A 72089-nucleotide genomic window follows, 5' to 3' on the forward strand; every position below is an offset into this window, starting at 1 on the left:
TGAAGTTTACTCAAATTCATGTCCATTGAGTCAGTGATGCCATCCAGCCATCTCATCCTCTGTCGTCCTCTTCTCCTCCCACCTTCAGTCTTTCCCAGCATCAGGGTCTTTTCCAATGGGTCAGTACTTTGCATCAGGTGGCCAAAGTATTGGAGTTTCAGCTTCAGCATCAATCCTTCCAATGAATATTCAGGACTGATCTCCTTTAGGATGGACTGGTTGGATTTCCTTGCAGTCCAAGGGACTCTCAAGAGTCTTCTCCAACACTGCAGTTCAGAAGCATCAATTCTTCGGTGCTCAGCTTCCTTTATAGTCCAACTCTCACATCCATACATGACCACTGGAAAAACCATAGCCTTGACTAGATGGACCTTTGTTGGCAAAGTAATATCACTTTTTTAAAATATGCTGTCTAGGTTGGTCCTAACTTTTCTTCCAAGGAGTAAGTGTCTTTTAATTTCATGGCTGTAGTCACCATCTGCAGTGATTTTGGAGCCCCCAAAAATAAAGTCTGCCACTGTTTCCACTGTTTCCCCATCTATTTGCATGAAGTGATGGGACCAGATGCCATGATCTTAGTTTCCTGAATGTTGAGCTTTAAGCCAACTTTTTCACTCTCCTCTTTCTCTTTCATCAAAAGGTCCTTTAGTTCTTCTTCGCTTTCTGCTATAAGGGTGGTTGTCATCTGCACATCTGAGCTTACTGATATTTCTCCCAGCAATCTTGATTCCAGCTTGTGCTTCATCCAGCACAAAAGGATAATTTCTTTACAGAATTTTGTTGTTTTCTGTCAAACCTCAACATGAATCGGCCATAGGTATACATACATCTGCTCTGTTTTGAACCTCCCTCACATCTTCTGCCCCATCCCCCCCCTCTAGATTGATACAGAGACCCTGTTTGAGTTTCCTGAGCCATACAGCAAATTCCTGTTGTATCTATTTTACATATGGTAATGTAAGTTTCCATGTTATTCTTTCCATATATCTCATCCTCCCCCCTCCCCATGTCCATAAGTCTGTTCTCTATGTTTGTTTCTCCATTGCTGCCCTGTAAATAAATTCTTCAGTACCATTTTTCTAGATTCCATATATGTGTGTTAGGATATGATATTTATCTTTGTCTTTCTGAGTCACTTCACTCTGTATAGTAGGTTCTAGGTTCATCCACCTCATCAGAACTGACTTAAATATGTTCCTTTTTATGGCTGAGTAATATTCCATTGTGTATATAGGTACCACATCTTCTTTATCCATTCATCTGTGGATGGACATCTAGGTTGCTTCCATGTTCTAGCTATTGTAAATAGTGCTGCAATGAACAATGGGATACATGTGTCTCTTTAAATTTTGGTTTCCTCAGGGTATATGCCTAGGAGTGGGATTGCTGGGTCATATGATGGTTTTATTCTCAGTTTTTAAAGGAATCTCCATACCATCTTCCATAGTAGCTGTATAAATTTTCCCACCAACAGTGAAAGAGCATTCCCTTTTCTCCACACCCTCTCCAGCATTTAATGTTTGTAGACTTTTTGATGATGGCCATTCCAACCAGTGTGAGGTGATATCTCATTGAAGTTTTGATTTGCATTTCTCTAATAACCAGTGATGCTGAGCATCTTTTCATGTATTTGTTAGCCATGTGTATGTCTTCTTTGGAGAAATGTCTGTTTAAGCCATTTTCCTACTGTTTGATTGGGTTGTTTGTTTCTGTAGCATTGAGTTGTATGAGCTGCTTGTATATTTTGGAAATTAATCCTTTGTCAGTTGTTTCATTTGCTATTATTTTCTCCCACTCTGAGCGTTGTCTTTTCACCTTGCTTATAGTTTCCTTTGCTGTGCAAAAGCTTTTAAGTTTAATCAGGTCCCACTTGTTTACTTTTGCTTTCATTTCCATTACTCTAGGAGGTGGGTCACAGAGGATCTTGCTTTGATTGATGTCATCAATTGTTCTGCCTATGTTGTCCTCTAAGAGTTTTATAGTTTCTGGTCTTACATTTAGGTTCTTTAATCCTTTTGGAGTTTATCTTTGTGTATGGTGTTAGGAAGTGTTCTAGTTTCATTCTTTTACATGTAGCTGTCCAGTTTTCCTAGCACCATTTATTGAAGAGGCTGTCTTTGTGCCATTGTATATTCTTGGCTCTTTTGTCAAAAATAAGGTACCCATAGGTGCTTGGGTTTATCTCTGGGCTTTCTATCTTGTTCCATTGGTCTATATTTCTGTTTTTATGCCAGTACCATGCTGTCTTGATGACTGTAGCTTTGTAGTATAATCTGAAGTCAGGAAATTGATTCCTCCCACTCCATTCTTCTTTCTCAGTTCTGCTTTGGCTATTTGGGGTCTTTTTTTTTTTTTCCATGTGAATTGTGAAATCGTCTGTTCTATTTCTGCGAAAAATGCTATTGGTGATTTGACAGGGATCACACTGAATCTGTAGACTGCATTTGGTAGTATATTCATTTTCACAATATTGATTCTTCCTACCTAGGAACATGGAATATCTCTCTATCTGTTTATGTCATCTTTGGTTTCTTTCATTAGTGTCTTATAATTTTCTGTATACAGTTCTTTTGTCTCCTTAAGTAAGTTTATTCCTAGATATTTAATTCTTTTTGTTGCAGTGGTGAATTGGACTGATTCCTTAATATCTCTTTCTGATTTTTCATTTTTAGTATACAGAAATGCAAGTGATTTCTGTGTATTGATTATGTTTCCTGCAACTTTGCTAAATTCACTGATTAGCTTTAGTAATTTTCTGATCTAATCTTTAGGGTTTTCTATGAAGAGTATCATGTCATGTGCAAACAGTGAGAGCTTTACTTCTTTTCTGATATGGATTCCTTTTATTTATTTTTCTTCTCTGATTGCTCTAACTAAAACTTCCAGAACTATGTTGAATAATAGTGGTGAAAGTGGACACCCTTGTCTTGTTCCTGATCTTAGAGGGAATGCTTTCAGTTTTTCACCACTGAGAATAATGTTTGCTGTAGGCTTATCATATGTGGCCTTTACTATGTTGAGGTGGGTTTCTTCTATGCCCATTTTTTGAAGAATTTTAATCATAAATATGTGTTGGATTTTGTCAAAGGCTTTTTCTGCATCTATTGGTTCTTCTCAAAGAACCAGCTTTTAGTTTTATTAATATTTACTATTATTTCTTTCATTTCTTTTTCATTTAATTCTGCTCAGATTTTTATGATTTATTTCCTTGTACTAATTTGGGGGTTTTTTGTTCTTCTTTTCCCAGTTATTTTAGGTGTAAAGTTAGGTTGTCTATTTGATGTTTTTCTTGTTTCTTGAGGTAGGGTTGTATTGCTTTAAACTTCCCTTTTAGACCTGCTTTTGCTGCATCCCACAGGTTTTGAGTTGTCCTGTTTTCATTGTCATTTGTTTCTAGAAATTTTTTGATTTCCCTTTTGATTTCTTCAGTAACCTGTTGGTTATTTAGAAATGTGTTGTTTAATCTCCATGTGTTTGTGTTTCTTACCGTTTTTTTCTTGTCATTGATAGCATTGTTTCATAGCATTATGGTTGGAGAAGATGCTTGATACAATTTCAATTTTCTTAAATAGACTGAGGTTTGATTTGTGACCAAAAATGTGGTCTATCCTGGAGAATGTTCCATGTGCACTTGAGAAGAAGGTGTATTCTTCTGCATTTGGATGGAATGTCTTGAAGATATCAATGAGATCCATCTCACATAATGTATAATTTAAGACTTGTGTTTCCTTATTAATTTTCTGTTTTGATGTTCTATTGGTGTGAGTGGGGTGTTAAAGTCTCCTACTATTACTGTGTTACTGTCAATTTCTCCTTTTATGTCTGTTAGTGTTTTTCTTTATGTATTGACATGCACCTATGTTGGGTGCATAGATATTTACAATTGTTATGTCTTCCTCTTGGATTGATCCCTTGATTGTTATATAGTGTCCTTCCTTATCTCTTGTAATCTTCTTTATTTTAAGGTCTGTTTTGTCTGATAGAGGATTGCTACTCCAGCTTTCTTTTGCTTCCCATTTGCATGAAGTATATTTTTCCATTCTCTCCCTTTCAGTCTATATGTGTCTTGAGGTCTGAAGTGGGTTTCTTGTAGACAGCATATATGTGGGTCTTGTTTTTTTTAATCCATTCAGCCAGTCTGTGTCTTTTGGTTGGAGCATTTAATCCATTTACATTTAAAGTAATTATTGATATATGTGTCCCTATTGCCATTTTCTTAATTGTTTGGGGTTGATTTTGCAGATCTTTTTACTTCTCTTGTGTTTCTTGATGATGTAAATCCCTTTAACACTTGTTGTAAAGCTGGTTTTGTGGTACTGAATTCTCTTAACTTTTGTTTGTCTGAAAAGCTTTTTATTTCTCCATCAATTTTGAGTGTGATCCTTGCCAGGTACTGTAATCTTGGTTTTAGATATTTCCCTGTCACTACTTTAAATATACCCTGCCATTTCCTCCTGGCTTGCAGAGTTTCTGCTGAAAGTCAGCTGTTAAGTGTATGGGGTTTCCCTTGTATGTTACTTCTTGCTTCTCCCTTGCTGCTGTTAATATTCTTTCTTTGTTAGTTTGATTACTATGTGTCTTGGCATGTTTCTCGTTGGGTTTATCCTGTATGGGACTCTTTGTGCCTCTTGGACTTGATTAATGATTTCCTTTTCCACATTGGGGAGATTTTCAACTATAATATCTTCAAAAATTTTCCCATACCCTTTCTTTTTCTCTTCTTCTGAGACCCCTATAATTCTAATGTTGGTGTGTGTTGGTGTGCTTGATATGGTCCCAGAGGTCTCCAAGACTGTTCTCAATTCTCTTCATTCTTTTTACTTTATTCCGCTCTTCAGAAGTTATTTCCACTATTTTATCTTCCAACTCACTGTTCTGCATCAGATATTCTGCTATTGATTCCTTCTAGAGTATTTTTAGTTTCAGTAACTGTGTTGTTTGTCTCTGTATGTTTATTCTTTAATCCTTCTATGTCTTTGTTAATTGATTCTTGCATTTTCTCCATTTTGTTTTCGAGGTTTTTGATCGTTTTTTCTATCATTACTCTGAATTCCTTTTCGGGTAGTTTGCTTGTTTCCTCCTCATTTATTTGGACTTCTGTGTTTCTAGTTTGTTCCTTCATCTGTGTAGTATTTCTCTGACTTTTCATTATTTTTTTAACTTATTGTGTTGGAGGTCTCCTTTTCTCAGACTTCAAAGTTGAATTCTTTCTTCTTTTTGGTTTCTGCCCTCCTAAGTTTGGTCCAGTGGTTTGTGTAAGCTTCATAGAGGCTGAGATTTGTGCTGAGTGTTTGTTTGTTTTCCCTCTGATGGGAAAGGCTGGGTGAGGTGGTAATCCTGTCTGCTGATGATTGGTTTGTATTTTTGTTTTGTTTGTTGTTTAGATGAGGCATCCTGCACAGGGTGCTACTGGTGGTTGGGTGATGTTGGGTCTTGTATTCCCGTGGTTTCCTTTGTGTGAGTTCTCACTATTTGATTCTCCCCAGGGTTAGTTCTCTGGTAGTCTAGGGTCTTGGAGTCAGTGCTCCCACTCCAAAGGCTCAGGGCTTGATCTCGAGTTTTTCATGGTTGTATATATTCTTTTCCTCTGGTCAGGTACTCTTGTCCACTTTCAGCTGGTGTTCTGCATGCACTTCTGTGTCTGAAGGTGTATTCATGATGTATCCATGAAGAGAGATGTACTACATATCCAGCTAACTCTCCACCATCTTGTTCTCCTAGCATATGGTTTTGGATGCATTCCAACATTTAAAGCTTTGGTGAAGAAGAAAGAGTCAGCAGAAAACTGATAACAAGGTGGATGAATAGTGAGGTGAGTGAGAAGTCATGGAAACCAGGAATTCCGAGAAGGAAGGAGTCATCAACTATGTTGAATACTGCTGAAGAGTCAAGTGAGATGGGGACTAGATAAGCAAGCACTGAATTTGGTATTAAGGGATCATTTGGTAATTTAATAAACAAATTCAGTGGAGATGTACAGACAGTAGCAGGAGTGGCGTGGGAAGATGACTGAATTTGAAGCGAAGACAGGGAGACAATGAGTGTGCACAAGTCTTAAGAATTTTTGCTGCAAATAAAAGGAGAAAAATGTAAAAGCAAGTAAAAGCAGGGTTGAAGGGTTAAGAGATTTTCCTGTTTTGAATGTGATGTTATTTGTACATGTTAAAGTTAACAGTATAAGTTTGTATGAATTGTACAGGAGAGGTGAAAAATGTGTAGATTTCATGGTTCAGGTGAAAGGATAAATTCAAGTGGAGATCCCTGACAAGAACAAGAGTACAGGGTGGAGTATGCAAGGGGATAGGTTGTAAGACTGTCCCCTTGACAATAGAAGCAAGGATTCTTTGTCCCTTGTTTAAAAAAGAAAAGAAAGTGAAAAAGAGTATGGTACAGATGCAGAGCTTGGGCACCTCCTCAACAGCTTTCAAATCCAGTGAGCCCTGAGGTGAAGGGCACTGGGTGAGGTGAAGCAGGGATATCTTGGGTGAGCAGGGCCTGATGCATAAGTCACAGTGACCAAGTGCAAAATGAAAATGCAAGGAACCTTCTTGCAAAAACGGAGGGGGCGGGGGGCGGGAAGCACCAAAAAATACTATATATAAACTTTCCCTTTCTTCTGCTATCTCTTTCTTGGCTTGTCATTATGTATTTTCTCTGTCATATAATATCACTCTAAATAAAGGAAAGTTAAAATATTAAATTACTGGCATTTAATTTAAGCATTCCTTTTTATATTTTACAGTGCCAGTTTTAGCTAGAAATATGAAAGCTCTCATTTAAAGAATTACCAAAATTATGCAATTTTTATGCCAGAGTTAATCCCCAGAGGATGCCTCAAAATGACTAGGAAAGACAATGAAAACTAGACTCAGGAAGGTTGGAAGGCAGAAAAGATGCCCTGCCAGGCATGGAGTCAGCAGGAGGACTGCTCCCTTGGGCATCTAGATATTCATTGGGCTTGTGCAAACACTAACACGTCTGGGGGCCCTGCTGGTGGTTCAGGTCATGCTGGGCAACTATTCCTTCCTGCTTAGATGAATGTGTTGGACCCTGAAGGGGGCAAGATTCACCTGGAAAAGTCAAGCTAGGCACTTTCTCTTTCCACAGGCTTTCTGCCCAAGCCATGGTGAAGAGGAAGTATCCAGGGTCTGTAAGCCCCTGTGCACACATGGATGCATCCAGTGCACTGGATCAAGATGGGGCAGAAGCCTTCTTCCATGTCTCAGCCTGACCACCGTCTGGATGCTTGTGTGACTGTTGCTTTTACAATCCATCCAAGGCCTTCGTGTGGGGAGAAGGGCAACAGTCACTGCCCTAGAGAGAAACAGGCTTCCTCGGGTGGGGAGGCTGGGCAGAGTATGGGGTGTCAGGGACAGTAAGTGGCATAGAATTGATCTTCAGGAGGCCGGGAGACAGCAAGAGATGGGATTATGCATAAACCAAGATTCCAGCTTGGCCTGGCAACTGCCCTATTGTCTCACAGGACTTCACTTACAAAATGTAAGATCTAAGATAACATTATTAAGAGTATCAAGACAATAACCAGGAGCAATCACAGATCATTAAACCATAGTTCAAGGTGTGGCTTCTGAGCATAGGGCTTTGCGTATTTGCACTGGTTGTGTATCCACGAAGATGATCCTGTGTGGAAGAATTTGAAAGAGATCATTGGTTAGGTGCAGGTATATGCTGGCTTACTCTTTGTAAAGCCAAATCCATTAGAACAGCTTAAACGAGAGACAATTCTCCACGATTTTGCATGTTTCTACATATTTTGCAGGCAGAGGCATCAACTGCCTTTGATTCATGACAATTTTTTTCAAGGACAATAATGAACAGCCTTGAAAGACAGATATAGTGTTTTTATCTGAAGTGGAAGCATGCTTTTTCCCATTATAAAAGATCCAAACCCCCTAAAACTCAGGATTTCCCACCTGAAAGCAGCTTGTGACCTATGCAGCTGTTAGCCAGTCTTCCTCATGTCTACCTGTGGGAAGTGAGTCTTAGAGAATGGTCCCCAACACCACCCCAAAATGCTGACACTCTGGCAACCAGTTAGGCCATCATTCATCTGTGACCCAGGAATCTTATGTCTTTTAACAGCATCCATTAAAGTTTGATAGGCTAACTTCTCAGCTGCCAAGAAGGTAAAAATTCTTCCTAATACTTTTACTTTACTATGTTCTCTCTGATCAAGACTTTCCAGGAATAACTGCATTTGCAAAACACTCTAAAATCCAGATCATTATCATTTGCCTGTTAGAAGATACAGTAAATGGGGGAGAAAAAAAAAACATTTTGGCTGCTAAAACTGTGATTCACAGAGTGTGTTTCACTGGATCATAATCAAGGATGCATACACACACATAAAGTAGCCTATGGTGATACAAGTTCAAAGTAATGTTGCTTTACTACAATAGTTCTCAGATCCTTTAATGAAGAAGTGTGCACATTTTTTCTTCACACACTTCATCAATAACTTCATCAATAACAACTGAGCGCATACTCCCAATAGAAGTGTGTGTATTCACATGTAAATTGAATAACTTACTGTCATGATAATAATATGTACTTTATAAGATACACAAAAAATAAAACAAAAATATCATAAAAATAGAGTAGCATTGATTTATGCACATCACCATATGTAAAAGAGATAGCTAGTGCATGCATGCTGAGTGGCTTCAGTTGTGCCTGACTCTTTACTGTAGCCCGCCAGGCTCCTCTGTCCATGGGATTCTCCAGGCAAGAGTACTGGAGTGGGTTGCCATGCCTTCCTCCAGGGGCATGGAGGGGCATGACCCAGGGATCAAACCCGCATCTCTCATGTCTCCTGTGTTAGCAGGCGGGCTCTTTACCCCCAGTGCCGCCTGGGGAGATAGCTAGCGGGAAGTTGCGATATGTCGCAGGGAAACCAGCCTGGTCAGCCCGGTGCTCCGTGATAACTTAGTGGGGTGGGGTGGCGTGGGGTGGGGGGGTTGTGGGAGGGAGGTTTAAACGGGAAGGATGTGTGTATACTTATAACTGATTCGCCCCGTTGTACAGTGGAAACCAATACAACCTTGTAAAGCAATATCCTCCAATTAAAAATTAAAATTAAAAAAGCATTGTTCTCAAGTTTCCTTCCTACCTCCTACTGAATTGTCTTGTGCACCCTATGATATTGATGCACCCCATTTGGAGGCCACTGTTTTAATGTGTTTGATCACATTACAAATCTGCAAAGGGAGATGTACTACGTGCAGTTTCTCCAACATGTGTAACAATGGAAGTTTTCCCTCTTCCCCAGGAGTCTTTTAGGATGACTATTTCTTAAAAGGAACCTTAAAAATATTGATCTGTTCTGCAGAGGTTGCAAACTCGTGACCCAGACCCAGTGTCATTTATTTCAATTGAGTTTGTATGACTTTATTCAGCAAAGTAGCTAGTCTCCAATTTACCTACTCATAATACTCTGTTTGCATTAGAAATCTCCTTTACTCATTCATCTGTCTAACATGTAGAGTTCTTTTAGTTTTTTGGGGTTTGTTTTTTTTTTTTTTTTACTACCACTTGGATTGTGTTAAATATCACATGGAGTTTAGTGGGAAGCTTCCTGGTCTTTGAGGAGCATAATTTATTCAGAATGAATGGGTATTTTTGGCCCGGGAGAAGCAGGTAATAGCTTGCTTGAGTTGGATCTATACCAAATGGTTGTGGGAGGTAAGAGAATAGTTAAGTGTCCTCCTTTACTATTGCCTTAGAATTTCTTGTCCCAAAAGACAGGATCCCTAGATTATTTATGATTTTAACATTCAAGAGGGTTATAGCTTTAGCCTATGGCCAAGCTTGAGGAAGACAGGTTGCTGGCTGTTTCAATAATTAAAAAATAAGAGACATTAATTTGTCATTTCTTTTTCATCACCAACCCCATCAGCAACAGACAAATTTTTCATACAAATTAAAAATGTTAATTTTACTTCAGAGTTATCTTATTGGATTTCAAATAAGGTTAGGAAAGAAAATAAGTCTAAATATTTCTCAAATTCTTACAATGAGGGTAAATTAAACATTTCAGAGTACAATAACTGAATCATATTAATCTAGTATTATTTGCATTGCTTCTGTGATCCAGTGAAAGAACATCAGAGTTAGTGCTATCTTTCACTTGAAACATTTTCAAATGTTAGCCAGGAAAGAGAAACATTTTGCAAGGGTTTGTGCCAACTGGAATTGTATTGCCATTCATTCTATTCCCACAGGGAAAGAGTAGATGAGACAGTAATTGATTTCTTCCAAGAGAAACCGTCACCCATGACTCTCACTGTTCTTACACATCATTAGTCAGACAAAAGAAAGCTTCCTAATGGGGTTTTAGATTCTTCTGAGTTAAAAAAAATGCATTTCCAAATATTTTAATTATTAAATTTCAAAATTGTATGATATATCATATTTTTGTTATCCTCAACTAACCCATAGAGATAGTTATTTAGCATGGAATTTAGTTAAAATGTGGAACTAATATTATACAGAACCAAAATAGAAGGTCTAGTGAATAAGGTAACTAAAATGAAGTATTTGCCACAGGTATAACAGAGTTATTGAATGAACAAAATGGTGTAATTCAATTATGTACATGGGGTATATATTGGAGACAGATGAAAAATAAGATAATTAAATGACAGCAATAAACAAAGGGTAAGGCTGACACAGAAATTGTCCATCATGAGTGTTTTTAGTTCATATCCAGATTTCTCTCTTAAAACCTGAAGACTTTAAGAGGGCCTGTTTTGTACTCTCTGATTTATCCTAGCCCTTGAACTGGAAACTATGGTAAATAACTGAAAGGAATTAGAGCCAGAAATGATGATAAGCATGCAGTCTTATATTCAACAACAGCAAAAAAATCAATGGACTTGCATTAGGTTCTAAATGGCTCCTGTTATACTCAGGGAACCCCTAGAAAGGAGAACGCAAAATCTTACCATCTTACCAACGTGCACTCTCTCACATTGTTCTGTCTTTCTGTGTATAAGCATTTGGTTCTTTTATATTATGTCTCAGCAGAAGCAGGATGCAGTCTTCTCTTTGAAGTTGCCATCACACTATTTTTGTGGGCTTCTACTTATGGCAGGCTTCCATGGTCTAGGGATGAAGAATCATAGAAGGCAGAGCCACTTGTCTATAACAAAGTGTTGCTACACAGGCAGGGGGTAGAAGCAAGATATCAGCTGAACAGTAGGACTTTCATTTCAAGATCTATTTCTTGAAATGCAGAATACCAGCTTTCTCTTTTTTTGCTGCATGCTGCTAAAGTGGAGACTAAATCATTGCAAGGTATGGAGTTTATTAATAAAGAACATGAGAGAGGTGAGTAAGCAGAAAGAGATTACAGAACAGAGCTGATAGTAGTTAGGACCAAGTATTAAAAGCATCCCCTTTGCACAACTGAATTCAGTGTGGAACATTTGGAAACAATAGAAGCTAATAATAATAATAATAAACTGGCCTGGCCTTCTCCAAGTGAAGGAAATGCAAAGCTATGTAAATACTTTCAAAGCTATATAAATACTTGGAAATGATGAGAGCAGAAATCAGGGCAACAGGCTCATGATGAAGCTGACAGGAAGAATCTCCAGCTGGAATAGTGCAAATTGCAAAGAGCAATATTAGTAGCACTGACTGGGCATCCAAAGACTGATCTATGTTGATTCAAATACTGAATACCCTGATTTGAGTTTCTACCTTTGTTCCTCAGAGATGTCAAAACTTACTGAATCAATGTTGATTTTTTTTCTTTTCCCTACCCTGCAGCCACAAGCATAAATTCCACCCACATGAGAAGAATGTATGTTTACAATTATACTTCTTGAACTTGGTAACATTAGTCCTATGTTTTCTTACTTAAAATAGTATTTGAGTAACCCAGACTCTGATCACTATCAATACCGAATGTCCATGTTAACCTAGGCAGTCCTAACTTTATTCCCTCTCAGCAGAGCTACTTTTCTGCTGATGAATTAAATAGCAAAATGTTGTTTCAGGTTGTGTTTTAAGGTTGTGCCCTAGGGAGAAATTCTAGAATCGGCTTAGTCAACAGAACTGCATTTCCTAGCCTACATTTTGATTGAATGTGTTCTGTCCACAGAGTGCTTTGTAGCAAAGACAGTGGGTGATATATAAAAACTAAATAGATAGAACAATATTGGGGCACTTAGGGTGGGAAACAGAGGAAACAGGACCATTTATAGATGTTGCCATCAGGCTGTTTGAAGGGAACCTTAAACAGAATGTGGTGTCAATAAGCCCAGATTCAATAATTCATTGTATTAATGCTAGAAAAAAAATCAACCACTTGGGGAGATATGATTTTTAAATATTTATTTGATCATCAGGTTTTGTACCCAAAGTACCTACATTCATTAATTTCCTTTCTCCACATCAGTTTTCATCTCATTTTAGTATTCTACATTAATAATATGAAGTACACATTACTTTCAACAAAGTTAAATAGCCAGCATCCCCCCACCCCCACCACTGCCCCGGCAAACACTGATAATCTCTAAAAAGACCAGGAAAAGAACTATCCTGTTGATACCAGTTAGCCCAGACTTATTGGGAAAAATTACTATTGTTTTAAGTCACTAAGTTTTAAGTGTGATTTTTATGTTGCAACATATATCTAAAAACAACATCAGTTCAGTTCAATCGCTCAGTCCTGTCTGACTCTTTGCGACCCCATGAATCACAGCACGCCAGGCCTCCCTGTCCATCACCAACCCACAGAGTTTACTCAAACTTATGTTCATCAAGTCGGTGATGCCATCCAGCCATCTCATCCTCTGTCATCCCCTTCTCCTCCTGCCCCCAATCCCTCCCAGCATCAGGGTCTTTTCCAATGAGTCAAGTCTTCGCATGAGGTGGCCAAAGTACTGAAGTTTCAGCTTCAGCATCAGTCCTTCCAATGAACACCCAGGACTGATCTCCTTTAGGATGGACTGGTTGGATCTCCTTGCAGTCCAAAGGACTCTCAAGAGTCTTCTCCAATACTACAGTTCAAAAGCACCAATTCTTTTGCACTCAGCTTTCCTCACAGTCTGACTCTCACAACCATACATGACCACTGGAAAAACCATAGCCTTGACCAGACAACATAGAAGAAAATAAAAATGTTGAAATTTGTTCAGATTTTTTAATTTTTTCAAGTTGATAAAGTATGACCTCCCAAATTTATATTACAGCTCATTCTGCCATGAATTACTAAAGGACAAAAATCACAAACACACATACACTCATTCTCTCTCTCTCATACACACACTATAATATAAAACAGAACTAAGTCACACATTAAAAGAATAATAAATACTACAAATAAGTATGATGCTAGGAATAGGATGGAAATCTGAGTAATAAGGTATTCTCACCTACAAACAAAAGGGGAATAAACTGAAACGATCATTGGGAAGGCAACATACCAATATCAAAATTTAACATACATAACATGCATATGCTTTTTTACCAACTAATTCCATTATTAGGTACTTATCTGATGGGAAGATTGAAATGAAAATATAGCCCCAATACATACAAGATAGATGATTGATTATGGCACTGTGTGTAAGAGTTAAAAACTGAAAAATAAAATCTATCCATCTAAAATAAGAAAATGATTTATTTTTGAAATCCTTATTAGGCAGAAGTTTACAGTGAATTAAAAAGTACTTAATCGCTGTAAGATGGATTAATTGAGGGAAAAATGTGTTATAAAATGATATCGAATGAAGTGAGCTGTTGCTACTCTCTGTATAAAAGGTGCATATGCCTTTTCTTGAACTTACATACAAAATTTTAAGACGGATACACAAGAAAACACTAAAGTCATTACAGTAATTAATTTGGTTAGTGGGATAGGGAAAGAGAAGAGAGAAGAGAGAAGTTTACTATTTATATTAAACATATCTATTTGTCTTGGTTATATGCATGAATTAGGTAGACAGACAGAGAGACTTTTCATGTTTTTGCATTGATCTTGGCACTTTTTGATGCATTTACTTCTTTTTCCCAAGTACTCCTGTCACCATTTTTGTTAGGTAAACAAAGGTTTTTCAAAGTATCCCTCTTTTGATAAAATTTAACAAATTTTATTAAATTTCTTAACTAAAAGAGATAATACAAATGTATACTTTTGGAACAATTATTTCACTTATAGAAATACAGTTTAAGGCAATATTTTGTAAACTATAATTTTATTAATTAATGGGTGGGGAAATCAATTTATCAGGTAGAAATCAACATTTTACATAGAATAGACTTATAATAGAATCAAACAGGAAAATGCAAAGTTCACAAGATGTAGAAATCACAAGATGAGAACTGTGTTGGGAAAGTTTTGATGTATGTATACGTGCACATGTCTGCACATGTGTGAATTGTGATGAATACTGACACTGTAAGGTTTTACCTATGAATAATGAACCGTTGGTCAGCCCCGAGCACGCCGCTGCTTCGCCATGGACTGGTTCCTGGCTGAGTAGACGGTTCTCTCCTGAGCCCTGTTAGCTTTGTGTATTTCAATGCTATGTTACTTGGTGCTAAGTGAGAATCTAAAACTTTAACGAGGAAAAGCTTGATGACTTAAGAAATCATAATTTTTGGAGACCTTTACAAAGTTGAAACCACAAAGAAACCCGATTAACTATGTTTCAAATGGAAACAAGCCCCTTTGAGAAGTAGACTGCATGGTTTCAATTAGTTGCAGCATAAAATAGGAAGAGAGGAAAAGAAGGTAGCCTTTATATAGGTACGTAAGAAGGAAACAACTGAAATTTAATAAACCAATTATGATTCAGTGTGAACTAGTGCAACAGTTTAGAATACTTGGGCACCTCAGATACAAGGGGAATTTTCATCCACTCTCCAGTCTTTTTCACGGACCTCCAAGAAATCTTCTCCCCAAATTAGGGGCAAAGTAGAAGATCTGTGAATTCCACTGGGTGGTGTGGACATCAAAGGTTGGCATAGGTTTGAGGTTTGAGTAGCAGCATCTGGAGGCACCTTTCATGCTTCAGGACAGGCACAGAATCTGCTATCTTCTTGGAACCTTCTCTTGCATATGATAAGTCTGCTGTGAGGGAATGAGTAGAAGACCTCCTATTTGCCAAGACTTGCTGTGGCATTTGGCAAGATGTATTACCCCTGGGTTAGGCCTATACTAACAGGCAAAAGCCATCTGCCAGGAGGAGAGAGGGGGGATACCTACACATGCTGCAGAGCCTGCACTATTACAAGCAGAATTCATTGCAATGGGGAAAGAGAGAAGGGTTCAGGAAACATCTGAAAGGAGAGAGAATTGCTGTTTACCTCTAGGAGAGGAGCGGAATACTGAAAAAGTCTCAACACTACACTTTACTTGAAAATGCTATAATAATATTTAAAAGACGCTTGTAAATTTGAGATCTATATTGTGTAAGTATAGAAGTTTCTTAAGAGTTACCATACGATCCAGCAATCCCACTCCTGGGAATCTATCTGGAAAAGAGGAAACCTAATTCGAAAAGATATGTGCACCCCAATGTTCATAGCAGCAAGATTTAGAATAGCCAAGACCTGGAAACAACCTGTGTCCATCAACAGATGAATGGATGAACAAGATGTACTATTCTAAAAACAGAATATTACTCACCCATAAAATGAATGAAATAATGCCATTTGCAGCAATATGGATGGACCCAGAGACTATCATACCAAGTGAAGTCAGACAGAGAAAGACAAATCATATGATATCCCCTATACGTGGAACCTAAACAAAAATGATACAAATGAGCTTATTTACAAAACAGAAATAGACCCAGATATCAAACAAACTTATGGTTCCAAAGGGGAAAGGTGGAGACGGGATAAATTAGGAGGTTGGGATTAACATATAAATACGACAAGGACATAGTGTATAGCACAGGAAACTATATTCAATGGCTTGTAATAACCTATGAGGGAAAAGAATTGAAAAAGTATATATACAAGTAAAACTGAATCACTGTGCTGCATACCTAAAAAGTTGTAAGTCAACTATACATCACTTTCAAAAGAAATCATCTGTTTCGGATGTATGGCAAAAGCCATCACAATACTGTAAAGCAATCGTGCTAAGTCGCTTCAGTTTCGTCTGACCCTTTGCGACGCCATGGACTATAGCCCACCAGGCTCCTCTGTCCATGGGATTCTCCAGGAAAGAATACTGGAGTGGGTTGCCATCCCTCCTCCAGGGGGTCTTCCTGGCCCAGAGATTGAACCAGGTGTCCTGCATTGCAGCTCTTTCTACTGAGCTACCAGGGCAGCCCAGAGACCCGCTGGCCTAGGTCCATTAGACAGGGTTTCATCATAAGTTGGGCTTCCCCGGTGGCACTAGTGGTAAAGAACCTGCCTGGCAATGCAGGAGACATAAGAGATGTGGGTTCAATCCGAGGATCAGGAAGATCCTCTGGAGGAGGGCATGGCTGCCCACTCCAGTATTCTTGCCTGGAGAATCCCATGGAGAGAGGAGCCTGGCGGGCTACAGTCCATAGGGTTGCAAAGAGTCTGACATGACTGAAGCAACTTAGCATCATGCATGCAATCACAAGCTAATACAGAAGATAAAATTGAATCACAAAAATGGTCAATTTTTAGAGAGGCAGGAAAGAAAAAAAAAAGGAACACAGGGTAAAGAGACACTAAATAACAAGATATAAAATTTAATCATCTAAGCACCCTAAATAAAAGTTAAGAACTGTATTCCCATTTAATCTCAAAGTTGGCATTTTGGGTATCTCACATGTCAGTGAATGTGTGGTGATACCTGACACTCAATCCCTGAACTTCTTGTTTTCCCCCGCCTTATAGGTCCCCACCCTACAGTAACCCTCATGCTTTTAAGTAGACCACTTAACTTTTCACCAAAAATTTATGCCTTAATACTATCCATCAAAAAAAGTAATTTTTGTTCATTTAATTATTTCTTCCAGACTCACTTCTTAAGATGAATTTTGACATTACATCATCTGCTTATCCTATAGGATCCGTATGGAGCTTAATGATGAGAGGGACTTTACTATGCTTTGTTCAATGCCCATGTTCAAGTAGTTACAACAGGGCCTGGGACAGTGCCTGGAACCTAGAAGTTAAAGAAAAATACTTGTTGAATGAATGAATAATTGAAATTATGCAGCAAGAAGTATTTAATTTCCTCTTGAATGTTATCTGCCACTTCCTTATAAAGAAAAGAACTCACCTCTCATTTTATGGTTTTTGTTATAATTTTTGTCCCCATTACAGATAAGATGAGGATTAATTTATTGATGCAGGAGACTCAGGAGACACAGGTGCGACCCCTGGAAAGATCTGGAAGAAGGCATAGCAACCCACTCCAGTATTCTTGCTTGGAGCATCCCCACAGACAGAGGAGCCCGGCAGGCTACAGTCCATAAGGTCGCACAGAGTCAGACACAACTGAAGCGATTAGCAAAGCATATAGTTTTGAGTAGAAGTTATTACCCAAAACATAGTTATCATTGCCAAGAAAGAATGTACTTTTTAAACAACTCAGATGACAATATTCCAGCCCTCTAAGAAACTAAAACATATTTATGGGATGTAAAAAACTAAATATATCTAGAGAATAGCTACAATTTATCAGTCAGTAGAGAACAATCTACTATAAAAATGAAAGACGTGATATGAGTGGCATAGGGAGTGAATCCAGAGAGAATTCCTAGAAAGTTATTTTTGAATAAAATGTTGAATAAGGTGTTGGAACATGGATTATCAGCTCAGAATACAGAGGGCATTCTCTAAAAACTAAAAAGCTGACACTAAGCATAAGGAAATTTAAGCAAATTTCAGTGCAGTGGAGCAACATATTATGGATGAAAAACAAAAGAGAAAAACAAGAGAAATGACTAGTTCAATGCTAAGGTGAGAATATGAGGGAGTCTGCCAATAAATTTAAAAACATGAAATAAGAATTTAGAATTGAATTTGCAACATTTCCTAAATTGTAAATGTTATTATGAGTCTTCATAAATATATAGGGTTGGGTCATAGTAAGTCAATACATTCATACATTCTCCTACTCCAAACAAATAACAATGACGATTAAACATAAAAAGTGAAATTCTAAAAGAAAAATACAACTTGAAACCACTGTAATGATCTCTGTAAACAAGAATTGTAACAAAATTATGCATTACTGAGTTGAAGTGAACCACGCATAGCCATGCTAGGCTCCAGTTCAGAAAAAGGCTGTAGCAGATGGGAATTCAGCTCCTGCAAGGTCACAGGGGCTAAAGTCATGCATACAGGACAGGAAATCAGATGTCAGGGTTTAACAGCTGAGGCTTTGAAGCTAATATGCTTGAATTCAATCCCTAGCTCCACCACCTACTAACGAGTTATGACCCTAGGTAAAATGGGGGCGTTAATAACTATCTTACAGATAGCATGGGAATGAATCAAGCTGACATGTGTAGGGCAGTCAGAATACCCAGAAATCCACGTGCTAGAATGCAGCCCTCCTAATTCCAGCATTGGTCCACTCCCTTCACATCAGGTTTGTTCTTTCTGCTGGATCATTCCTAACAGCACACAAACATGTTGAGCTCACTATTTCCAGCAAGTGGCTCTCCCATTTCTTGCTCCCATTTGCAGCAATACTCTGAAGGTGTTACCATATTAAGGTCTTTGCTTCATCTCCTATTATTATCTTTAAGCCCACTTTGAGAACTTTTTCACCTCCATCACCCCAATGAAACTGCATGTTAGGGCCACTAATGACTTCCTCACACTTACATCCCCTAAAGTCAATTTTCACTCCCAATCTTATCTGACCATTCTGCAGCATCTCATACGGCTGATGTCTCCTAATCTTTGATGATTCCCCCCACTTGCCTCTTTTCTTTTTCACTTTTTGCTTTATGGGTTACTCCTTTCCTTTCTTCTGTTTAGGTTCTCCCTTGCCTCCCAGATTACTTAATGTTGTAGTAATGATGCAGGGCTCACTTCTGGGTTGTCTTCTCTTCTCTATCATGCTCACTTCTTTGGTAATCTCATCTGGTCTGGGGCTTTAAATACCATGGGTATGCTGAAAACTTCTTAATGATATATTTTATTCAGATATCCCATTCCCAATTCTAATTCCTCAATCCATTTGCCTACTAATGATCTCCACTTTAAAATCTGAAACACTCTAAACTCAGAAGATCAAAAATTGCACTCATAATCTCCCAGCTCCGTGCCAGAGACTACTCTATTTCAGCCTTTACCATTACAACTGATGTTTCCAACTTTTAAGTTATTCAAGCCAAAAAAATTAAAGAGTGGGGGCGGTGAGAACGGGGAGAGAAAGAAAGAGAGAGGGAAAAAATCTGTGACATAGCACATAAAATCCACCAGCAACTGTTTTTAGCTATTCCTTCAAAACACATCTGAAATCTGACTACTTCCAACCATATTCATTGCTCCCAACCTAGTATGAATCACTTTGTTGGGCAACTCTAAAGCTTTCTAAGGACTCCTGTCTTCACATATTTATTATCTATACTCAACACAGCAGCAAGAGTGATTCTTTTAGTTCTTATGAGTGAGTGAGTGAGTGAAAGTCACTCAGTCATGTCTGAGGTTTTGCGATCCCATGGACTATGGCCCACCAGGCTCCTCTGTCCATGAGATTTCCCAGGCAAGAATACTGGAGTGGGTAGCCTTGCCCTTCTCCAGGGGATCTTCCCAACCCAGGGATGAAACCCAGGTCTCCCTCATTACAGGCAAATTCTTTACCGTCTGAGCCACCAGGGAAGACCTCAGTGCTTACGGGTATGGCAAATCATCTACTTTCTCACCACACTTTTCTCCAATAGCTTTCCATCTCATTTAGAGCAAAGTTAAGTTCTTGCAATGGCTTACAGTGCCCTCATAATCTACCCCACTTATTACCTTTCTGGAAATCCTACTACATTCCTCCTACCAGCCAAATAGGCCATCTTACTAATCCTCATGTGTTCTAGACACACTCCTGCCTATGAGTGGTTCCTTGAATACATTTCTCCTGACTCTTCACTGCACTACCTACCCCATCTGCTTCAAGTATTTGCTCAAATCTCAAATTCTTAATAAGGTATAACTTACCACTTTATTCAATAGTCACTTGTAGCGCAATTCCAGATGTTCAAGCTGGTTTTAGAAAAGGCAGAGGAACCAGAGATCAAATTGCCAACATCTGCTGGATCATCAAAAAAGCAAGAGAGTTCCTGAAAAAAACATCTATTTCTGCCTTATTGACTATGCCACAGTCTTTGACTGTGTGGATCACAATAAACTGTGGACAATTCTGAAAGAGATGGGAATACCAGACCTGACCTGCCTCTTGAGAAACCTATATGCAGGTCAGGAAGCAACAGTTAGAACTGGACATGGAACAACAGACTGGTTCCAAATAGGAAAAGGAGTATGTCAAGGCTGTATATTGTCACCCTGCTTGTTTAACTTATATGCAGAGTACATCATGAGAAACACTGGGCTGGAAGAAGCACAAGCTGGAATCAAGATTGCTGGGAGAAATATTAATAACCTCAGATATGCAGATGACACTACCCTTATGGCGGAAAGTGAAGAAGAACTAAAGAGCCTCTTGATGACAGTGAAAGAGGAGAGTGAAAAAGTTGGCTTAAAGCTCAACATTCAGAAAACTAAGATCATGGCATCCAGTCCCATCACTTCATGGCAAATCAATGGGGAAACAGTGTCAGACTTTATTTTGGGGGGCTCCAAAATCACTGCAGATGGTGATTGCAGCCATGAAATTAAAAGAGACGCTTACTCCTTGGAAGGAAAGTTATGACCAACCTAGACAGCAGATTAAAAAGCAGAGACATTACTTTGCCAACAAAGGTCCATCTAGTCAAGGTTATGGTTTTTCCAGTGGTCATGTATGGATGTAAGAGTTGGAGTATAAAGAAATCTGAGTGCTGGAGAATTGATGCTTTTGAACTGTGGTGTTGGAGAAGACTCTTGAGAGTCCCTTGGACTGCAAGGAGATCCAACCAGTCCATCCTAAAGGAGATCAGTCCTGGGTGTTCATTGGGAGGACTAATGCTGAAGCTGAAACTCCAATACTTTGGCCACCTGATGTGAAGAGTTGACTCATTAGAAAAGACCTTGATGCTGGGAGGGATTGGGGGCAGGAGGAGAAGGGGATGACAGAGGATGAGATGGCTGGATGGCATCACTGACTCGATGGACATGAGTTTGAGTAAACTCCAGGAGTTGGTGATGGACAGGGATGCCTGGCATCCTGCGATTCATGGGGTCGCAAAGAGTCAGACACGACTGAGCGACTGAACTGAACTGAACTGTAGTGCAGTTAAAACTGTGTAATATATTATATATCCCCATACTCCTGTCACATAGAAATTCATCATAAATTGAGCAGAAAATGAGCCACTGAATATTTATGAGGGCACTAGTAAAATTAGAATTATAAATTAGAAAAACAAACTGTTTAGTACATAAGGTACATTAAAGCAGGGGGTGATGAGACATGAGTGAACTAGGTGAGAAATCCTTAGAAAGGCATAGTAAAATATTGGATTAGTGTGGAGATGGTGCAGTAACTGTAAGAGCAGAAATGCAATACATACTGTTGAAGGAGATTTGGCAATTGATTGGATGCTTTCAAAATACAGATACAAAATTTTGGATAAATATGGAAAGGAAGAGTGATTAGCTGTCAGTTAATCTTGACATCCAATAATCAGTTCTAACTAATTAGTGTGAGTTAGTTTCTAGTATGAGTTTACTAGAAATGTATGCATTTGTATATGGTATTATTTTGTCAGTGTTCCACAATATTGACTACTTGAACTTCTCAAAATTATGGTAGTCTTCCTAGCTTCTCTTTCTTAGTCTCCTTTGCTAGATTTTCTTTCCCAGGTGACCCAAAAATTAGTGTACCTTAGATTCATTCTCTAGACATTCTTATCACTCTATACATTTTCCTTGGGCTAATTTAATAAGCTAATAACCTATAAATCTGTATCTGAAACTCATTTCCCTCTACTCTATTCCAGAGCTATACGTACAAACTCTATTATTTCCATGCTGCTGCTAAGTCATTTCAGTCATGTCCAACTCTGCGACCGCATAGATGGCAGCCCATCAGGCTACCCCGTCCCTGGGGTTCTCCAGGCAAGAACACTGAAGTGGGTTGCCATTTCCTTCTCCAGATGCATAACTAAAAGCCCCTTCAAACACATGAGCAGAAGTAAACTTCTTATCCTCTCAAAAATAATTTTTTTAAAAATCCTGTAATGACGAGCTCTGATCCCAAGTAATTGTTTCCCACATTAGTAGTTAACACCACTATCTGCCAAGTTATGCAAACAATAAATCTAGGAGTCCTCACAGAATCTCCCTTTTCCCACATTTGCCATCTAATGAATCACCAAGTCCTTTCAATTCAACCTGCCAATTATTTCTCAAAATATTCCACTTCTCTCCTTTCCCATTCCTTTGTATTAGTCTGAGTCACCATCATTTCTCCTAATGAGTTCAATTCTCTTACTCCTTTTAATAGTCTTTTTTCATTGCATCCAGAAAGATATTGTGAAATATAAATTCAATTTTGTCACTCACATTTTAAAAATCTTCCAGTGTTTTCCTATGAATAAATACCATAAAGACCAAAACCATCCTATCCTCATACACATGATTCTGCATGTGTAGATCTTGAGTTTCTCCTTTCTGTCTCTCTCTAGATATGTTATATATAAGTGAAGTTGCTCAGTCGTGTCCAACTCTTTGCGACCCCATGGACTGTCGCCCACCAGACTCCTCGGTCCATGGGATTTTCCAGGCAAGAATACTGGAGTGGGCCTCCATTTCCTTCTCCAGGGGATCTTCCTGACCCGATCGAGCCCCGGTCTCCTGCATTGCAGACAGACGTTTTACCGACTGAGCCACACGGGAAGCCCTATGTTTTACATATATATATATTATTAAAATGCAATATATACATTATATTTATAATTATATTTCAGTTTCTTGAAATTACTCCACTCCCCACTCCTCTCATCTTAATGTTTACTCTGTTTTACAAACACTCTACATTTCTGCCACAGGAACCATAAATGAACTCTCATACTAGGTTCACACTATTGTTTTAAGGTTCTATTTTATTCTTTACTTCAACTTTTTAAACATGTTACATTTCCAATTTCTAGGTCAGTGTTTGTCCTTTCCATTAAACTGTAAGATCAATCACCATTTGTTCACCATTATATCCTGAAGGCTCAACCCAATGCTTGGAGAATAGTAGACTCAATATTATTACTTACTTAATAACTTACTGACTAGCTAATTAATTAATACTGCATTTGGTTTTTAAACATGCATTTAATTTAGATACATTTCTATACGTCTGCTAATGCTAATGAAGAACAAAAATATTGTTTAACATTATTTTTGATTTTATGTTTGTTTTCATATAGTTTGATTAACTGATTAAGAGAAATAAGCTATGAAATCTTGTAATCAAGAAGTTCCCTGTTGTTTAAGCATGTTCACGGCATAGAAAGAGCACCCTACTTCATTATTTCTTAAGACCATCATAAAGCAGTATTTGTACCATTTTGAATCAAGGAAAACTGAGTTACAAAGAGGTTGCTTAACCAACAAGATCTCTAGATTAGACACTGGCAGATAGTAGGCTGTGAGTCAGGATGAATACATACGTACAAAAGGGTTCCAATAATACATATCAAAACATAGCAGCCTTGAGGATCACTAAACAGGAAGGCTGAGAAGAACAATTTTCAAGGACCGTTAATAATCCTACCATATACTTGTGCCATTTAGAGAATTAGAGCTGTTCAGTGATTTACCCACCCACCACTAATCTTTCACTTCCATTGCTATTTACTCTGATGTGGAATATTAATTAAATAAGTTCTATACAGATACAGTCTCTTGAAGTGCTAAAGCAAACACTTGAAGGAGTCTCACTGAAACTGATGTTAATATCAGGTTCATCTACAAAATCCCCAGAGTACCTGAAGAATACATACTTTTAGTTTTGAAAAACACTAGGTTCTGACATTTCAATTTATTCAAGTATTTTGCTTCATTTCCATATTCTGTTTTATGTGTTGCTTTTTCATTTTTTAAATGGGAATGGGTTGAAATTAGTAGCTTGGTTGCATGAACTTAATAATTACAAAAATCTCATAGGGTTATTGAGCACACTCCATTTTAAGAGATACTTTTGAGTAAGAAAAGCTGACTGAAATAGTGTTTTATGTATGAACGCACCTTCAGTGGAAAAAGAGTTCCCCGAACCTTGAGCCGATTGTAATGGAGTTTTATATTTTTCCGTAACCATAGCCTAGATGTTTTTTTTTTTTTTATTATTATTATTTTTTAGCCTAGATGTTTTGACTTTCAGTTCTCTTTCAGTGTTCAATCACAGAGGTCACATCACACTTTAGGAAGTCCATTCTTGTACAAAGTTCTCCACTCCACTTCTGAGAAACTTAAAATCTTTGAGACTAACAAAGCATGTACATATGCTCTTCAAATCCCTCCTGCTCATCACTTTCATTTTGCACCACAGATGCTCCCCAAACCTGCTACTAGCAAGTAGCTTCCTAAATAAAGCTCCTGTCCCTCACACAATGCAAGCGTTGTTAACGAGTTGCTTTTTTCATTTCTCAAATCATGCCCTGGATTAAGGCATAATATTTTTAAAACATTTTCACTAAAGGGATAAGAAAAGTGAGGAGACAATAGCCAGTGTCCCAGCCTAGCTCTTGGCAAACTGACAGGGGGAAAGTCAACTCAGACTCCACCAAAATTTAGTCTCAGGACAACTCTGTTTCCATTCCAGAACAAAAAGAAATTCTGCTCCCATCCAGGACTTCCAACATTTCTTACCCCAGAATTTTATCCTTCTCACGAGAGGGAGATTTATTATTATTATTATTATTATTATTATTGTTTTATAGGGAAATTTCCATTTCCACCTACAAAATAGGATCTGGGAATCAAGATAATCATATGTATCTGGCTTTTAAAATATTACATAGCATTGCATGTAGGATTTTAATAATGTACCACAAGTTGGGCTGTGACAGTCTCCATCCAGCTAATAGCCTTTGTTGTATGGAGTGAAGACACTATCAGATTTACACATCTTTCCTGGAGTGATCTGTTCTTCTAATAAATGCAAGTAAATGTTCAGATGTAAAAGAACACTATCTCCTAAGGACAAATAATAGTTTCCAGTCATGGGGTAGCATATATCCAGATTCAAAGGAAAAAAAAAAAATTGATTTCTCTATCTCAGCAGGGAAACAGTTTTGCATAAGATAAACCTAACTTCTGTCATTAAACAGAACACATTTCGTTGGAAGCAGCTGCATTTTGATTACTTCTCTTTTTCAAGGTTACCCTCTAAGGAGAGGGTAGCTATTTGCTTTATATATGCATGAGTAAAAGAGCAAACCAGAATAGCAAGTTCTCTAGTCAATGTAAAGAAATACAAAGTCCAGTTTCTGCCCCAATCACTGGAACTTCCAGCAAACCCAAAAGTGGCAGTCTGAAACTTTCAACATTTTAAAATTAAATCTTCATTATTCAATAACACACACACACACACACACACACACACACACACACACACACATTCCCAAAAACCTAATAGTCAGTGACTCTATTTGCTTTTCCCCTGAGGAAAGCTGACATACTGTGTATTTCCTCGAACTTCTACTACATCTCTTCCTGGCCACTGCTAATTAACCTCTCTCCTTTTAAATCTTGTAAATCATTAAGCAATTAATCATTCACTTCCTTGGAAAATCATCTCTATTGTTTCCCAGTACTGCTTTTAATTACACGTTACAGTCAACCCCCCATCTCAATTGTATACTTGCAGGGTACAATTGTGGAATGGGGACAGATTTGTGTCTTTCAAACCACCTTGAAATGTTTCTCTGCACTAAACTGATAACCAATAAATACATGTTGATTCTAGTCTATGAATACATTCAGAATAATACAGCCTCTACTGTCTTTTATTAACCCTATTGTATCCTCTATAAGTTATCATCATTTTAGTATCACTGAGTATTAAATATGCTATCTCAGTTAAACCTGTTACCCATCTCCTAAGTTGTAAATGACCCCAAGTTTTAATAGGTCACTCTTTTCTTATTGTCTCTGTGAATTATCCAACAATTTATCTAAAATTTCAGCTGAGAAAAGCCTATGTAACTTTATCTCTGTCTTCAATTCCTCCTGTATTTCCCTTAGCTTAGGACTCACCTGGAATACTCTAAGGATTGCTAGTAATTCCTCATACCTCCAGTCAATTAACATGACTGTTAATCATTTCTACTAATGCGATCAAAAACCCGCTAAACATGAAATTGATTTTGTTCTCCTTTGACTTAAAACATTCCAATGTTTTCCTATTAGAACCTTAGTTTGGCATCAAAGCTCTTCACGATCTGGTCCCATTCCTCATCCTCAGTCTTATATTATATCTACCAAACTATACTATACACTCTGCATCCCACCACACTGAAATTCCCACTTCCTCTGGAATAAAGCATTTATTTTGTACATGTATATGTTTTGGCATAAATAAAAGCATGTCAGCATTTTATCCCTGCAGAATCTTATTAGTCCTTCAAGACATAAGTTAAAAATTACCTTCACTGTAAATTCATTCATGACTCTTCCAAGGAGAATTATTAATATCATCTAAAATTGCATCCCCATAAGACTTTATTCATGTCACTAATTAGTACTCATGATATTTATTTGCTTATATGTTTTTTCTCTTTGTTCTTTATTGAAAATGAGTACATATTTATACCACACAATCTTAGTTCCATTTCTAGAAATTTATTGGCCTTACTGCAAGAAAAAATTATAGAAGTCCAAGTTATAAAGATACAAGTTGAAATGTCAATTCTGTGGCTGGATTCAAATTTAAGATCCAACATTGACTGGCTGTAGAAAATATTTAACCTCCCTGTAAATGAAATTATAAGCTCTACAATGTAGAGCTTATAACACTTACTAATTGCTATAATAGATAGTACAATAATTATCAAAATGATTTTACCTGTATATTGTACACTCCCTTTAAATAAAAATTTTTATTATATCACATTAGAAAACAGTTTAGGAAATGATTCTTTAAACATTTCCATAATTTTATTATGTGATTTAGCTTTTAGCCACTGAATCTGCACCCAATAACAGGTCAAGAAAAAACAGATATAAAATTACCTCTTCTGCTTAGATGTAAAACAGTGCAGAGAATGTTGCTTCCACCTCCACAATGAATAAAAGCTGAAAAGACACAAAATCACAATTTCTTGAATCACAATTGGAGAGCAAAAGGCATAAGGGACTGTCAACCAGGTAAATTTCAAAGAGAAACGAGCTTCTCCAATGAGAAATACGGTACAAAAATGTCATATCTGTATAGAGCACAGAATAAAGAGACACCTACCCACCATTTAAGCAGATACGAAAGAACAGCCAAAATTTAATTTAACTACCATAGTCCTAGTCTAGACAAGTTTATCAGTTTGAAATAGCTGAATCCTGGACAAAAAGGAAGTCTCCACTCATCTGCCAAACTTCCTCATGGGTCTCCACCAATTGAGATGAGAAAGATTCGGGGCAGAATATGAGCTGAGAATGAATAATGCAGGTGTGTTTGTTAATTGCTGTCATATCCAACTCTTTGAGACCCCCATAGGCTGTAGCCTACCAGTCTCTGTCCATGGGGTTCCTCCACGCAAGAATATTGGGATAGATTGCCATGCCCTTCTCCAAAGGATTTTCCCAACCCAGTGATCGAACCCTGGTCTCCTGTGACTTCTGCATTGCAGGTAGAGTCTTTACTGTTGAGTCACTTAATAAAACAAAGCTATTCAGTGTCATTATTCCAATTTATCATTGTACTCAAAATCATACCAATACAACTATACAAGAAAAGGAAATGAATGGTAAAGAGATTAAAAGGAAAAAATAAACTTTTTATGTAAAGAAACATGTTTTCTGCATAGAACATTCCAAAGTCTCCAGAGGGGGAAAAAAGCTATTAGAATCAATAAGTAAAATCAATTGTATCTTCAAGCTATAAATGAAAAACTGCAATTAAAATAATTATTACCTTCTGAAATAATACTAAATATATAAAATTCTTAGAAATAAATTTATCAAATTATTTGAATTATCTATATGCTGAAAAACACTGATGAGATAAATCAGTGAACCAAAATAAACGAAGAGATATACCACATACACGGATATGAAAAGTCAATATTGTTAATAGGACTTTTGTCTCCAAGCCAGAATACTGGAGTGGGTAGCTGTTCCCTGCTCCAGGGGATCTTCCCAACCCAGGGATCGAAGGCAGGTCTCCCACATTGCAGGCAGATTCTTTAACAGTTGAGCCACCACGGAGGCCCCTAATAGATGTAAAGAGTGAATGTAATATCATCAGAAATTTCAGAAGTCTGTTTTGTTTGTGTTCTATTTTATTTTTTTAATAAACAATAAGAATCTAAAAATTATATAGAAAAATAAATGACAACATGGAAAAACACTTTGGAAAACTTAGAACAAACCTGAAGGATTCACATCTCCTAATTTAAAGCATACTATAGAGCTAAAATAATAAGTGTAGTATTAACAAATCATTAGATATAAAAGTCAGTTAAACAGAACAAAATCCAGAAATAGAAGCACATGTGAGAAAAAAATGATCTCCAACAAAGATAATTCAACAGAGAAGTTAGTAATTTCAACAATAATCCATGAAATACTGAACATTCATATGCTAAATAAACTAACTTTTACTATCTTGTAAAATATACAAATTTATGTCCTTCTTGGAAATACACTTATTGAAGCACAACATCCCTAATGTCTTAACTCATTTCCACATCAATTCTAAAGATTAAAATCCATAGTCTCATCTAAATCAGACATGGATAAGAAGAGGACAGTTGATCCTGAGGCAAAATTGTACTCAAGCTATAGACGTGTAAAACCAGACAAGCTATGTGCTTCCAAAATACAGTGGTTGGACAGGCATAAGATGGACATTTAAAGTCCAAATGAAAGAAATCAGAAGGAGAAGGAATGGTGTTTTCCAAAAAAGGTAAACCTAGCAAGTCAAATTCCATCAGCTCTTAAGGCCTGAGAATAATCCTTTTTGGTTTGATGTTCTGCCCTGCAGGACAGAGTAATAACAGTGTTCCTCCAATAACTCCTTTGGTTCACTAAAGCATCTCCACTCCAAGGGATCTCTGTGCTAAACCCACCCATGTAGACCTCTGCGACAGCTTCCCAGTCAGCTGAAACCTTGTTTCCCACACCAGTGGAGAGAGTGGCAGTCCTAATGATCTATGAATCAACTTTGGGGTCAGTACTCTCTTTTCTTGAAGGATAAAGTGTACTTGCAGCTAAACGCACCCATTGACCTGTCCTGAAGAATCCAAAAGTCTGACAGCTGACAGATTTCCTTAATTTTATTTCCTTTTATCTATCCCCTTTACTTCAAATTGACCTTGTCTCTGCTAGTATAATCCTATTCCCCTCCATGGCCTTGGTTAAGGTGTCTGACCAAATCCACGAATCACACTCACAATTTCCTAATCAATGACTGTCCAGTCACACGGTTAGTCTTCCCTTCAGAACATGCTATCTCATTTTTTGCAATGTGGATAGGCTGAGACTATCCGAGTTTTTCAAGTTCTGGTTTCTTGTTTTAACAATTCTTTCAAGTTACTTCTCTCTTCTCACACTTTACAAAAGAGTTAAGGAGAAGCAAAGCCACTCCTTCAACACAGTGCTTAGAAATCTGTTTCTAAATATTCAGTTTCACTGTACGTAATTTCTAACTTCCAACAAACACTGGAACGCAATTCAGCCACGCTCCTTGTCACTATAACAAAGAATACCTTTCCTCCAATTCTCGAATATGTTTCTAATTTTTCTCTGAGGCTTCACCAAAATAGGCTTTAGTATTTCTACCCATATTGCTACAAAATTCCATTGCTGATGATATAGGAATAATAAAAGTTCAAGGTTTTCTCCATAGATCATTTTTCCTTTTTAAGCTCTCACCAGAATCACCTTTAACATCCATATTTCTACTACCATTTTCTTCAGGGCAACCTTGGCTATTTCTACCATGCACCTCCAACTTCTCCCATCTCTACCCATCATCCAGTTCCAAAGAAACTTCCATATTTTTAGATATGTGTTAAAGTAACACTCTTTCAGAAACATTTTTCACAATCACCAATGTCTGGAAAATATCCACATGTTCTTCAACTAGTGGATGAAAGCAAAAAAAAAAAAAAAAAAATGTATCCAAGGATGGAATCAATATGCTAGAGCAGCAAGATTCTAAGCTTACTACTCCCATGGACAAATCTAAAGCACAACTACAAAAAAGACCCAACAATTAGCAAAGCAGAACTTCTGCAATTAAAAATGTAAAGAAGAAAGACACTGAAACAGGTAGAAGGGATAGAGATGCAATCTATTCAGGACCCACCACAGTGACTTACAGGCAGGGCATGGTCTTTCCTAAGGAGGTCTTTCCTAAGGAGTGAGGGTTCTCAGTCACGCATCCGGCACTCTAGCCCTGGGTAATAGCACCAGGAAAAGTCGTGCCCATACCATCTGGTTTTGAAAGCCAGCAGGGCTTTTATCTGGGAGAGCTGGAGGGTGGAAGGAAACCAAGACTCCACACTTACAGGGCTGATGTGCAAGAATACTGGCCCCAGCACCAGCACAGAGACAGCAGCTTCAAAAGCCCCTGGTCGTCCAGTCATACTGCCAAGGCCGCCGCAGCTGTAGTTCAGGTCAGTAGAGGGTACCACATAGTTGCAATCTCTTTGAGATGAAGTCAAAAAATATGTTGCTTTCTAGGAATATTCCTTCACAGAGCCCTGGATTGCATTGTAGGAAGTCTGACTACCTTGAAACCACCATTGTGGACAAACATAGAGGGAAATATACTTCAGAAATTATAACTAAAAAGAGAGGGAAGGCGGCTTGCTCAACCCTACTCAACCTCATCCCAGAGGTTGTAGATCAGAGATTATCTGTCCTACTGTACACTGAACAAATTGAAGATTTATGAGAAAAAGGAATGATTGTAGTTTAAGTCACTAAGTGTTGGCATGATTTTCATGCAATAATAGATAAATGAAAGAGAAAATATTGAAATAAAACAATCATCATTAATTGTGTCTAAGCAATCAGGGTAAATGTTAAACAAATGTTAATAACTCATGCAAATAAAATTATAGAGAACATAATTATTAAGAAAATAAGTTCTTCCATTTGGGGGAATTTCCCTTCCCTTTCTTTTTCTAAAACTCCTTGAAACATGTTCATAAGAGTCACAAGATTGAAATAAAACAACCTGTTGCTTAAACTTCACATTAATGTAATCAAACTTTCTTACACTCAAAGGGGGATCAACCAATAGTTTAGATATGGTATTCCTGAAATCTAAGAAATACGTTATGAATCAGATTCACAACACAAACATTGTTAAACATCACCCCAAATCCAGCTTTGAAATCTATGAAATACAGTTAAGCATTTGTATGATAAATCATAGGATAATCTATAAATTGCCTAGATATTTGTTATCACAGCATTTTGCTCAACAAAGTTAAAGCCATTTCTTTGCTAGACCCAGATGTAAAGATTTAGTTATGAAAACATGATTGTCACTGGCTAATTTTTTTAAAAATAGTTTTTAAGGAAAACATAAATACCTCTTAGAAAGGGTCTGTATATCTCCAGTTTTACCTTTTTTTTTTTTTTTAACATGTTAAATGTACAGAATTAATTCTATCTGCCAGATAATAGGAACTTGTCTGGGTGAAAAATAGTAAAATGCACAGGAGAACAGTCAAAATTTGAGGGACAGTCAAAGCCAGCTCTGAAATTTCTGATGAAAGAGACCCAACTGAATCACTGTTGACACTGCTAGGCTTAACTATTGGGAACACAAAAGAGTGTAAACATATATACCAAATGACATCCCATAGTAGAATGCCAAGTCAAGACAACCCCAGGTAGAACGTTAATGAATCAGATATTAATGTATTGAAAGTAAAATCTTGACAATTAGAAAATGGCTTTAGCTCAAATAAAGACTGATTCCTCCTTCACCTTTTAAAAAACCACATTCTTCTCTAATTTTGTCACCCATTTTCCCACCATCTTTCCCCTTTAACCATCATTGTGTGTTAGAATTCACTATTTCTCAAATTTCTACATCTTCTGATAGCATAACAACTTTCAGAGTGAGCTAGAAGAGAGATGCACAACAAATTTACTGCACTGACATTTACTGGCCTGCTGTTAATTGGCTGTCCCCTGAAGAAGATAAGTTAGTAAAGAATCTGCCTGCAATACAGGAGACCCCGGTTCAATTCCTGGGTCAGGAAGATCTGCGGGAGAAGGGATAGGCTACCCACGCCAGTATTCTTGGACTTTACTTGTGGCTCAGCTGGTAAAGAATCCGCCTGCAATGCAGGAGACCTGGGTTCAATCCTTGGGTTGAGAAGACCCCCTGGAGAAGGGAAAGGCTACTGGAGTGATCCAGTATTCTGGCCTGGAGAATTCCGTGAACTGTATGGCCCATGGGGTTGCAAAGAGTTGGACATGACTGAGTGACTTTCACTTTCACGAAGAAGACAAGAGTCTAAATCAAAATGTTTTATATATGTATACATATATATATATATATATATATATATACATATATATGGAAAAACCACTCAGGAAAAACCTGAAAGAAACTTCAGGCCAACCCAATAATCAGAGTCGTGGTAAAAGCAACAGAAGGCTGTACAAGGCACAGATGCAGTATCAATGTGTAACTAAGTCTTCCAGGCACAGCAGGCTTGCTGAACACATCAGATGGACATTTATTGGACATTCATGAGTTTGCCAAGAGGACAAGTGGTGAGCAGTTTGGCCCAAGAAGAGGAGAATAGTAGATGTGAAGACAGGAGGCTAAAAACTGTGTGATACTTGGTATTTGATACATCATCCATAAGTATGATTAGGGCAGTAGCAGGAGGTAAGAAAGAAAGCACATCAAAAAGGGCCTTATATTTATACCAAAGCTAGAGGGAAGGAGTGACGTTCTTTAACTTGAAGAGAAACATGATCAAATAAACATTATTTAAAGATCACATAAGTGAAGGATCTACAATGGAAGAAGCTACAATGGAAGAAATTTTAAAACAAATTTAGGTCACACTGTGTCTCATCATAAGATGAAAAAAGCCATAAAAGTGGCGAAGGCATAGAGGGGTTAGTTTTGAGAATATTTATCAAGATTCCAATTTAATAACTTACTAATAACTAATTAGATATAGACACTGAGCTTGGAATAACTCCTAGGTTTAACCTAAGGTAGTAAAATAACTAGTGAATCATCATCCAATACAGGTATATATAGAAGGAAACCATTTGGGGGCGAAGATGAGTTGAAGTCAGAAATTCGGAGGTTAAAGTGACCATAAAAAATACGTCTAGAAATGAAAATAGGAGTGAGTAGTTTGGATTTCCTCTAGCATTTGGAACTCCTACCTAATCAATGACATTTGCAGGTTGCATTGTCTATTAAGGCATATTTTGTATGAGTAGCTGTGTTAAGAGCACAGACTCCAACGTCGAACTACCAGAATTTCTATACTTGCTCTGCTACTTGGGGCAGCATGAATTCCAGCAATTGCTCAAACTTTCTATGCCTCAGTTTATTAATCTGTAGAATGGAGGTAACAACGATTGTGTTTACATCGGGAAATTATGAGAATTCAATGAGTTATATTAGCACTGCATTAAAAGCAGGGCCTGGCACATAGAGAGGACAGAGGGCTTGCTAAATAAATTAAGCCAAGCGAGAGGCTTCTTTGGTGGCTCAGTGGTAAAGAGTCTGCCTGCCAATGCAAGAAACACAGGTTCTATCTCTGGGTTGGGAAGATCCCCTGGAGAAGGAAATGGCAACCCACTCCAATTTCTTGCCTGGGAAATCCCATGGACAGAGAAGCCTGGTGAGCTACAGTCTATGGACTTGCAAAAGTCAGACATGACTTGGCAACTAAACAGCAACAAGGAAGCCAAGAGAAACCATTTGTTTCAATATGATATGATTTTGACCTGGTATAGAGACATGCCATGACTACATTTTATCTTGGTTGCACACCATAATGGCAGAAAGGGTTTTGTTTTTGAAAACATTTCCTTAAAAGTTGATAAAGAATTATATGCTTCTAAAGAAATAAGGTACAGGGCTTAACCTTTATTAATTTGTTTTTCTATTGATTGCAGTGTGGTTTACAGGAGACACAAATCTTGTTAAGGCTGTTCTGATTTGAAATTCAGCATTTAAATAGCTTACTACTTTTCACAGGAAGTCATAAAATCTGAAAAATAACTTTTTCATAATTTAAACTTGTTTTAATTTAACATTGGGGCATAGGAGAGGAATACTCTTGTTTTAGGTCAATAATATGCTGATGGGAAAAATATAATTTTTAATTCAGTGGCAATGTAACAGGGTTTTTTCTAGAAAAAAAAAAATGAATGTTTCACAGGCTTACTCTATTGTATAGCCCAAGAATGGTTCATGAACTTTCTTTTCTGTCAAGATGCCTTTTCATCATTTTATTAAAGTTCAATGATTCCTTTCAGAATCCCTCTGAACTCACACCCTGTTCACCCTTGTCACCTCATTAACTAACTTCTGCTCCTTGCCTACTAGTCTGTGGTTTTTGCATTTCTGTAGCCTGGTGCCTTCCGGAGTTAAACATCTTACTCCCCTGGAGATGCTACATAAAGTTGGAAAATTATGAAAAAACAATTTACTTTTGGAACAATCTCATTATAAATATTGCAATTATAAAGATGACTCTGAACATATGGCAAAATTCCAAAATTGGAACTGATTTCATCTGAATTAATGGCACTTTGGGGGAAAAGAATCATGGAATTGGTTAACTTTTCATCTTAATTCATTTCTAGAATGAGCTTAGCTAGCTGTGTTTAGTTTAGAGGAATCATTCTCTTGGTACCTGAGGTAAGAAGAAGCAGAGATCAGCAAATGAGTGGTAATGAGTCTTTTGGATACAGTCTCAACTGTTTAGTAGTTTCTCCTTAACATAAACTCCTTTTCTTAAATAACTTCATGTTTTCTTATGGAATAAGTAATCTGGCACCATACTCTTGACTAATTCTCAATACAATATAAAACCATAGATATAATGAACAAAATGTCTGTTCTAAAATCTTCCTATTTTAAAGCAATACGGCAATGACATCCTTGCCAGATATTGGCTACACAGAAAGTCCCAACGGTAAAGCATACACAGGGTGATTAAAAACCTCCACTCTCATATCATAAATTTAAAATAGAATTGTTACTTATATTAAGAAAGAAATTTTTTTCCATTATAAAAATTTAGTGGATACTTGGAGAATAATTTTCTTGGCCCAGGTCTCTGCTAAAAAGCTATCCAGAGGAGCATGAAATCATGTCATCTTTTTATAATTTCCCCGTAGCAAGCAGAAGCATTCAAAATCATTTCATTTGTTCAGACGGTGAGGACTCTCTGAAGGGACCTAGACCTTTACTGCAATCACCAGCACCTGCAGAATTTATTCTGGGGCTCAGCACACACCTGTGAGCCTTCATCCATCCACATAAGAAAAACTGCTTAAAACCCGGGCAGAGGGATCATCACCCTCATCATGGAATTTGCTGTCCTATTTCCACTGCACACATGGGTGAGCGATCCGCCCACGCGTTCAGGCCCTGATCTTCTCATCCCAACACATTCTCACCTTTTGCTTCATAACTGCTTAAGTCCCGATCTCCGTCCTTAACACTTGCAGCTTCTGCTCTCCCACCTGCCTTAGACCGCCTGTCAGGGACCTCAGCCTTCCCACATAACATCATGGATTCTATCCCCAGATGTTCAGTTTGAAAATTTAGCAAGTACATTTTTTTTTTTTTTGATTATTTGCTTCTGGAAACATGCTTGATTATAGTAATTTACGAAGTTCTTTTATATACACTGTTAAATTTTAAAATCATAACCATTAAGTGAGATAAAGTGTCGACCTTGTGTTACAGCCCCTGCATTTATCTTTCTCTTCTGGGTTTCCAGGGATGACTCCGTTCAGGGTCTTCACTTACAGACCCAGACAGAGTTTAGTTCCTGAGCCAATGAACAGTGGTTCGAAATAAAACTCTAGCAATGCTGTTTGCGCGCAGTAATTATTCAGTCTTCAAAACAACTCCATGGGCTAGAATATATTATTCTCTTCATTTTATAGACAAGGATATTGAGGCACAGATGAGCTTAATCAAATAGTTAGGAAGCTGAGACTGTCACTGGAAGCAATGTCACTAAGAATGGTAACAATGGTAGTTAGCGGTACAGTGACAGATTTTACTTTCTTGGGCTCCAAAATCACTGCGGATGGTGACTGCCATGAAATTAAAAGACACTTGCTCCTTGGAAGAAAAGCTGTGGCAAACCTAGACAGCATACTAAAAAGCAGAGACATTACTTTGCCAACAAAGGTCCATCTAGTCAAAGCCATGGTTTTTCCAGTAGTCATGTATGGTCCAACATAAAGAAAGCTGAGCACCAAAGCATTGATACTTTTGAACTGTGGTGTTGAGAAGACTCTTAAGTGTCCCTTGGACTGTAAAGAGATCAAACCAGTCAGCCCTAAAGGAAATCAGTCCTGAATATTCATTAGAAGGACCAATGAATATGAAGCTGAAACTCCAATACTTTGGCCACTTGATGTGAAGAGTCGACTCATTTGAAAAGACCCTGATGCTGGAAAAGATTGAAGGAAGGAGGAGGAGGGGATGACAGAGGATGAGACGGTTGGATGGCATCAATGACTCAATGGACATGAGTTTGAGTAAACTCCAGGAGATGTTGAAGGACAGGGAAGCCTTAAGTGCTGCAGTCCATGGGATCACAAAGAGTCAGACACAACTTGGCGACTGATAAACAACAGGAAACTCTAAGCTAGATTTTAACCCTCAAATTGTTTTGCTTCTAGAATCCATGCTCTTAACCAAGAGTCATTAAATTTTGCATGAGCATGGACTTTGGATACCGCAGCTTGAATCGCTGGTTTCCTTTGCAGGGGAGGTTACTATCACCAGTCTATTTCAGCACCACCCTATGCCCCAGTCCCAGCTTTAGAATCTCCCTCCTTTAGTAGACTATCTCCAAATGCAATTATAATAATACCTTCCATATCATATGGCTTCTGCATAGAGACTTTGCCATTCCTCTCATCCAGTGGTGGGTCTGACTTTTTCTCCCCTTGAATGGGGGCTAGCCAGTGATTTGCTCTGTCTATAAACCATGGTGGGAGGGACACAGCCAGATTTCCAACATTATCTTTCAGGAGTTCTGTGCTATCTGTTCTCACATTCTTAAAACCCTCCCTGTTGGAACAGTGCCTGAGATCAGGAGGCAGTGAGAAAGCCCAAGATAGCTCCATGGGATGGCCCAGTTGAGGAAAACTGAGTCACCCTCTCTGGCAGCCCACGGAGTCCTGCTCCTAGACAATTCCAGACCTAGAGGCAACACGAATCATCTAGGTTAGATCAGCAGTAAGCTCACTCAGCCAACCCACAAAATCATGAAAAATAAACTGTCTTGCTGTAGGACAATATGTTGGGGTGATTTGTAATGCAGAAATAAATAACCAAAACATATTCCCAGTCCTGGGTAGCTGGATTCCAGCATATCTGAGACTTCAGTTGCCTTGAAATAGCACAGATGTGAATTTTAGAAAAGATGAAACTGAAGCTCAGAGAGATTTAGTAAACTGTTCTAGGTTATATTTTCCAGATAACAAAGCCTAGACTTCAACCTTACTTAGCCTTCTAAATTTTAAGTGCCCTAGATTCTCAAACCTACTCACTCCGCCATAACAATGTATCATCCCTACCACTCCAACCCTAAAAACACAGGAAGCCACATCCTATTACCATAAATGACCTCCAACTCGCTTATGTTCAGGCCTTTGAATTTTACCCAAAATGTTTCCCAGACACAGCTCCTCCTGGAAAACCCAGTGAGACAGCTGACACCACTAATCTTATAATTCTTCTCTAAGAGCTAAAGTGAATGCTTTCTCATGAAAAATGGGTAAACGCTTCTCTCATGGACAACCACTGGCAAAGCAAGGGATTTTTACAAAATTGTTCACTTTTACTTTCTCCTAAGTCCTCAATTATTCAAAATAACAAGTGAACTAATTTAGCACCAATTTCTAAAACAGTAAGACTTACTAATGGGTTATTATTGCCTTTGTAAAAATTCTATTTTACCACTTGTTCACAAATATCCCATGACTGATTCATGTCAATGTATGACAAAAACCATCACAATATTGTAAAGTAATTATACTCCAATTAAAATAAATTAATTAATTAAAAAAATAAAAATACCCTCTCAAAAAATCAGAGTCCTTTAAATGTCTTTGAGAGGCTACAGGAAAATAAAAGTTTAGGATTTTGCATATAATTTTAAGTCAACTTGAGATGGATTTTGTGTTCTGGCCATGTAAGCGTTGTTGCTTCAGAACAGTTAAAAATCTCATTTTAAATGGGTACTAATTAATTAAAAATCATTAGATAAATAACACTAGTGAAACTAGAAGAATATGTAACTACACAAATCAGAAAGGAATAATTAAAATTTATTGAGTGCTTTTGGTGAGAGATTGGATTCTGTGCTATAAGATTACATTCTAAAATGCTTTGATTTTCTAAGAAAACAATATGGAAGAAAGTAACATTAGATTTTCCTCATTGTTTTTCTAAATTAACTTTTTTCATTGTTTAACAACTAAAAACTTTATTATAAGTGACAGCACTCACTTGTCCTATATATTCTTTTCTATATGATTTTTTGTAAATAAGATTCATTAACATAAAGCTAAATGTAATATAGGTTTTCTAATTCTGTAACAGGTTTCATATTTTTTAAATAATAAGAAATAGTGTAGGCCAGGTAATAACATTTTTGATTGAGAAAATGTTGGAATCATGAATATATCATTCCTTCCTCACATTCCAACAAAAACAAATTTAGGAAAAATAGATGTATCCTATACTCCTAAGGCTTAAGTAAGATTAAAATTATTCTTCTGTCCAGAGATATACTCTTGGAAGCAACATTATAAAGGAAGCATGCAGAATTCTCTGCTATAAAGAAATGCCATATGTGTTTTTTCTCTATTTGAATAATAATATATTGTCATGCTTCCTTCTTCTTTATTGACTTATAATAGAAAAGTCATCCCAGAAAATGACTTTAAGTGTTATTAGAAATTTTTTAAATTGCATGCTTAAATACAATCATAGTGATGGAGTTGTCATAAATGATTCATACATTTTAAGCCATGTAAATTAAAGCTAATGCAGATAAAAATGCACATTCCATACAGACTTCTCTGATGTAACTGTGAATAAATGTCTTTATCTATTTGTAACTCAGTTCTCAAACTTAAGTTTTCTTCTCCAAGGTACTTGCTTATAAAGTGCTATACACTTATGCATAGTTGATGAGTACATATATCAATGTATCAATCATGCATACATCAATGATTCCTCTACAGATGAAAATGAAAGTAACAGGTGCTCTCCATGTATACAGGCTAATAATAAAATTGCAACTGTAAAAGGGCTGTGTACAACTGTAGAGAGTTCTGGGAATACTTTAATTATTTAATTCACTTAGGCCACCATAATAGCAGCATCAGTCAGACATTCTTCTAGCATCTATTAGTAATTTAAATGCAAAGACAGCTGTTGGTCTGTTCTCTGCATCTCATCACCTTATTTGATGAAGTGCCACAGTTAAAAGTAGAGTCTAATTTTAACAAGCCAGGAAACAGATGATTTTTCTTTCTGTATCTTCAACTTTTCAGGACTACTTTGCCCTCCAACCCTTCACATTCTGATACTATTCCATGTCCTGTTCCTACAAGACTGAATGTCTAATTGGCTTTGCACTGTGGGATTAACAGATACAGCCTAAGATTTTCTAAGATGATTTACAATTTAATAGCTGCACTTTTGAAAATTAAAAACTTTTCACACTGAAGGAGTGAATCTGTATCTCTGAAAGGACCAACTTTTGGGACTTACATCATTAGCACAATGATTTCTATTTGCAATTTCATCACCTCCTAGAACAAAGATCAGATCCTGTTCTGCTTTCTCTTGATGTCAGCTCTGATGAGGCTTCTGTTAATGCCTCTTCCTGCTGATGATATATCTCATACAAGAAGCATTTCTCCTTTTTATTATGAAGAGGAGAAGCAATGAAAAATTTGAACAAGCTTGCACATAAGTTTTAAAAATAAATATGGATAAATTATACAAACACGCTAAGTAATGAAAAGCTGGGTGACTCTGTCAAAGTTCTATGACCCTGCAAAAGTATGCATTTAACTGAAGTTTCTTTCCATCAGAATGGCATTTCTTACCTGCCACATGTCAATTACTTTCCTATTAAATGAAACCTGTGTGGGCAGAAGGCAAAATGTGATGACACTGGGTGAAAGTTAATGATTCAGGAGTCAAAGAAGGCTTAGCTTCAAAAAGGTCTTTGAGGTTCACATCAGATCACATGCGATATGAACAAGAGCAGATGGCATGTCAGCCTCAGACAGGACATCAGCACTCGGGGATTAGCGTGGCAACTCGGTAAGTGTTCATTAATGGGGATTAAAAACTTTCAGGTCGGCAGATACTTTCCCTTCTCCAACACTTTAAATGTCATACAACTTCATCCTGGCTAAACATAACAGATGATGTTTCCATTCTCCCTGGATTTTGCCTTGCAATATCATTGCAAGAAATGTGGAAACAATCAAGACATCCTACCTTTCAACATTAGCTTGATCTAGAGTCGGGAGGAATATAAAAATGACTTGGAGCCAAAATGTTCATAAAGAGAAATTTGACAGCCCTCTTTGGGGTTACCCTTTGGAAGTTACTCTTCACATAAACTCTCCTTGCATCTCAGTCAGGAACATAAACCCTGGAATGTGTGCTTAGGAATGAGAAGGAACCTATGTGGGTCAAATGAAAACCAGACAAATAACAAAATGAAAACCAGGCTATGAGGTTAAGTGACAGAGCAACTCTGCCTTTCTATTCTCTTCTCGTTTTACTTTCAAGGTCTCCTTGAAATTATCAGTGCATCTGCTGCTGCCAGAAATTTGTTGTGTGATAAGAAAAGGTAGAAGTAGCCAAGGAGGAGGAAATATCTGGAATAAATGCTGGACAATCAAATGCAAAGGTTTGGAATCAGCTAGAAACTAGACATTCATATCACCTTTCAAACTGTTTTGCAAACTAGACCTAAAACTTAATGTGAGAGGAGGAAAAGGAACGGAAGCAATCAATAAATAAAGATAAATAGAATAATTAACTAGAAAGGGGAAAACAAAACAGGGATCAATGTGGCAACCGGAAGGTCATAATGAAAAGCCCACCTAGCTCTGTTACTTTTCAAAACCTGAGCTGCTATTCTAGTCCACCGCCCAAGCATAAAATCACTAGTGATGTGAGCAGCAGAGGCACATTAGATGAAGTCACTTAAAAGAAAGAACTTCACAGCATTGAGGGTCTCTCAGAATACGAAGGCATTCAAAAGGAAAGTTATTGCTGTGATTTTCTTTAAAATAAAACTTGGCATCATTATCTGATGTTCTCATTAACTTCTAGGTTGTGCTCAGCATTTTTGTGGCAAAGAAAAAAAAAGACCCATGTTCAGGAAAAAGGGTTGCTTTTCAATAATGTGTGCCTGTGTGTGCACGCTCAGTCATGTCTGACTCTTTGACACCCCATGGACTATAGCCCACCAGGCTCATCTGTCCATGGGATTTCCCAGGCAAGAATACTGGAATGGGTTGCCATTTCCTCCTTCAGGTGATCTACCTGACTCAGGAATCGAACTCATTTCTCTTGCTCTGGCAGGCAGATTCTTCACCACTGAGCTAATAATGGGAGCTCAATATTTAAAGGACAATCCCACCACTGTTTTGTGAATAGAAGACTAAATATAAGGTTTAATGCACTCTTTTTAAATGGCATTCAGAGGTTTCAACGTTGACCTTCAGACAGTGAAGGAATCTCCTGAAATAGAATGCTGAATGCATATGTAACTTTTGGAGAGAAAGAGGGTCCACTGCTTTACACTGATGAGCCTATTTGCAGGGAAGGAATAGAGACTCAGATGTAGAGAATGGACTCATGGACACAGTTGGGAAGGAGAGGGTGGGACAAGCTGAGAAAGTAGGGTTGGCGTCTACACACGACCATGTGTAAAACAGATAGCTGGCGGGAAGTTCCTATAAAACACAGGGAGCCCAGCCAGGTTTTCTGTGATGGTCAAGAGGAGACGGATGCAGGGATGGGAGGGAGGTGAGATGTGTATAATTACGGATGATTTGCATTGTTGTATGGCAGAAACCAATACAACATTGTAAAGCAATTTTCTATTAAAAATAAATTTTAAAAAAAGAATTCAAAGGGACCTATGTTCCCAAGAAATTTAAAAGTTACTAAACCAGAAAATCTATGAAGTTCTCTAATTGTATGGTTCTGAATTTTAACTTTTTCTATATCAAGATAAAATTAGTTGATGTTTTCTGCAAGGTATGATTGGAAATTTGAATAATACCAAAATGAATGTTATATTTTTTAATATAATAATATGATGGGCATTTGGCTTTCTAAACATTATCTCTTTTAATACACCAAACAGGTTTATAAAGTAGGTATTTTTATTGTTACTTACAATAGGAAATGGGAACTCAGGAAAGATAGATAATTTGCCAAAGATCAAACAACAGGGAAAAATAATTTGTCATAAAACCTATGTACATCTGACTCCAAAGCTGGTGCTTTTATGACTATACAACATTTCATAAAGACATGATCATGTAGCCTCTGCCAAGAAACAAACAAAAAGAAGAATTTTCCTTGAAGGTCCAGAGCCATATGTGGGACACAGAATAACAAATGGGAAAAAACTCATTTTGGCTGCCAGTGTTTTAATTCATGTGTTCAATTCAGTTCAGTCGCTCAGTCATGTCTGACTCTCTGCCACCCCATGGACTGCAGCATTCCAGGCTTCCCTGTCCGTCATCAACTCCTGGAGCTTACTCAAACTCATGACCATTAGTCAGTGATGCCATCCAACCATCTCATCCTCTGCCGTCCCCTTCTCCTCCCACCTTCAATCTTTCTCAGAATCAGGGTCTTTTCCAATGAGTCGGTTCTTTGCATCAGGTGGCCAAAGTACTGGAGTTTCAGCTTCAGCATTATTCCTTCCAATGAATATTCAGGACTGATTTCCCTTAGGATAGACTGGTTGGATCTCCTTGCAGTCCAAGGGACTCTCAAGAGTCTTCTCCAACACCACAGTTCAAAAGCATCAACTCTTCGGTGCTCAGCTTTCTTTATAGTCCAACTCTCACATCCATACATGACTACTGGAAAAACCATAGCTTTGACTAGATGGATCTTTGTTGGTAAAAAGTCTCTCCTTTTTAATATGCTGTCTAGATTGTCATAGCTTTTCTTCCAAGGAGCAAGCATCTTTTAATTTCATGGCTGCAGTCACCATCTGAAATGATTTTGGAGTCCAAAAATATAAAAGTCTCTCACTGTTTCCATTGTTTCTCCATCTATTTGCCATGAAGTGATGGGACCGGATGCCATGATCTTAGTTTTCTGAATGTTGTACTTGGACTAAAATAAGTATCAAGTGGTGAAAGAAAGAAAGAAGAAAATAGAACACTATACATGGATTTGGCATATGGGTCAATAGCCACAGTCAATCCAAGAGCCTCGGGTGCCTGGGGAACCAGCTCACGGGTAACATCAGTAGCACATTCTCCAACCCTCCCAGGACCCCATCTTTCTTCTATGGTACAATGAAGGTACATATTTCTTCTACCCTAGGGATAGCTGTACTACTGACGTTTGGAGGATTGCAGAGTCAAAGGGGGTAACCTTTGTAGGGCCAGTTTCACAGTGTGAGACCTGAGACCATGCTCAGAAGGGCCCTGTGATTGTTTCAATGCGCTATTGTGCCATCTTGAAATTTTTAATAATTTTTGGAAAATGAATTCTACATATTCACTTTACAATGTACAATGAAAATTATGTAGCCAATCTTGGGTCTCAGTTTGAAGTTTATATATTGCCTATTTTTTGTTTTATTTGCACTGAACTGCTAAGTTTTATCCACATTAATTGTTCCAGCTTAGGGATAGGGGTAAGGGTAAAGAGTAAGAAGTGAGACCCTTAGCTGCCCGTACAGTACCACTTAGCATCAAGTCATCCATACTGCATACTGCATCCCCTTTCATCCTTTTAATCCAATCTCACCTTTAATGCTAAAGGTGAGAAAATGCCTTAATCTTCAACAGACTGATACTCCCATTTTTATGGGAAACTGATTCAATTCAGTGAGTTTCATTCAAGCCATGAAAAAAAGATTCAACTAAGCCATTTCCCTGCTGGTCCTTGAGACTGCCTGTCACACATAGAAACACAATCTGATGAGAGAGGCTTCATGCTTGATAAGTTATCTTCTGCAGGTGGCCGAGGGCTACTAGTTGGTATCTGAACATACCGGAGCTGCTTAATACACCTACTTGTGTTTCACAGTCCCTGAAGTGCTGAAATAAAACACCATATGCCCAATTAAACAGCTATTTCCTGGATATTTTTAATTCCAGGAATTAACATTTAATATTAATTTTAATACCTTTAATTTTGTACAGAGAGCAGAAACTTTATTCTAATTCAGTTTTTCTTAATACAAGAACCACTTCAGTAAAACGAAGTCTACATCTTCTTACCAACACCACCTCAATAGTCATGGACCATTTATTCTCACAACCATTGTAATTTAAACTATAGATGAAAATCTATCCCATGTTCTCTGGAAAATATACATTAAGGAAATCTATTTTTATTTGTATTTTTATGCTTGCCACTTGACAATATTAAGTATCTAAGAGAAATTCACAGAACTCTCAGAGAACCCTGAGTGAAACATCTTTCATATATGATATCTGGATGGAAAGAATACATTCTGAAGTACCTTGTAAGCTGTGGAGAGTAATATAACATTGATTACTATTTTAAGAGTGATTATATTTAGTTCTTTTCCCAGAAAAATGCACTTGTAAGAAATGTCAATGAGACATTGAGCAGTTTATTTAAAGTCATGTAATTGTTTTTTATGTTGGAACATAAGCTCTAAATTGAACCAAAAAAGACAGGATATTTGAGAGTTGTGGTAAGGTCTCCTTGTGATGAAGATTCTGTCGCACAGGTTGTGTAAAATATTTAAAACATTATCACAAAGAACATAGCTTCTGTGGCTCAGGAGTCCAGGTATGACTTACCTGGGTCTTCAACACAGATTTTCACAAGGCTGCAGTGTGGTGAGATTGGGCTGCCTTCTCATCTGAAGGCTCAATCAGGAAAAGATATGTTTCCAAACTTATTCGGTTTCCCCTTGCTTGCCTTTATCTATGTACAAGCACTGAATCTATTAGTGTCTACTAGGAGAAGGTAATATATTAAGGAATAAGTTGAATTAGTTTAAGCTTTTCAATACTTAGGCAAGTGAAAGTCCAGGAGTAGTGGGTGGTATACGGATGAAACAAAGTTTATGGTTAGTTTGATGGACTATCAGACTCGTTTACTAAGGGGAATGTACCCAAGGGAAGTGTTTAAGAGGGTACCAGAGTATAAACAGAAGGGCAAAATGCCCCTGAATGCTGGAGAGAGACATATAGATATATTATCAAGGTGTGTGTTAAGGGGGCGAGGCAGGAGCAGAAAGGGAAAGTACTTTGTCATTATTCCCTCTTCATAGTCCCTCATCCCCCTACCCCCAGCAAGAGTCAGTCCAGGCTGAGATCGTAACGTAAACTCATCATAAGGAATCTGTGTGACACCTGTCAAGACAGGCAAGATGTACTTGCCGGTTGCTCCGAGTTGAGTCTAGGAGGTGGGGCAAGGTCAAAAGATCAGTCACTACCTTAGAAAAACCTTTCTTTAGTAGTCATACCAGTAGAACACAATAATGGCTCATGTATAAGTATTACATATAAGGACCAAGACCTTTGTGTCTATAATCTCTTTTAATCCTCAGAGACCTCTGTGGATATTACCATGTGGCAGACACCCCCAAAGGTGACCCCCCCAGGGAGTCATGCTTTTGTATAATCACCCCTCTCCCTCTAAGTAGAGCTGGAGTCGCTGGCTTGCATCTCACAATAAAATGCAGTAAAAATGATGGAAGTCATGCTTGATTAGGTCATGTTAGACGTCACTCCGGTGATTATGTTATATGAGATTCTGCATCAGTAGATGCAGATCTAGAGTATCTAGAGTATCTCCTTGCTTGTTTGATAAAGTAAACAGCCATGTTGAAGCGGTCCTTATAGTAAGAACTCACGGTGGGATCTGGGACTTCCCAGGTGCTGCTATTGGTAAAGAGTCTGTCTGCAATGCAGGAGACACAGCTTCAATCCCTGGGTCGGGAATTTCCCCTGGAGGACGGCACTGCAATCCACTCCAGTATTCTTGTCCGGAGAACCCCATGGACAGAGGAGCCTGGTGGGTTATAGTACACAGGGCTGCAAAGAGTCAGACACGACTGAGGCGAGAGCACAGCCATGCCCAGGCAGCCTCTAGGAACTGCTATCATGAAGGATAATCAACAGTGAAGAGCCAACAGAGATGTGTGGTCTTCAATTATACTATCTCAAGGAAACCAATTCTGCTACCAAACCCAGTAAGACTGGAATCGCGTCTATCCCCACTCAGCATCCAGGTGAGAATTCACCCCTGCCGGCAGCTTAACTGCAGACTTGTATGACCCTGAGCAAGGGATCCCTGAGCTAGGTTAGGCCCAGACTCCGGATTTACAGAAACTGTGAAATGATACACTGGTGCTATTCTAAACCACCAAGTTGTAAATTTTTTTAATCCTTTAATAAAAAGATAACAAAGCATTGTATTTTATAATAGGACTTAGATATCAGGTGGGTTAAGTAGCCTCATCCACCTGGAAACAGGGGTCACACCTACATCTGTCCAGTAGCCAAGTCTGTGCTTCTGCAGTTCTTATCAACACAAACATCGGGCAGTAAACACTCACTCTTCTCCCTGAAACTCCAGTCTCTAAGTTTCTTACATTTATCTTGCTTTTTCTTCAGCTTCTCAAATTTCAGTCGTCCTTCACAAGACCTCACCCTCCACCTCTACACTCCATAACTGTCTGCTGAGCCCAGGCCCAGAATTAAGCTTTGGGGGATGTTGATTTGGTTAAAATCTGAAACTATTCCAGATTTTTTTAATGGCTTATCCTTTGTCCTTAGAACAATCATAGAATATAAATTGGAAAGGTTGTTAACTCAATTTGTGTTCTAAGATACAAAGTTTACAATAATCCTTATAAAGTTTTTTTCCTAGAAAGGAGGAATTTTCAGAACTAGAGTTCCTTTCAAGTTTTGGACAGAATTAATATTTTTTAGAGTTATATTTTTGCAGTTTTAAGGAAGGAACTAAATATTTTTTAATTGTTTGTTCTAAATCATAGTTGATTATCAATATTATACTCATTTCAGGTACCCAGCAAAGCGATTCAGTTATACATATATATGCATGTATTCTTCAAATTTTTTTCTCCCTTTAGGTTGTTGTATAATATTGAGCAAGGTTTCCTATGCTCTGCAGATCCTTGTTGATTATCCATTCAAATATATCAGTGTGTACACGTCAGCCTCAAACTCCCTAACTATCCCTCCCCCCAGGCCTTCCTTTCTGATAACCACAAGTTCAAGGAACTGAATAATTGACCAAAATATATTGTATATCATTAGTGGCTTAATGTTGGGGTCTCCTCATAATGCATATGTTGAAGCCCTGACATCCAGTGTAGCTGTATTTGCTTCTACGGAAATAATCAAGGTCACATGAGATCATGACTAGGGCCCTGATGGTAGGATTAGTGTTCATATAAGAAACGACAGGGATCTCACTCACTCACTCTGTGTGTGTGCACCAAGGAAAGGCCATGTGAAGACATAATGAGAAGGTGGCTGTCTGCAGGCCAGAAAGAGTCCTCACAAGAAACCGACCCCTACTGCCATCTTGCTCTTGGACTTCTGAGTCTCTAGAATCATGAGAAAATAAATTTACGTGTTTAAGCCACTCAGTATGTGGTATTTTGTAATGAACCTGAGGAGACTAATATACACCTTTCATGAAAAAAAAAAAAAAAAAACACTTCAGAATTAGAGTACAAGAAATTATTTCTGCTTCAACATTAAGGCAGATATAGTCAAATCTTATCACAAACTAACTGAAAATCTTCTGTAAAAAAAAAAAGTTCCCAGAGTACCACCCCATTTATATTCTGATTTCATAAATCTTGGGAGGAATTCAGTTATCTATATGTTTAGTAGTATGAAGACCAAAGTGCACTAAGTGATTCATTGCTGAGATGCTTGAACCGTACATTGAGAGGTATTACTCTAAGTATTCTGAGAACACTGAGGATATCTAAGTATGTATCTCTTGTGGACTGTGATAATGAAATAGGGAAAGACTTCATGTGTTTTCACATTCAAATGCACACTTAATTATTTTTCAAGATGAAAGAAGATATTTATTTAGAGCTAATAACTTTCTGAATGTATGCATACCTAGGCATCCATGTTCAAATTTAATAACTGAAATTCTTTCTCTTACAATAAAACAACAAAAATGTAATTCACATTAATTTTTTTCTATTCTAGTTGCATATTTGTTTTACCCCCACAGAAAATACACAAGGGAATATTCTTTTTCGTGATTATTTTACAAAGTTAATATACACTTAGCATTACAGAAAAGAATCCCAGACCTAGGAAACTGAATAAGAAACAGATGTTTGGAAATTAGTGAGATCTAAAATGCAGCCTACCTTCATTGCTATTATAAAGAGACCCACATCAGGACCCCTGTTGTGGCTATATGCTCTTAACAGAAGTTTCATTTGGATTTTTTTCCAGTAATAAAACCCAAGTCAGGAAGTTTTCAAGCTGCTGATACTCCTACAAAGACTATGGATTCTTTTAGGCGAGTGTTATTTTGAAAATACCTGTTCCATTCAAAAGATTGCTGCAGGGCACCAAAGCAATAGAAATTTTTTAAGCCCTGCTGTCCCTATCACACCCCTTCTGGTGCCCAGCAGGATATTCCATGAGCAAATATATGAGCTACTAGCTAAAGAAGTGTTCCTTTTAAAACCTTATTATTTACTAAATCTGGGGTGTGTCTCAGAACATTACCTACCCATGTCCTTCAAATCTTCAGCCTGTAGATTCTTAGCTGAGAGGACAACTTTTGAGTATATTAAGACCTACTTTACTAAAACTCCACTGAGTTGATCCTTCTAAAAAAGTGAGATCTAAAATGCAGACAAAATAAAGCCAAAAGACAAAATCAAGCCAAAATAAAGACATCCTTCTTATGCACTGATATCCAACTGGGTTTAAGAACCATACTATTTTGGTGTCCTGGTTTTCTGAAAGAAAATTACTAGTTTAAGGCAATCAATGGGCTTCCCACGTGGTGCTAGTGGTAAAGAACCCATCTGCCAATGCAGGAGAACTAAGAGACACAGGTTCCACCCCGGGGTTAGGAAGACCCCTTGGAGGAAGGCATGGCAACTCACTCCAGCATTTTTGCCTGGAAAATCCCATAGACAGAGGAGCCTGGTGGGCTGCAGTCCACAGGGTCACAAAGAGTCAGACACAACTGAAGCGACTTAGCAAGCCCACACAAAAGGCAATTAATGATATAGTCAGAAGCCCAAGCAAAGTGAAGGAATACAGCAGGCAGACATAACAAACCTTAAAGACTTAATTTTCCCCACCTCCAGAAAGAATTTTAAGTTTTTGAAAATAGTTTTAGAAAATGCAGACCCAGGCAAAATAAACTTGAAGATTAAAACAATTAACATTCTTTTACTATTTTGTGTTTTTTTTAAACAATGTCAAGAACTAGTTTTTTTCCTTTACTTTTTGTTTTCTCTCTTTTACCTGTGATCCGTACTCTTCTTAGATTGCAGGGTTTTGTGATTTAAATGTAGTCCTAAATTTCTTTTTCTTTTCTTTTTTAAATAAGTTTGAACTCCACTTTATCCCTCTGGTCAAATCTCCTATACACAACCACCCCTGCATGTTTTACTACTGCTTTACTATATTACATCACTACTCCAATGACAATTTCGTTGATCACTTAACAAAAGCCACCTGGTCGGTCACCTTCTGTAAAAATAATCTCCTCCCAAATTTGTGAGATGATTATTTAAACGTAATTTTTATTAACTTACTTGTGAATTTAAGATATTTCTCCCCACAATAAGAATAACTACAAAGCAAGCAAACTGGATCCAAACTGTAAGAAAGTGACAAAGATAGTCTCTCTATAGTCCATAATGCTGTGGTTAATGCTTCTAAACAGAGATGTATTGTCTCTCTGGAGCTATAGCGCCACATCATTTTTCTCAAAAACTTACTTGATGAAACAATATTTTCACAATATGATAACAGCTATTAAGGAAATACAGACATTTGAGAAATACTGTTGCAGTTAAAATTTATCAGATGTATATAGTCTAAAATTTATCTTGGAATAGGTAAGTCATACAGAAATATGTAGTGCTTCAAAATTATGTGTTATGCCTATACAAGGACTACGCTAACATTCTGTTCCTTTGCATATTTTTAGCATATGTGCTAACTGAGCAAGCACAACTGATTTACTTTCTGTAAGGCATTGCAGATCATTGAACACACTAATATAGTTTGTAATTTCCAATGGGAGGAAGGGAATGCAGCCAAATATATTTGACCAAAAATTCCATCCCCCATTCCCTCATTCATTGCCCTTACTGGCTTCCCCTAGAAATCTTCCTTTGAAAAATATTATGTTGCACACAGCTGAGAAAATCCACTCTAGACAGGACCTTCACAATATGATATGTCAAAGAAAACACCAAAGCACAAGCCAGTATGGTGGAACTTTGGAGTCAAATAGAATTGGTTTATAATTCATTTGTCAATTATGTAACTTGCTGAATTACTTGAGGATGCTTTTCGAATCTCTCAGAAGTATGCATTCTGCACCTTTGAAATGGAAGAGAAAATGCTATGCATCTTGTTGACAAAATTTTCACAAGTCCTTGTACATAATCATGCCATTCATAAAGCACCTACTAAATGCTATAGTCAGCTTAGAGCATATTAGTAAAGATAACAGTAAGTCAGAAAATTAGACTACACATTACTGGCTGTGAAATCTTGCTGGATTTAAGCAAATGCTCACTTTTTTATAGAAAACTTGTGATCATTTTTAAACAAGTGTTTTTTTTCCTGAGTTTTAAGGTCTTTTAAAACAGAGGTCATGTTCATCTTTCCTTGTACCTGAAAAATAGTAGCTAGTCAATTCTGATAAAATTCACTGAAAAATATTATGTCACAATGTCTGGCCAATCCTTTTGAACTATTCATGTCTAATAAAACAAATTTTCATCTGTTATTAAATTATGAATAATATGTTAGAATATTTTATTAATTTACATATATAATAACAATTTAAAATCTAATTTTTATGAAGTTCAATAACTATTGAATGCAATTCATCAGTTCCTTTACAGACTGATATGTAAATATCTGTCTCTATAGAGTGTGATTATAAAATGGAAGCAGATTCTATCAAAAGCAAGTTTCTGTGATTGAGAAGCACATACAACTTTTTAAACAACTGTATTCACTGCCTTGAGTTTAAGATAGATGGCTTTTTAATGTGATCATTTGGTAGAAATTCAGACTTATAAAGAAAGTAGGGAAACCCACTAGACCATTCAGGTATAACCTAAATCAAATCCTTTATGATTATACAGTGGATGTGACAAATAGATTCAAGGGATTAGATCTGATAGACAGAGTGCCTGAAGAACTAAAAATGGAGGTTCATGACATTGTACAGGAGGCAGTGATCAAGACCATCCCCAAGAAAAAGAAATGCACAAAGGGCAAAATGATTGTCTGAGGAGGCCTTACAAATAACTGAGAAAAGAAGAAAAGCTAAAGCAAAGGAGAAAAGGAAAGATATACCCATTTGAATGCAGAGTTCCAAAGAATAGCAAGGAGAGATAAGAAAGCCTTCCTCAGTGATCAGTGCAAAGAAATAGAGGAAAACAACAGAATGGGAAAGACTACAGATCTCTTCAAAATAATCAGGGATACCAAGGGAATATTTCATGCACAGATGGGCACAATAAAGGACAGAAATGGTATGAACCTAACAGAAGCAGAAGGTATTAAGAAGAGGTGGCAAGAATACACAGAAGAACTATACAAAGGAGATCTTCATGACCCAGATAACCAAGAAGGTGTGATCACCCATCTAGAGCCAGACATCCTGGAATGCAAAGTCAAGTGGACCTTAGGAAGCATCACTACGAACAAAGCTAGTGGAGGTGATGGAATTCCACTTGAGCTATTTCAAATCCTAAAAGATGATGCTGTGAAAATACCGCACTCAGTATGCCAGTAAATTTGGAAAACTCAGCAGTGGTCACAGGACTGGAAAAGGTCCATTTTCATTCCAATCCTAAAGAAAGGCAATGCCAAAGAATGTTCAAATTACCACACAATTGCATTCATCTCACACACTATCAAAGTAATGCTCAAAATTCTTCAAGTGAGGCTTCAACATATGTGAACCAAGAACTTCCAGATGTCCAAGCTGGATTTACAAAAGGCAGAGGAACCAGAGGTCAAATTACCAACATCCGTTGGATCATCAAGAAAGCAAGAAAGTTCCAGAAAAACACCTACTTCTGCTTCATTGACTATGCCAAAGCCTTTGACTATGTGGATCACAACAAACGGTGGAAAATCTTCAAGAGATGGGAATACCAGACCACCTGACCTGCCTCCTGAGAAATCTGTATGCAGGTCAAGAAGCAGCAATTAGAACTGGACATAGAACAACAGACTGGCTCCAAATCAGGAAAGGAGTACGTCAAGACTATATATTGTCACCCTGCTTATTTAACTTATATGCAGAGTACATCATGCTAAATGCTGGGCTGGAGGAAGCACAAGCTGGAATCAAGATTGTCAGGAGAAATATCAATAACCTCCGATATGCAGATTACACCACCTCTATGACAGAAAGCAAAGGAGAATTAAAGAACCTTTTTACAAAAGTGAAAGAGGAGAGTGAAAAAGTTGGCTTAAAACTCAACATTGAGAAAATGAAGATATGGCATCTGGTCCCATCACTTCATGGCAAATGAATGGGGAAACAGTGGAAACAGTGACAGGCTTTATTTTCTTGGGCTCCAAAATCACTGCAGATGGTGACTGCAGCCATGAAACTAAAAGATGCTTGTTCCTTGGAAGAAAAGCTATGACCAACCTAGATAGCATATTAAAAAGCAAAGACATTACTTTGCCAACAAAATTCCATCTAGTCAAAGCTATGGCTTTTCCAGTAATCATGTATGGATGTGAGAGTTGGACTATAAAGAAAGCTGAATGCTGAAGAATTGATAGTTTTGAACTGAGGTGTTAGAGAAGACTCCTGAGAGTCCCTTGGACTGCAAGGAGATCCAACCAGTCCATCCTAAAGGAAATCAGTCCTGAATATTCATGGAAGGCCCAATGCTGAAGCTGAAACTCCAATAGTTTGGCCATCTAATGCAAGAAAAGTGACTCATTTGAAAAGACCCTGATGCTGGGAAAGATTGAAGGTGGGAGAAGGGGACGACAGAGGAGGAGATGTTTGGATGGCATCACCTACTCAACCAAAATGGGTTTGAGCAAGCTCCGGGAGTTTGTGAAGGACAGGGAAGCCTGGAGTGCTGCAGTCCATGGGGTCGCAGAGTCAGACATGACTAAGCAACTGAACTGAACTAAACAACATTAATTTCAAAAAGGTTCAGCCATCAAATTTTCAGAAATGAACTGCCACAAATGACCACTAACTATATGTCTCTAAAAGTGTCATCACTAAACACCAAAAAGCATGGTTTTCACATGATCACTGATACTTGTGTATTCAGTGTCTACAAACCATACCTAGGTTAACTATTGACAGGAGGGTAACACGATGCTCAGTAAGACAGTGAAAAATAGAGCTTAAGCACTTATAGAGGGAAATTTGAATACTACAGTCTAATCCTTCAACTTTGAGTTCTAGGCATTCTCAGAGACTTCAGGTTAAGGTTCAAAGATTTCAGCACACTGGGCCCTAAGATTCTCAGGAGATAACCTGAGTCCCATACACAGAGACAGATCCAGCAACAGAACATGTGACTTGGGCGGTCATTCAGGGATCTTACATTTGGTTCAATAGTCTGCTCTTACTGTCTTGAAACTCATAATTTTAACTTCAGACTTGTGTTGTAGGTCAAACCCAATGGGACAACAGAGCACACACATGGGGAGAGGAGATGTGCTAAGTGCAGACACAAGCCAAGGTCAGAAAGCCTGGGGGCAGCATGCCCACCCAGCAGGTGACCGGGCCACATGGTGCTGGAGTCTGGGCCGGTTGGTGGCACCACAGGGCCCCCAGGAAGCAGCCGGGGCCGGGTGCTGGGTGCAGGGTGGTGGCAGTAAGAGCAGCGATGGTAGCCGAAGCCGCCCACCAGCCGCGGTGCTGGGAGCCAGCCCGTCCGCGCGCTCGCTGCCGGAGCCTGTCCCCGCCGCCTCCGCACGGATCACCGAGTGACTCTGCAGTCAGCTCCCGGTACAAGAGCCCCAGGGCTCCTGCGGTAAGCTCTGTCACTAAATTATAACAAATCACAAGTGCACACACGAACACTGCATTACGTATCGGCAAACTCCTAGAATTCTTCAAAGGATTTAAACTCAGGTTTTGAATACTGCTGCAATGTTGCAAAGCATATATCCATAGACGTAGAAATTGATTTTGAAATTGTCACATTTGATGAAAAAGAACCCTATTTTAATGTGAAGCTTCAAATGAACCTATCATTTACATAGAAGATAATTTTAAATTAGTTTTTCTTATAATTGAAGACACCGTGAGGGCAAGCATAAACATTTTGAATTATAAACAAAGCATGAAGTTGTTTGTTTTTCTGTGTAACTTCCAAAAGCTTTTGTTTTCCTGTACAACTTCCACAAGTTACAGGAAATGTTAAAGATATGTTAAAAAGACATTGTACAAGTTACAATTAAAGTTAAAATTAGACTCACATGAAACTGATTCTTATGAAAAGTTTAAATATTTTTAGGAACATTATTTTTCAGGAACCATCAGCGCTCAAGTGTTTATTTTAAAATAATTATTGGAAAGTTACTCCTTCTCTAGTAACAACTGAATCAGCAAAAATATGCTTCTCAAAAATAAAAATTATCAAAAAATATTTAATAATTATTTACAATTGATATTACTTTCATTTATATAGATTAAAAATAAAGTTGCTAAAAGTACAAATTGATGACCTAATGAAGTTTGTAAGAGCAAGTCAGAAATATCAAAATATAACATTAGTAAAATACTATCAATATATATATAATCCCATGTAAAAAAGTATCATTATATATATATATATATCATAATCATAAGCTGTGAGACTAAATTTATTTTTTCTGTAATTTTTGTTTGTTATTACTCATGTATCTCTACTATACCTGCTACATTTTATAAGCAACACAATTTTTTTTAAACAAAAAAGCTTGGACTTCCCCGGTTGTCCAGTGGTTGGGAATCCACCTGCTAATGTGGCCGGCAAGAGTTCGGTCCCTCATCTGGGCAGATCCCACCTGCGGCACAGTAATTATGCACATGCGCCCCGATTGCTAACGCCGGCACGGCCTAGAGTTGGTGCTCCGCAACAAAAGAGCCCACTGCAGTGAGAAGCCTGTGTGCCACAAGGAACAGTCGTCCTGCTCACCACGACTAGAGAAAGCCCGCTCATAGGAACAAATATCCAGGGCAACCAAAAATAAACAAACGCATAAAACAAGAAGGATTTATATTTTAGTATCTTGCTGAATTTTTTCTTTCCCGCATTTTAAATAAAGGGCTCTGAATTTCATTTTTACTGAGGCCCACAAATTGTGTATACAGATATCTTAATTCATGTCCACCTATCCCACTCCAGTACTCTTGCCTGGAAATCCCATGGACGGAGGAGCCTGGTGGGCTGCAGTCCATGGAGTCCCGAAGAGTCAGACACGACTGAGCGACGTCACTTTCACTTTTCACTTTCATGCATTGGAGAAGGAAACGGCAACCCACTCCAGTGTTCTTGCCTGGAGAATCCCAGGAATGGTGGAGCCTGGTGGGCTGCCGTCTATGGGATCACACAGAGTCGGACACGACTGAAGTGACTTAGCAACAGCAGGGCTCTTGCTATCTGACTTATTTCACTAACTTCTAAATTCTCGTCATTCATCAAAGAACAATTTTTGCACTTTATTTATTCATTTCTAATTTATTTGTTTTTAATTGAAGGATAATTGCTTTATCGTATTGTGTTGGTTTCTACCAAACATCAACATGAATCAGCCATAGATTTACCTGTGTCTGCTCCCACTATCACTCTTCAAAAATTTTGGAGTTTTTAACCTGGCATGGTTACCCTAAGATAAAATAATGATAGATATTATAAACTAACTTCAAGCAAGGCACCTGATATTTTCAAATTTTGAATTTATTCACCTGTATATTTGGTTGGTGAGTTATAGATTGTAACCTCTAGTGTTTCACCAAAAATAGATACTATAAATAGTAAAAATACATTCTATATCTTTTTAAATACCCTTGGTATGTTTCTTTGCAATTTGTTATGCAAATCAGTATATCTAAATCTCTATGGAGTCCTGTAGAAATTTTATTTAACCCAAGATTGCACAAATATCTGTCTATGGGCCCTTTATCATATAACACTGGCTACTCTCTATGGGCTAGTGTTTCCTGGACATTTTCTGAGAAACAGGTATAAACACAAGGCTTTCTTCAGGATTAAATTTAGCTTTGTTTTTTTTAAGTCATGCTAAATGCTTCTGGATGAATCCCAAGCTGGAATCAAGATTGCTGGGAGAAATATCAACAATCTCAGATATGTATATGATACCACCCTAATGGTGAAAGCGAAGAGGAACTAAAGAGGAACTGCCACCTCCTCTTGATGAAGGAGGAGAGTGAAAAGGCTGGCTTAAATTTCAATATTCAAAAAACTAAGATCATGGCATATGGTCCCATCACTTCATGGCAAATAGATGGGAGAACAATGGAAACAGTGACAGACTTTATTTTCTTGGACTCCACAATCACTGTGGATGGTGACTGCAGCTGTGAAATCATAAGATACTTGATCCTTGCAAGAAAAGCTATGACAAATCTACACAGCATATTAAAAAGCAGAGACATCACTTTTCTGACAAAGACCTGTATAGTCAAAACTATGTTGTTGTTTTTTCCCTACATGTAGTCATGTAGGGACGTGAGAGTTGGACCATAAATAAGGCTGAGTGCTGAAGAGTTGATGCTTTCTGGACCTGAGTTTGAGCAAACTCCCGGAAACAGTGAAGGACAGGGAAGCTTGTGTGCTGCAGTCCATGGGGTGTGCTGCAGTCCATGGGGTGTGCTGCAGTCCGTGGGGTCTCAAAGAGTCGGACACAACAGCGATGGAAGAACAACAAAAAAGGTCAAACGCTTCAGGGTGTAGGCTAATTTTCATGCTCCTCATTTAGGATGGGTATTTGTTTTTGCTAGTCTCTAATAAACCAAACTTAAAAGACATTTACGCATATGTGGATTTCCAACCATTAAACTAAACCAAAAATATGTTTGTTTTTCCTGGCCACACTTCAAGTTTCAGGGAAGAAACACAGAGAGAAAATCTTACCAGTCACTCAGTTATTTTTCTTTACAAGATACATGCTAAAATTATAACCTTTTAATGAAAGGTTGAAAGTGAGTTTTAATCACCCAGTTGTGTTCAACTCTTTGGAACCCTGTGGGATTCTCCAGGAAAGAATACTGGAGTGGGTTACCATTCCCTTCTCAGGGGATCTTCCCAAATCAGGTACTGAACCCAGGTCTCCCCCATTGAAGGCAGATTCTTTAATGTCTGAGCTACCAGGGAAGCTCAACCAAAGGTTAGGATATAGAAACTGTTCATCTGCTATAAATAATATGATCACACAAATATGTATTATAAGAATAACTGTATCTTCTTAAACATTTATAAAAATTTAGAGAGATTATAAAATTTTAAACATATAATCAATGAGTCATATTTACTGCTCTCTCTGATTATGCACAGGGTTATTTTTTCAGCAATAGCTTTTCTGAAATAATCCGTCCTCTGGTATCAATGTGGAAAAGGTAGGGTTAATAGAGCTTATGAGGGATAACTGGGAAGTCATGTCTTAGCTTGGCTAGATTAGTTTGCTGCCAAGTTATGTGGGGGAAATTATTTTAAAATTTTATATATATATATAATATGAAGCTTAAAACAGCTCTTATCTCTTAAAATTACTTTGAAAATTAAGTTGAAACATAAAAACAGAAATGAGATTAAAAGAAGAGAGGCAGAAGGAAATTGAGATAAAAGAAGGAATAGATTAAAAACCTAATGTAGTATAAAAACCTAGCAGATAAACATCTTTTAATTATGTTCAAAGAGATAAAAGAGAATACAATATCCACGAAATATACATGGAATGCTATGCTTTTAAAATATAGTAAGTGTATATATTTTATTCTTTTATTATATATATATATATACACACACACACACACAATACATACATGTACAATGAAAGAATAAAATAACTTTTTTAAGAATTTAAATTATAAAAGCAGAAATAAAAAGAAAATGAATAAGACTTATAAGATAAACCTGACAACACCACTGAAAAAGTAAAGAAGAAAAAGAAAAGAGAATGGAAAAGATAATTAAAATCAAGAACAATCTGGGAGTTTCAATAGGCAAATAGTTTGATTTTCAGGTAAGAGGATAATGGAGGAAAGAAGTACAGCAAGACATAAATCAAGAAAATTCCCCAAAATTTTCAAAAAGGAAATAATCTTTTAGATTTAAAATATCCGTTAAAATAATAAATTTTAAAAGACTTACACCAAGTCACATTGACATACTGCTTCAGAAATGGTGGTTGAGTGAGGAAATTAAAACTTTAAAATCTAAAAGCATATAATCTATATGTGGAACAATTGCAGCAATATAGCCCGAGGGAAGGAAAAAAGCATTTTTGCATATTCGTTTCCAAAAAATGTACCTCCACTGCCTGCAGCTACTAGATTCACCCATCTGGAGGTCATAAGGTGCTTCAGGGAACAAAGAAGTGGGGAAAAAAAAAAAACTGATTAAAAGTTACCTTGTAAACAGAGGACCTAAAGAAGGAATGGAATAGAAGTCCCCAGGTGGTAGCAAAATGCAGTTTTTGGAAAACATCTGTGCATCTGTCTTAACAGAACAGACAGTCCAGATGAAAGTAAGCAGACAGATGTCTTCAGGAAGAATGTCTTGAACAGAAAATATATGGAACTGATAGAATCCTCGTGATATTGGACTATGAAGTTATGTTCAGGTTTTGGGGAGGATTTGAAATAAATTAGTAATAAGCAAAAAAGAATAATAAGAAATGATGAAAAAAAGAGAGGATTACTATCCCCATAAAAATATATGCACAAAACAGTAATGTAATTATTTAACATTCTAGGGATAAAAAAGGAACAATAATTTTATAGTAAGAAATGTAAACTCTGAATGTTAATTTAACAAAAATTGTGATATGTTTTGGGAGTATGGGGTCAAGGGACAGAAGGAAGTGGTCAAAAGAGAGATACAAGGAAAGTAAAATATCAGTGTCAATTTAAAGTCAAAAGTTAATACCAAAGTTTAAAAAGCAAAATACAAACACACACATACCCACACACACACATATATATATGTGTGTGTGTGTGTGCTTCCTTGGTGGTTCAGATGCTAAAGAATCTGCCTGCAATTTAGGAGACCTGGGTTTGATCCCTGGGTTGGAAATATATATATATATATATCAGAACAAAAATTACATATAATGGAACCCCCTGAAAAGTAGAATTTGAGGGTAGGGATATGGTAAAGGAGTCCTATTTTTCTTTGTAGGACAAGTAGTACTATCTTACAATGTTTAAACTGTGGATATAAACTATCTGGATAAAATTAAATCTGAAAAATAAAAATTAAAAAAATTCTGAAAAATAAAAAGCAATGTGATGCAAACTATTTAGCAGAGCTGTGTCCAAAAGTTACTTTTGTGCTTTGGATTTCTTTTAATCTATCTTGAACATCTCTCTGTAAGAAAAATTTAAACTTAGGGGATTTTTTCCATGCAACCCACATTTATGGAACCTATTCTTTTTAATCTATCATTGTTTGGAAAGCACATTTTATATACTACAGTGTCAATAAAATAAATATTGCAATATCATCTCTTTTACTTTATCTATATAAATGCTTTCAAATTCTTCATGTATACTAATTACCAGCAGATCTTGTTAAAATGCAGAATCTGATTCTGGAAACTTGAGGTGGCGACTAAGATCCTTTATCATAAACAAATGCTCAGATGATATTGATTTTGATGTTCCCTGGACTATACCTAAACTACCAATACAGCTCCATAACATGTTTCCTCTTCAGACTGAAAATAAAAGTTGAATATATTTATTCCATTTCAAAAGGACTTAATAATCAAATAAAATTTGGAAATTTTAGGTTATATATTAACTTCATGATTCACCAGGATTTTCAAAGATGCTAATGTAGATTCAATTCAGTACAGTTCAGTCACTCAGTCACTCAGCCTGACTCTTTGTGACCCCATGGACAGCAGCACGCCAGGCCTTCCTGTCCATTACCAACTGCTGGAGTTTACTAAAACTCATGTCCATTGAGTTAGTGATGCCATCCAACCATCTCATTCTCTGTCATTCCCTGCTCCTCTGCCCTTCAGTCTTTCTCAGCATCAGGGTCTTTTCCAATGAGTCAGTTCTTTGCATCAAGTGACCAAGGTATTAGAGTTTCAGCTTCAGCATCAGTCCTTCCAATGAATATTCAGGACTGATTCTTTTAGGATGGACTCTTTGAACCTCTTTGCTGTCCAATGAACTCTCAAGAGTCTTCTCCAACACCACAGTTCAAAAGCATCAATTCTTTGGCACTCAGCTTCTTTATATTCCAACTCTCACATCCATACAGGACTACTGGAAAAAACACAGCGTTGACTAGATGGACCTTTGTTGGCAAAGTAATGTTTCTGCTTTTTAATATATTGCCTAGGTTAGTCACAGCTTTTCTTCCAATGAGCAAGCATCTTTTAATTTCATGACTTCAGTCACCAACACAGTGATTTTGGCATCCAAAAAAATAAAGCCTCTCACTGTTTCCATTGTTTCTCCATCTATTTGCTACAATGTGATGGGACTGGATGCCATGATCTTAGTTTTCTCAATGTTGAGTTTTAAGCCAGTCTTTTCACTCTCCTCTTTCACTTTCATCAAGAGGCTCTTTAGTTCTTCCTCACTTTCTGCCATAAGGGTGGTGTCATCTGCATATCTGAGGTTATTGATATTTCTCCCACAGTCTTGATTCCAGTTTGTGCTTCATCCAGTCCGGCATTTCTCATTATGTACTCTGTATATTAGTTAAATAAGCAGAATGACAATATATAACCTTGACGTACTCTTCCTGGTTTGGAACCAGTCTGTTGTTCCACGTCTAGTTCTAACTGTTGCTTCTTCAACTGCATACAGATTTCTCCAGAAGCAGGTAAGGTGGTCTGGTATTTCCATCTTTTGAAGAATTTTCCACAGTTTGCTGTGATCCACGAATCAAAGGCTTTGGCATAGTCAATAAAGCAGAAGTAGGTGTTTTTCTGGTACTCGCTTGCTTTTTCAATAATTCAATCGATGTTGGCAATTTGATTTCTGGTTCTTCTGCTTTTTCTAAATCCACCTTGAGCATCTGGAAGTTCACAATTCACGTGCTGTTGAAGCCTGGCTTGGAGAACTTTGAGCATTACTTTGCTAGCGTGTGAGATGAGTGCAATTGTGCGATAGTTTGAGCATTCTTTGGCATTGCCTTTCTTTGGCTTTGGAATGAAAACTGCCCTTTTCCAGTCCTGTGGCCACTGCTGAGCTTTCCAAATTTGCTGGCATATTGAGTGCAGCACCTTCACAACATCATCTTTTAGGATTTGAAATAGCTCAGCTGGAATTCCATCATCTCCACAAGCTTTGTTCACAGTGATGCTTCCTGAAGCCCACTTGACTTCACATTCCAGGATGCCTGGCTCTAGGTGAGTCATCACACCATCGTGATTATCTGGGTGAAGATCTTCTTTGTACAGTTCTTCTGTGTATTCTTGCCACCTCTTCTTAGTATCTTCTGCTTCTGTTAGGTCCATACCATTTCTGTCCTTTATTGTGCCCATCTTTGCATGAAATATTCCCTTGGTATCTCAAATTTTCTTGAAGAGATCTCTAGTCTTTCCCATTCTATTGTTTTCCTCTATCTCTTTGCACTGATGGCTGAGAAAGGCTTTCTTATCTCTCCTTGCTATTCTTTGGAACGCACATTCAGATGGATATATCTTTCCTTTTCTCCATTGCCTTTGGCTTTTCTTCTTTTCACAGCTATTTGTTAGGCCTCTTCAGACAGCCATTTTGCCTTTTTGCATTGCTTTTGCTTGGGATGGTTTTGATCTCTGCCTCCTGTACAATGTCACAAACCTCCGTCCATAGTTCTTCAGGGTCTGTCTACCACATATAATCCCTTGAATCTATTTCTCATTTCCACTCTATTGTAAGGGATTTGATTTAGGTCATACCTGAATGGTCTAGTAACCACTTTCTTTGATTTAAGTCTGAATTTGGCAATGAGGAGTTCATGATCTGAGCCACAGTCAGCTCCCAGTCTTGTTTTTGTTGACTGTATAGCGCTTCTCCGTCTTTGGCTGCAAAGAATATAATCAATCTGATTTCGGTATTGACCATCTGGTGATGTCCATGTGTAGAGTCTTTTCTTGAATTGTTGGAAGAGGGTGTTTGCTATGACCAGTGCGTTCTCTTGGCAAAGCTCTATTAGCCTTTGCCCTGCTTCATTCTGTACTCCAAGGCCAAATTTGCCTGTTACTCCAGGTATTTTTTTACTTCCTATAATGTAGATTCCTATAATGTAGATTATGGGATTCCAAGGTAGGAATGGAGGGAGACTTTTTCCATGTGTTCTTGGCCACTGTTAAAGAAAAAATTATTGATGACACAAAGAACATTAAGGCAGACTTTTTTCAGGAGTGTTAGTTTAGCCATATTTTACAGCTGGGGAGAGAGAGTGAGCTCAGCTCCAAATATAATAATAAAAATGGATTTATATAGCCTGAAGCAGGGTAAGGGGTTAGTGGATAGAAAACTTACTAAGAGGTAGGGTAATATTTTTGCTAAACAACTTAATAGGATTCTTGCTGACTCAGGTCAGGGCAATTAAACACCAAGCAGGGAGTATTTTCTCTAAACTAGCTCATCAGGATTCTCCAAAAAATTGGAAAAAGTGGGCCAGGAACAGAGCCCAAGGTCGGGGCCTAGTCAGAAAGAGGACCCTGAGGAAAATGAGGAGAATTCGGTTAAGCAAGGAGTCTTTGTCACAACATAATCCTTTTTTTGTTTGTTTGGTTTTTGACTGCACACTGCAATTTGCAGGATCTTAGTTCCCCAACTGGGCATTGAACCTGGGCCCTCAGCAGTGAAAGCCCGGAGCGCTAACCACTGGACAACCTTCCCATAACCCATATTTTTTTTAAAAAAGAAATGATGTATTAATATTATTTTTTGATATTATACTCCCAAGAAACTTAAACAGTTAAATATCTTTGTACTTTATTTGGCTTGAAGAATACACAGAAGAAAAATTAAAACTTTTAGAAAAAACATCTTAGGTAAAGAAATAAAAGCATAAAATTAACTCTTTCTAGAATTTACAGCTTCTATTAACAAATTTAATTGAATGCATTCTACTTTTCAGGTGAATTATATTTAAATGTTACACAAAAGAAAGTAAACCAGTCAGTCAGTATCAAGAATATAAAATTGTTTTGGAAAAACCTTGGAACCTTGGCAGGCCATAATTGTCAGTTTCAGCTTTCACTATAGAGGGACATACCAAAAGGATTTCCTCCCTTCGGCAAGCTCTGCCTTTCAGGAAACTATTGTCTCAGGTGGCCTGTGGCTGCTGCTGCTTTTTAAATTTCCTTACAAGCTGTCTGACCCTAAATTGAGCCACTGGTTCCTGAACATACTTATACATCTGAATCACTTGGAGGAGATTTAATAAAGTATAAATTGCTGGGCTCCAATTTACTTCAGCATCACTAGCTACTACTTATATTTTCAGCATGCACGCTGGATAACACTGAGGTGGCCAGCCTGGGAGTTCTCCTTGGGCCAGCATTTGATTAGCAGTAATTAAACTTGCTGACTATCTAGGGGTATGGGGTCACAGTGCCTGAAACTTGCTCTGAAATGGTTTAAAAGTGTGTGTGTGTGGAGACTGTCTGAGAGAGACCCAGAGCCCTAGACAAAAAGATTTAACAATTGGTGAGTCTACGTCTGGGAGAAAGATATATACACTTTCCATGCAACTATTTTTGAAGTTTTAAAATCTTCTAAAATGGAACATTGAGAAACATTCACAACGGTCCCTCCACCATCACCAGCATCACCAGCCGCCCCTGCAGCTCACGATTCCCTTTTCCCTACTCTATTTTTCCTTCCACAACCTTTATTATCTTCAAATAAACTATTTGACTAAGTAATCTACTTATTTATGATTTTTTTTTTTTTTTGCCTGCTGTATTACTCCACTAAGAAATAGATTCTGTGAAAGCAAAGATTTTCTTCTGTTTTCTGCTACTTTCCAAAAGCCTGCCACAGAGCAGCACTGAGCACAGATTTTCTCACCTCCGAAATATATGACTACAAAGATATAATACGGGTGTCTGCCTTTACCTTTAAGATGTTTATATATTGTCACAATTCCTTTACAAGCTACTCAATATTTTTTATCAATTTTAGGTTGACTCAGTTTTATATGCTTAACCTCATGATAAGCAAAACTATACAGGAAATTTTAGTCTAACTATATTTCTAGTAAATATTAAAATAGTAACTATTAGAATAATCTCTAAAATTACCTCACAGTTTACCAGTGGTACTGAAAATGCAGAGCTTTGTGAAAGCACCGAACACAGTGACTGGTTCATGATAAAATCTCAATAAACATTTAAATCTACTTGAAATCCTTTTTAATAAATTGCTTTTCATTACAAATAAATAAATAATATATCAGGACAATCACCAGGAAAACTAAAAACTTTCAAAACTCAATGTGAAAAGTGGAACAAAGAAAACTTGCTCAAGAAGAGAGAAAAAATGAGAAATAATGAAAGTGTAAAATAGAAAATCATTAAAATACCACAAGCATAAAAACAAATATATTCCTAGCAACAAAAATATGAGTCAAAAAGATTTTATATTTTAAAAACTCTCATTAAAGTGCTTTTTTTTTTGCTTCTTGCTTAAAAAATCACCAGTGTACTGTTTACAGGGGGGAAACACGACAGACAATGGTTTAAATTAAAGAGGCAGTACAAAAGAGTTGAAGATCAATGCCGCTCAAAAGAAACTGAGTGCAACACAGCTGATATCAGACGAAGTGGAGTTGAGACAGAAAACCTTAAATAGGATAGGAGGTCAAGCAAAATTAAAGATAAAATCGTTCATGGTCCAATCTTCATCAAACAATATAGCTTTGCAATAATACATGCAGGTCTGGTAAAACAAGTTAAAAACTGACACAAAACATGCGATTTTAGTGCACATTTCTGAAAATGCAGAGTTCCGTGAAAAAAAAAAAAATGGCGTGAAAATAACAAATACTATACAAAATTTGGGGAACACAATTAAATATACTCATACACATATAACTTTTACAGTTCTATGAAAGAGCCAAAATCTCAATAAATTCCACATAGCAGAAAATAATTATGCCACATTTTTAACACAGTTCAATAGCATTAGAATTCTGTTTACCAGTAACATTTAGACAAAAAATCAACTTTCTAATCAGAAATTTGTTAACACTTCTAGTAACTCTAGAGGAAAACAAGTTATTAAAATGGAAATGACAAATCATATATAGATGAAGATTAATGAGTTTTATATAAAAATCTTACAGGATATATACAAAGAACTATGTTCAATAATTATTGAAGTTATATATAAACGATACACACATCCATATACTAAGAGGGGGCAGTTTGAATGTAAACAATGCTTTTAAAACTCAATTTAGAAAGAAAAAGATTTTTTTTACATATATTTTTGCATCCTTGGCTATTCTGAAAGGTTGAGCCATAGGTATCTTCTCCAAACCTCCTTCTAACCCATCTTTCAGTACTGCTCCTTTCAAATTCCAAGCTTTCTAGAAGAACATTATCCAAAACTCATAAATAAGGTAGCTCCTGTGCCCTGGGAGAGTGATCACTGAGAGGCTATCAATAATGATTGCAGCTTTTAATAACTAAATCCACAAGGTGAATAAGCCAGCTCTTTCCCCCAGCCACACTAGTATGTGCTCAGTTAACTTACTAGGAAAGTAGCCCTGAGGCAGGAAAGAAGCCTGTGGAAAAACTTAAGACCGAGAATCTCCCTCCATAAAGATGACCTGGCTGCCACCACTACAGAGAATCAGATAGTTCAGCATTAGCAGCCAACCTCACTGGGGAGAAAACTTATTTTCAGACTTTACACAGACAACAGAAAGTTTCAGTACCAATTATCAGGCTTCAGGGAGAAGAAAGAGTTGATCACACAGGGTGGCCTATTGAACACCTTGAATTTAGGAGAAAGAACAAAATTAACTCAATATTCTGAAATGTCATAGCCAAAGAGGATTTATTCCAAGAGTTCAAGAGTGTTTTATTATTGATTTATTAACAATGCATTATACACATAGGTCAAAGGATCTAAATACTTCATTTTCCCAGTATACACCCCAAACTTATCGAAGAAATTCATCAGACATTTCCATTAAATTTACATTGTAAGAGGTAAAAATGTAAAATAAAACATAATTATTCAAAATTTGTTAAGATTTAAAAAACGAGACAAGAGTCCATGATATTGCCACTCTTACCTAAAATATTTCGGTAAATGCTAGCTGATATAATTAAAAACAGCAAAATAAAATAAGATGAGTAAATACTACGTGGGTTATTTAAACATAAAAAGAAAATATACATGTAAAACACAGGAAAATTAACTGAAAAAATTGAAAGAATTAGATTAATGTAGAAGCAAGGAAAAAATTAACACATAAAAATGTCACAGATGAACATACAAATTCAAAGAAGTGAAGAATAATATTCAAGTTATAAGAATAAATATTTCTAAAATGGTATTGATGTGTTTGACATGTGCAAAGACATAACAAGGGAATCCTTCCTAAACATATATAAACACATAAGCCTATAGACTCCTGGACAGGAATCAAAGGAGGAGCTTTAGTATAAGGTCCAAGAATGAGAACTTCAGTGAAAAGATGAATAAGGGTGATGGAATACAATACACACTGAATGTGCTTTTTTAAATTATGGAAATGTTATTACTAACAGGAAGAAAACAGGGAAGAAAAGTGAAAAATAGGCTAAGCTTGCTGATTTCCTGCTAAGTCATAACTGAGAATCTGAGGGAAATTTCTGAAGTTGATAAACTGGCAAGAGTTTAAAAGGAATCACTTTGTACCAGAACTGTTTCTGAATTCACCATAAAATGCACCTTCCAGATCCATAAACGAGATCTGAAAACATTCCTGATATTGATCGTTCTGGATACTACAGTTGTCAACGTGAGTCACAGACTTACCGCTGTTGCTGGTAACACTGGGGAGAAAACTTATTTTCAGACTTTACACAGACAACAGAAAGTTCATTATGGATGCAGTTCTAATAATTATAACCAAACTCTCAGTCATAAGGTTTCGTTATTACTATCATTACTTTCCAGTTCCTCTTAGCTGAGAATTAGTGAAATCACCCACTAGAAGGTTTGGAGAACTCTCCACATCTAAGCCAGCCTGACTTAGTCATTTGTGATCTGCTGTTTCCCCTGGAAATGCCTCGCGTAATTCTTCCTGGAGTGGCTTAAAGCTTGTATCAAAACTCTCATTACCAGTCACAGAAAGTTCTTGATTTTTGTTCTTGTCAGCAGCATAAATGCCATCAGTGATCTTGAGCATGATCTCTCTGTGGGCACAGACTGGCTCCATCCTTGCAGTCAAGTACATGCTATTTCCTGGCCCCTACCTCTTTTTAAAGACCTGTTCTCATCAGGGCGGAGAGATGAGAAGGGTGTGTGTGTCTAAACTTATCACTTTTTTGTTGGGAAGAATAACAAGCAATCCCACTGGGCAGGAACACAGTAATTGGGAGTTATAGTGATCAACATTTATCCCTCTTCTTAACCTACCCTGCACTGTAAATGATTAAAAACTTGCTTTTTAACTAGTTTATATCTACTTCTGTGTGAGTTTGAGGATAATTGGTGACATTCACCTAGTTTTATATAATTTTAATATAGATAGGTAACATTAATTCCTTGAGGGAAAAAATGTGTTCTCTTTATTTCTTCCTATTAAAGCATCACAAACCATGCATTGCTTTAAAAGAAAGAACCATATATCAGTTGAAAAAAGGAAATTAATTCACACCATCAGAGACATTATTAAATCAGTGATTTTCAAATTTTAAAGTGCATAAGAATCACCTAGAGATCTTGTTAAAATTCAAATTTTAATTCAGTGTGTGTCTGGAGTGGGGTCTAAGATTCTGCATTTCTAACAATTTCCCCAGTGATGCTAATGCTTTCTATCTTTGGCCCATATTTTGATTTATAAGGATTAAGTAGACTTTCAAAACCTCTGTGCATTATTACTAATTGTGACTAGAGAATTATGCATGTGTATACATGCATACACTCATACATACAAATGTTAAAAAAGACATTTTGAAAATGAGGCTTCCTATTAATATAAAAAGAAACATTGTTTTTCTTATGGACTACCTTTTTCTGATACCTAAAAAAAGAGCATTTCCTTTCATTTAGGAAAGGAAAAATATCTTCATAAAACATCATCAAATTGGAAGTTGACTATTTTCTCATAATCCCTTACAGACTTTCTCAGGTTTTATGGCAATGTCTGAAAAATCAGAACAGTCTGCTACAGTAGATATCATGAGGTAATGTCCACTTTTAAGTGAAAACAATCGCAAGAAGGGTATGCACATGGTACCAGTCACAGGAATATATGCAGGCCTCAATAATCAAAAAAGATTGGTATACATTAAGAAACCTGCGAGAATTTATTTGTCCAGGTAAATGATATGCTTCAGTGATCACATGTTAACTTAATAAAAATACTTTTAACTAGTTCTAAGATATTTGTATCTTTTTTATACAGCAGATATAAAATTACCATCATAACTATATTTTTTAAACAAATGTTAAAAGGATTTAACATTTATGAGTTCTTTCGTAAATCTTCATTGTGGTGGAGAAGTTACTTTAGACTATATCATTAGAAAAGACCCTGATGCCTGGAAAGATTGAAGGCAGGAGAAGAAGGGGATGACAGAGGATGAGATGGCTGGATGGCATCACCGAATCAGTGGACATGAGTTTGAGTAAACTCCGAGAGTTGGTGATGGACAGGGAGGCCTGGCTTGCTGCAGCCCATGGGGTCGCAGAGAGTTGGACATGGCTGAGTGACTGAACTGAACTGAATATAATGATGATGTTACCATTTGTTGAATACCTACTAAGTACTATACACTGTGCAAAGCATTTATTTACTGAAGTATAGTTAACTTGTAATGTTGCATGAGTTTCTGGAATACACAAAGTGATTCAGTTATACATATTTTGTTCCTGTGGTTTTTTTTTAAATTCAGCTGTGGGTTGTGCTCAGTCAATTATGTGTCTTTATTTCTAGCTATTCAGGTGAAAACAGGAACCCTTTGTATAAGTGCATGGAAGACATTTGTTGGTTAAGATAAAACCTGTAAGGGAGGACTATTATGTGTTAGTTGCTCTGTCGTGTCCAGCTCTTTGCCACCCCATGGACTGTAGCCCACAAGGCTCCTCTATCCATGGGGTTCTCCAGGCAAGAATACTGGAGTGGGTTGCCATTTCCTTCAACAGATACCTGGTCTCCTGCACTGCAGGCAGATTCTTTACTCTCTGAGCCATCAGGGAAGACTTACGTGTATATATATACACATGTATGTATATATACATACATATACACACACACATATATCTATATATTCATTTTTCTTTTTCATATTCCTATTATAGTTTAATACAAGATACTGAATATAGTTCCCTATGATATATTGTAGCACTTTGTTGTTAATCTATTTTATATATAATAATTTGTATTTGCGAATCCCAAACTCCTAATTTGTACTTTCTCCTATCCTCTTTTTTCTTTGGTAACCATAAATTTGTTTTCTATGTCTGTGAGTCTACTTCTGCTTTGTAAATAAGTTCATTTGTATCACAGTTTAGATTCCACACACAAGTGATATCATATGCTATTTGTCTTTTTCTCTCTGACTTACTTCAATTAGTATGGTCATCTCTAGGTACCATATTGTTGGAATTAGTATTACTTCATTCTTTTTATGACTAAGTAATTTTCTATTGATATCTATATCATATCTTCTTTATCCATTCATCTATCAGTGGACATTTAGACTGCTTCCATATATTGGCTATTGTAAATAGTGCTTGCATAAACATTGGGGGGCATATATCTTTTTGAATTATAATTTTCCCAGATGTACGCCCAGGAATGGGGTTTCAGGATTATATGATCTCTATTTTTAGTTTTTTTTAGAATCTCAATATTGTTCTCCATAGTGAATGTATCAATTTACCTTCTCATCAATACAGTAGGCGGGTTCCCTTTTCTCCATATTCTCTCCAGCATTATTTATAGACTGTTTGATAATGACCATTTTGACCAGTGTTAGGTGATATCTCATTGTAGTTTGGGTTTGCATTTCTCTAAGTAATGTTGAGCCTCTTTTCATGTGCTTATTGGCCATCTGTATATCCTCTTTGGAGAAATGTCTCTTTGGGACTTATGCCCATTTTTTGATTAGCTTTTTTTTTTTTTTTGCTTTTTAGTATTGTGAGCAGTTTGTGCATTTTGGAAGTTAACTCCATGTTGGTCTCATTGCTTGCAAACATTTTCTCCTAGTCTGTTAGTTGTCTTTTCATTTCATTTTGCTTATGGTTTCCTTTGCTGTGCAAAAGCTTAGGAGCATGATTAGATCCCATTTGTTTATTTTTGCTTTTATTTAAGAAAACATCAGTATGATTTATATCAAAGAATGTTTTGCTTATGTTTTCTTCTAGGAGTTTTATGGTCTTATATTTAAGTCTTTAAGCCATTTTGAGCTTATTTTTATGTATGTTATGAGAAGTGCTCTAACTTCACTGATTGACATGCAGCTGGGCTGCTTTCACAACACCACTTGTTGAAAGGCTACCTTTTCTTCACTGTACATCCTGTCTCCTCCTTGGGAGACTAATCATAAGCATATGGGTTTGTTTCTGGTATCTCTATTCTGTTCTGTTGATTCATGTGTCTGTTTCTGTGCCAACACCATGCTGTTTTGATTACTGAAGCTTTGCAGTATTTTCTGAAATCTGGGAGGGCTATGTCACTAGTATGCAAAGCACTTTAAATGAATTATTTAATACTTGA

Source organism: Cervus canadensis, chromosome 27 (genome assembly GCF_019320065.1).
Source record: "Cervus canadensis isolate Bull #8, Minnesota chromosome 27, ASM1932006v1, whole genome shotgun sequence".
In the NCBI taxonomy this organism is placed as follows: Eukaryota; Metazoa; Chordata; class Mammalia; order Artiodactyla; family Cervidae; genus Cervus; species Cervus canadensis.